At 39.4% G+C, this 71,571-nt stretch overlaps 5 protein-coding genes and 1 non-coding gene across 10 annotated transcripts; 3 read left to right on the top strand and 3 right to left on the bottom strand.

Moving 5' to 3' along the window:
- Positions 1–15,196: 15,196 nt before the first annotated feature.
- Positions 15,197–20,072, top strand: LOC122020304 (peptidyl-prolyl cis-trans isomerase CYP40-like). Of its 4 annotated transcripts, XM_042578174.1 has the most exons (9): positions 15,198–15,513; positions 17,125–17,625; positions 17,836–17,923; positions 18,015–18,067; positions 18,736–18,840; positions 19,235–19,310; positions 19,392–19,429; positions 19,511–19,594; positions 19,889–20,072. In XM_042578174.1, exons 1-8 carry the CDS (start codon positions 15,298–15,300, stop codon positions 19,592–19,594), a joined length of 1,161 nt encoding a protein of 386 aa, XP_042434108.1. In that variant the 5' UTR covers positions 15,198–15,297; the 3' UTR covers positions 19,889–20,072. The 4 variants fall into 4 exon arrangements, 2 of the variants coding, with proteins under 2 accessions (XP_042434109.1, XP_042434108.1); XR_006122179.1 differs by lacking the exon at positions 19,889–20,072 and having other exon boundaries at positions 15,197–15,513; positions 18,736–18,835; XR_006122180.1 differs by lacking the exons at positions 19,511–19,594; positions 19,889–20,072 and having other exon boundaries at positions 15,197–15,513; positions 19,209–19,310.
- Positions 20,073–20,184: 112 nt separating this feature from the next.
- Positions 20,185–21,445, bottom strand: LOC122020305. The gene has a single exon (XM_042578176.1). It carries the CDS (start codon positions 21,194–21,196, stop codon positions 20,957–20,959), a length of 240 nt encoding a protein of 79 aa, XP_042434110.1. The 5' UTR covers positions 21,197–21,445; the 3' UTR covers positions 20,185–20,956.
- An 8,801-nt stretch (positions 21,446–30,246) lies between these two features.
- On the top strand, positions 30,247–31,715 carry LOC122021323. The gene has a single exon (XM_042579442.1). The coding sequence runs from the start codon at positions 30,266–30,268 to the stop codon at positions 31,505–31,507; it is 1,242 nt and encodes a 413-aa protein (XP_042435376.1). The 5' UTR covers positions 30,247–30,265; the 3' UTR covers positions 31,508–31,715.
- A 5,332-nt stretch (positions 31,716–37,047) lies between these two features.
- On the bottom strand, positions 37,048–37,120 carry TRNAK-CUU. Its single transcript has one exon. It is a non-coding gene; the product is annotated as a tRNA-Lys (tRNA).
- A 999-nt stretch (positions 37,121–38,119) lies between these two features.
- Positions 38,120–42,461, top strand: LOC122019846 (kinesin-like protein KIN-7J). 2 transcript variants are annotated; one of them, XM_042577410.1, is made up of 14 exons: positions 38,120–38,271; positions 38,371–38,581; positions 38,691–38,780; positions 38,856–38,956; positions 39,038–39,151; positions 39,228–39,309; positions 39,407–39,474; positions 39,556–39,621; positions 39,700–39,827; positions 39,918–40,251; positions 40,356–40,457; positions 40,538–41,380; positions 41,479–41,807; positions 41,890–42,461. In XM_042577410.1, the coding sequence occupies exons 2-14, from the start codon at positions 38,404–38,406 to the stop codon at positions 42,194–42,196; spliced, it is 2,742 nt and encodes a 913-aa protein (XP_042433344.1). In that variant the 5' UTR covers positions 38,120–38,271; positions 38,371–38,403; the 3' UTR covers positions 42,197–42,461. The 2 variants fall into 2 exon arrangements, with proteins under 2 accessions (XP_042433344.1, XP_042433345.1); XM_042577411.1 differs by lacking the exon at positions 39,556–39,621 and having other exon boundaries at positions 39,407–39,496; positions 39,710–39,827.
- Positions 42,462–44,947: 2,486 nt separating this feature from the next.
- Positions 44,948–45,767, bottom strand: LOC122020470 (auxin-responsive protein SAUR32-like). Its single transcript, XM_042578415.1, has one exon. The coding sequence runs from the start codon at positions 45,513–45,515 to the stop codon at positions 45,156–45,158; it is 360 nt and encodes a 119-aa protein (XP_042434349.1). The 5' UTR covers positions 45,516–45,767; the 3' UTR covers positions 44,948–45,155.
- Positions 45,768–71,571: the final 25,804 nt, after the last annotated feature.

The raw sequence follows: 71,571 nt of genomic DNA, 5'->3' as shown, positions 1-71,571 counted from the left end.
AGCTAGTTGGTCTCCAGGTTGTCGATCTGACCTCATACGAAGGGTCGGTGACAAATTTGTGCTAGCGTGGAAGGCGAAGGAAGGGGTCGGTTGGCGCTAGGGCAGAGGGAAGGAGACGAGAATCGAAGCAGAGGCGAGAGGGCTCGGGCTGCCGACGCGATCGGGGTGGAGGCGGGTGTCGAGCTTCGAAGAGCAGAGGAGAGGGGAAACAACTTCATGCCCGAGAGAGAGAGAGAGAGAGAGAGAGAGAGAGAGAGAGATCGGGTGGAGAGGGCGGCGGTGGGGCAGCTGGAACCGAGAGAGAAGAAGGGAGAGGCAACGTCGGGCTTAGGGCACGGGAGAAACGAAGGAAAAGAAAATAAATAGAAAAATTAAACATTTCCTCGTTTAAATAGGATAGCTTAAGCAGGCTTTCCCCTAGCCCAATAATTTATCCCTTTAACATACATCATACGGGTTCTGTTTAAATCCTAAAAAATTTATAAAAATTCTAATAAGATTATTTCTCAAATAATCTTATTATTTAATTAATATTTGGGTGTTGTATTTTACATGCCCCGCCCCACAACTTGAAGGAGGTCTAATGGCTGACCGGATAGATCACCGCACTGTCTAGGTTCATCTCTAAGTCATTCGATCGAAGTCATCCATTGTTCAAGGTTCTGCGTCGAGCTACAAAGTTTGAATGGGATGCGGAGTGCGACTGGGCGTTAGAAGAGCTTAAGAAGTACCTAAACTCATTGCTTGTATTAGCTAAGCTGAGTGTTGGAGAGCCACTCTGGATCTATTTGTCGACCATCGAGTATGCGGTTGGTTCGACATTAGTAAAGTAAAACGGCCCTGAACAACAGCCCGTGTATTTTCTGAGCTACATATTGAAAGATGCAGAGTCCCACTACACCTGTCTTGAAAAGTTGACTTATGCGCTGGTGTTAGCTGCTCGGAGACTTCGCCCATACTTCTTGGCTCACCAGATCATCGTGATGACCAACAGCGCCCTGGGAAGAGTCCTCCTCAACCTGGAAGCGTCCGGGTGATTGATCAAATAGACAGCCGAACTAAGTGAGTTTAATATTCAATATCAACCCTGAACGGCGATCAAAGATCAGACCTTGGTTGATTTCATCACAGAAGTCCAGAACGCCGAGCCAGAAGCAACTTGGAGAATATATGTTGACAGCTCGTCTACCCGACAAGGAAGCAGGATCGATATTTTGCTCATTTCACCATGGGAAGACCAGATGCAACTTTCCGTCTGGCTGGATTATAGGCTCACCAACAATGAAGCCGAGTATGAAGCCTTAATAGTCGGCTTATAGACAGTGCGGCATGTCGGAGCCACAAAAGTCCTCATTCACTCAGACTCTCAGTTGACCGCCCAACAGTTATCAAGGAAGTTGGAGATTAGCAACTCCCGACTCAAGTTATATGCAGAAGCTTTCGAGAAGCTGAAGACAAATTTTCTAGAGGTCACTGTACAGAAGGTCCCCCAATCGGACAATTAAAGTAGTAGATGAACTGGCTAAATTATCTAGTTCATTATCGCCAATCGTGATCAACCAGCTGATCGAACAGGTTTCAGTGGTGGCACACATCGACCGGATGGAGGGAGTGGTCTTCTCAAGCGATTGGAGAACGTTGCTGATTGAATTCCTTTGATCGGGTAGCACTCAGGCTGACCAGGAGGCAACACGACTATTAAAGAAGAGGGTCGGAAGATTCACCCTGATCGGAGACCAACTTTATAAGAGATTTTTCTCAAGGCCGCTGCTTAAATGTGTGGGCCCGGAGGATATGAAGTATATACTCCAAGAAGTACCTCTTGGCTCCTGTGGAAGTTATTTGGGCGGTCGTTCGATGCCTCGAAAGATCCTCCTGGCCGGATATTTTTGGCCAACTCTCTAAGAAGATGCCGCTCGGACAGTAGCCACATGTCTGTCCTGCCAAGATATCACAACATCCTGCACCAACCAACCGAGGAGATGAAGACATCCATGGTGTCTTGTCCGTTCGACCAATGGGGCATGGACATCGTGAGACCATTTCCCATGGCGACGGGTCAACGGAGGTTCCTGCCCGTCGCAGTGGACTACTTTCTCAAAGTGGGTGAAGGTCGAGCCACTAGCAAGGATAAGTGAGCAGATGGTCATCAAATCCATTTGGCAGAACATCTTGTGTTGGTTTGGTATCCCCCACTGACTTGTCTCAGATAATAGGAGCCAGTTCAGGGGTCGGAGGCTCAGGGAGCAGTGCGAAGGCTATGACATCCAGCAAACCTTCACTTCAGTGGGCTACCCCCAAAGCAACGACTAGGCGGAAGTCGCAAACTGGGAGATCCTTAGAGGCTTACGAGCTCGACTCGACCTCGCCTGGGGCAACTGGGTCGATGAGCTCCCGAGTGTCTTATGAGCATTTCGCACGACTCCACAAGAGGTGACCGGCGTAACACCATTCCAGCTGGTGTATGGAGGAGAAGCAGTGGTCCCCGTAGAGGTTGGAGTAGAATCCAACCGGGTGCAACTCTACGATGAAGGAAATGTCAAGCGGAGGTTAATGGAGCTCGACTTGGTGGATGAATCACGGGATAAAGTTCTCGTCCTGCTAATGTCATACCGACAAGGGATGAGGCAGAACTACAACTGAAGGATGATCCCGAGGTCTTTCTAGGTCGGCGATCTGGTGTGGAAGAAAATCAAGCCAGCCGGTGACATCACTAAGCTCGAGGCACCATGGGTGGGACTCTACAAAATTGTGCAGAAACTCTGTTCGGGAGCCTACTACTTGGAAAATGAAGATGGTAGACGGCTCGAGCGACCATAGAGCACGAATCACCTCCAACCCTATAGGTCTAGGTGAGAGGTGCATAAGCAAATGTAAATGTACTTGTGTATATGCCTTCTGGGTGCAAGACAGACATAAATAAACAACGAAAGTTTTCTAACTCTTGAGCCGATCGATCAAATTAAAAGTCAAGCGGCGGCTATAAATTCCAGTCTTCACCAACGGTTGAGCGGTGACCTTAAACCCTTATCGACATCAATGGTCGAGCAGCGACCTTAAACTCTTGTCGCCATCAACAGTCGAGCAGTGACCTTAAACCCTTATTGTCATAATGGTCGAGCGACAACCTTAAACCCTTGTTGACATCAATGGTCGAGCGGCGACCTTAAACCCTTGTTGCCATCAACGGTAGAGGGGCGACCTTAAACCTTTGTCGTCATCAACGATAGAGTGGTGATCTTAAACCCTTATCGCCATCAACAGTCGAACGACGACCTTAAACCCGGAACTGATCCATCGGCTATGAAGACAGATAGCCCATTGTCGATAGGAAGATCACAAAGCCGCACTAAGGGGTATAAGCAACTCTCAAATTTGCTCAAGTTTGCGCGACTATGCATGAACTAAATGCAAGTTGAACCAAAAATGTCGAACGACAAGAAGGGGACAAATAATCAAGGGTTCGCCGGACAAACGATCATTCATTGATACTTCAAAAAATTGCAAAATCAAAACTTGCACGAACAAGCTCACTCAAGATAATCTAAAACATCGTCGGGTAGCGACTTAGTCAGCTTGTCTCGGCTGATGACCTTGTTGGTCAGAGTAACCGGAATGTAGCCGCCGTCCCTAAGTTGGTCGAGCGCCCCATTGATCACGAGGTTGAAGAGGCGAAGAGCCTGGTCGGTGACCCTGTCGTTGAAAGCGTCCTAGCAGAGGTAGGCTTTCTTTTGCAGCTCAAATTTGCTCGACTTGGCTCCCTGATAAGTCTCTAAGGTCGTTCAGGAGGCATTCAACTCTTCCTTCAACTTGGCTAACTCTTCATCTTTGGCGATGAGCTGGGTCTTCGTGGCAGAGTGTTCGGCTGACCTTCTCTCCCTCTCAGCATTTAGCGAGGCCTCCATATCCTTTATGTTTTGAGCCAGCACCCAAAACTCCTTATTTTTTATCTCTAAGTCCTCGATGGCTCGGAGCTTCCTGTGTTGGCCAAGTTAATCTTGGACTCGAAGGAGTCGGCATGTTTATCAAGCCGAGCCAATTGAGCAGTCTGCTTGGCACCTTTGCTCTTCTCTGCCTCCAGCTGCTCCGAGCTCTTACTCAGATCGACCCTTATTTGAGCCATCTCAGTGCTTATTTGCTCTAGCTATGCTTGAGAAGCCGATGCCTGGCCGCTCAGGGCACACAGTTGTTTAACTTCTTGCTCCAAAAATGCGAGCCTTTGGCACATGGTGAGACTTTCTACCCAATACTACGAGGAAGCAAAAAATTTATTAAGGCTGAGCGATGATAAATAGGAACATACAAATAAAATACTTACCCCAGTGGACATCTGGGTATGACTGTCGGCAAGCACCCCTGGAGGTATGACCACCGCTCGAGCTTGGGCGTCGGCCCATATCTGTGCGAGTGGCCCTTGGATAATTATTTGGTACTCGGGGGGTCGGGATTTAGCGCTATCGGAGTCGCGCCACTCGTTCGTAGGTAGATGGATGACCGTCGTTATATGATGTCGGCCACTCAAAGCAGATGAGGCTGAGTTGCTTTGCCAACCGACTGAGACGTTTACGCCGGTCGGATGTAAGACTTCTGAGCCTTCGGCAGTGGAGGCGGTATGAAAGCGACCGATGGCGCGCAGATGGTTCCTTGTGGCAGCTCGGATAGGTAAGGCGTTCGATCGGACGATAGGGACGTATGGGGAATGACCGCCGTTTGAGAAGCAGGCGTAGAGGTTTCACCCTACTCAGAAGGAAGGCGCGGGTTGGTCCTAGATGGGGATCGCATCGCGGAGGAAGCGGATCGGGAGGCGGCCTCCCCACAGCGCCTCTTTCGGCTGATCAGCGGCTCCTCGGAAGAAGCCGATTTCGAGGCCCTGTCGACCAGAGTCATCGAGAGTAGTTCTAGTGGAGGATTCACTATGCCCATCGCTTCACTAGTAGCCATCCAGCTGGCCACCCCTTCACTCCCTTGCGCTGGCACTCCCGCGCTCTCTCCAAGCAGATCTTCTTACGAGCCGACTGGTTGCAAGCCATGACTCTCCAGTTCGGCTACGGGCGCAGCATTGATCTCTGCGTCCGTAAGTTTGCTCTTGCCAGCCAGACACGCCCTTAGCATGATGTGAACTGCAAAAAAGGAGAAAAATCAATTAGATTCAACGAATGAGAAGAATGAGAGCATACCTAGGCTGGACGGGAGCTTTGTGTTGATCGGGCTCAAGACGAACACGTAGAGGACTCCCTTATGCAGCAACTTGTGAATGTGGTACTTCTGACCGGCCAAGTGTGAAGCCGCATGGAGGTAGTCCGATCAACTCCTATACTTCTTGAGTTCCAGCGGGTTCGCCACTTTAAGTTGCCAGCCGGTCAAGAAATCGAGCCACTCGGGGAATTTAACAAAAAAAATAGTAGTCCTTCCAATGCTTATTGGAGGAGGGCATCTTATCGAAGAAGACCAAACCCACTTGGGCTTGGAAGAGGAAGGTCTTCGGCTCGGACAATTTAGGATAGTAGAAGTAGTGGAAGAGTTAAGGGGGTCAAAGGAATGTCGTGCAGACGGAAAAGGATGACAACCCTGTTGGTGCAACATCCCTCAGGTCAAGGTTGACCTGTTTGACCAAGCTGAGTCTTGGTTTGGGTTTAGATGTTTGACAATAAGATGTTAATTGAAGAAGAGTCAAGTAGGTCAAGGTTGACCGGATACTTGACTGGGAAGTCCTAACTGGGATGTTAGGCAGAAGGAAGTCCTAGTGAGTGAAGCTAGGCAGATGGAAAATCCTGGTGAGTGAAGCCAGGTGAAAGTCCTAGTGAGTGAAGCTAGGCAGATGGAAATCCTGGTGAGTGAAGCCAGGTGAAAGTCCTAGTGAGTAAAGCTAGGCAGATGGAAATCCTAGTGAGTGAAGCCAGGTGAAAGTCCTAGTGAGTGAAGCTAGGCAGATGGAAATCCTGGTGAGTGAAGCCAGGTGAAAGTCCTAGTGAGTGAAGCTAGGCAGATGGAAAATCCTGGTGAGTGAAGCCAGGTGAAAGTCCTAGTGAGTGAAGCTAGGCAGATGGAAAATCCTGGTGAGTGAAGCTAGGTGAAAGTCCTGGTGAGTGAAGCCAGGCAAGGGAAAATCCAGATGGATCAAGGATGATCGGACATCTGGTGCTGGGAAGTCCAAGTAGGTCAAAGGATTGACTGGATACTTGGCACGAAAGAAGAGTCCAAGTAGGTCAAAGGGATTGACCGGATACTTGGCACAGAGAAAAGTCCAAGTGGGTCAAAGGGATTGACCGGACACTTGGTAAGGGAGTCCTAGCAGGTCAAGGGAGTGACTAGATGCTAGGCATGACATACCAACAGGTCAAGGTTGACCGGATGTTGGTTTGGGAGGTTTAGGACTTGGTTTGGATAAAAATCAAGTGCTGGATCGATCAGTGGATCGATCCAGGCTCTGGATCGATCCAGGCTCTGGATCGATCAGTGGATCGATCCAGACCTGTCCCAGCGAACAGAGAGCCTCTGGATCGATCCGTTGATCGATCCAGAGGTCCCAATCGATCAGTGGATCGATTGGGACGCTGCTGCTTCGCGCGATAAGCGCTGGATCGATCCGTGGATCGATTCAGGCGTTTTTCCAGAGCACAGAGGCGCTCTGGATCGATCCGTGGATCGATCCAAAGCCTCCCCGATCGATTGGGAATATTCGAATCGATCGGGATCCGACCGTTGGTGTCGTTTATAGCTGCAGGCGTGCGATGGCTGCGGCATCGCTTTACCGTTTCATCTTAGATCTTCGCCAGCTCCTCTACAGCACTCTCAAAGCTCGTGATCGCCAGTTCTTGAAGGTTCTTGGAAGCTCTCCGAGTCAAGAGGCGGATCAAAGGCAAGAAGAGAAGCTAGGGTTAGGGTTTTCTGCATTCATTGTAAGCTTTGTGCTTGTATTTTGTTTCCCTTTCCTTTCTTCTTGTACTGAGAGTCTTGTAGGGCTTCTCCGCCCTCGGTAGTTACCGAAAAGGAGTGTTTCATAGTGGAGGGTGCGTGCGTGGTGTGGATCCTTGGATTAGTCACCTCCTTTGGAGGTGGATACCAAGTAAAATCCTAGTGTTAGCGTGGGTGTATTTGTTTCTGTATTTTCCGCTGCATATTCTTGAAGAAACAATCAACGCCAAGCACCGAGCGAACGCGACGAGCTATTCACCCCCCCCCTCTAGCTACTTTTGGTCCTAACAAGTGGTATCAGAGCGAGACCGCTCTTCACCGGAATCATCGCCGGAAGGGTCAAGTATAACAAGAAAAGCTAGAGGGTGAAGAAGTTGAAGCAAATTCATCAAAAGTCAAAGATTTCAAGAAGCTCAACTTCAAGATGCAATTCCAAGATGGACTTGGATTTGATACAAGGGTGGCTCCACCATATTCATCTACAAGCTTCGATTCTTGGAAATCAAGAATCGAAAATTTTCTTATGATGGAGATAGAGCAATGGTTTGCTCTTATGGAAGGTTTTGAAGCTCCCACAAATTCCAAGGGCAAAGTACTCAAAAGGAGCAAGTGGAGCCAAGAGCAAGTCCAAAGGTGCGAGGCCAATGACAAAGTGACCAAGCTTTTGGTCAATTTATTGCCAAGCACCATCCTCTGCAAAATTGGAGAATTTGAAGATGCAAAGGAACTATGGAGCAAATTGGCCAAGCTTCATGAAGAGATCCCCTCCACTGTACAAGAGCAAGAAATATCCAGAGAGGGTGACTCTTTGGAGCAAGACCAAGAGGAGGGCTCCGAGGTTGAGAGATGCTCAACCTCCGAAAAAGAGGAGATCCAAGAAGCTTCATCCTCAAGGGAATGCAACGAAGGGAACAAGGAGGGAGCATACTCCTTGTTTCATATTCAAGATGATGAAGCCTCCACCTCTAGGATTGAGGGGGAGCAATCCTTGGTGACACCGGATCAAGAAGAAGGAGAAGCTTCTACATCCAGGTCAAGAGATGAAGAGATTGAAGAAGAAGCTTCTACCTCCACGAATCAAGAAAAATCAAATGGAGGAGAATCAAGATCGGATCAAGAGGAAGCTTCTACCTCCGGATCCAAAGGGAAAGATGCCACCCCTACAAGCAAAGGTATAAATATTTCAATTAAAAGTAAAAATCATATTATATGCTTTGAGTGTAGGGAACATGGGCACTACAAGAGCAAGTGCCCTAAATTGGTCAAGAAGAAGGGCCAAGTGGCACAAAAGGGCAAGGCGAAGCCCAAGGAGACCATCCCCGGAATAAAAAGGAGCAAGGAGCACATTGTGTGCTTTTCTTGCAACCAAAAAGGGCATTACCGAAGTCAATGCCCCAAGGGGAAGAAGGTGGTCACGGCTCAAGGAGGTACCAGTCAAGGGGGAGCCTCCAAGGTAAAAAGGAAGGTAACTTTCATTGAGCCTATTCCCTTGCAAAATGGTAAAAAGCATGCTAGGTCAAATTTTTATCATTTTAATGCGATTTACCATAAGAATAGGAAGCATGAGGGATTTAAGGAAAAGCATGTGGCCCTACATGCCAAAACTACTATCCCTAAGGCTAGGAATGTAGGTAAAAACCTAGGCGATAACTCTAAGGATTTAAGATACAAGCCTAGAAACAAAAATGCTCATGGAACAAATACTAAGGACTTAGTGAGAGAAAATCAAGTCTTGAGGTCAAGACTTGATAAAATGGAGAAGACCCTAAAAATGATGGAAAATATCCTATTAGGGCAACGTGAGCATAACTTAGGTTTAGGAAAATCAAAGCCATCCAATGGCCATAAAGGTTTGGGATACAAACCAAAAGCTAAGAAGGATGTGCCTAGTTATCATAGGGTTCCATATAGTTATGGAACGAACCCTAAGTCTAGAGGTCAAGTCAAGGATACAAGGGAAGATATCCCTAGAAGTATCTTTGCAACCAAAGTGACTAAGACTTCTAAGAAGTCTAAGAAAGTCACGAACAAGGTTACAAGGGAGGCTATCCCTAGAGTTGACCTAGAAAATGTGACCAAGGCTTCTAAGAAGCCCAACAAGGTCACTAGGAAGGTATATAGGGAAGTTATCCCTAGTGAGTACCTAGAGCATCCAAGGAGCACCAATAGGTGTTGGGTTCCTAGGAGCATCTTCTCTACCCCATAGATGGGTTAGAGAGTGTCAACTCCTATTAGAAGGGTAGTTAACCCAACTTTGAGGAAATTGACACTCAAGGAGCATTTTCAAGGTTTTTGTTAACCTTTGAAAATGAAATGGAATTATTATTTACTCATTGAAAGAGTAAAATGTGCCTAATGGTGAAAAGTTGATTTTATCTTAAATGGCACAAATTTGGAAAACCTTGAGAAATACCAAGTTGGGATATTGGTATTCTCTTGGAAATTTAAGGCAATCCGGGCCTTGATTTATGTAATCACTCTTGAGGAAAAATGGAATATGCCAACATTTGAGGACATGTTTATTTTCAATTGGCATACATTAAATCAAGGAAATTAGAAATGCCAATTTAGGTTTTGGCATTCTCTTGAAGCACTTTAGGGCAATCTAGGTTTAAGTTGTAAGTTTAGCTAAGACTTTAAGGATACTTAGATAGTTAATCTAGGTATATTTTATTTATGCTAAATCTTGCCATGATTGTTTGCCTATCACATGCCATGACATCATGTCTATTTTTGCATTCATGTTTTACTATGAAAAACTCAAAAATACCATGTCATGACATTCATACATCATGTAGTTATAGGAATCTTTCTTTTGAAAGTTATTTTATTTTGATGTATGCCATAACATTATCATGCATTAGTTTAATTCCTTGTAATTAAGGACAAATAGAATTTAACAACACTTATTAACAAGTGACATCCTAGGTGGATGTCTAATATCTCTAAAATGCCTAGATAGATATGCATGATCCCTAGATTAGGGTAAAACCAAAATCTACATCTCACAAAGACTATAAGGTGACTTGTATGTGTTTTAGTGCACATTAGATACAAGTGAGATGTTAGGATGATGAACAAAACTCAAGATGTTGATTTAGTGCATTCCTTTGAGTTTTAAATTCATCAAAACACATAGTTATGTGTTTCCCCATCATTGGGAAAGCTAATGTACAAGTCATGTGCATTAAGCCCAAGGAATGTGATGGGATATTGGTTTTGAAAATGTTTTTAAAATGTTTTTGGAAAACCTTGGTGAAGGCTATCTTTTGATAGTAATCACCATTGAATAGTTAGACACAAACTTGAAGAGAAACACTAAAGTTTTTGCAAGTTTTCAAGTTTGTGTCAATCTTTGAAAATATGAAGTATTTTCATAGAAAACTATTTTTCCGTGATTGTAAACGCCCTAAATAATGTCTACACGAAATTTCATAGTTTTTGGATTTTTGTAGAATTTTCTAGGGGTTTCTGAAGTTGACTGAAATGGAATTTCAGCAACTATCAGAGCTCCGATCGATCCATGGATCGATTGGAGTTCCTGAATCGATCCATGGATCGATTCAAACGGCAATTCCCGCGAGCAGAAGCTCGCTGGATCGATCAGCCGATCGATCCAGGGAGTCTGAATCGATCAGTGGATCGATTCAGAAAGGTTCAATCGATTGGAACCCAACTCCAATCGATCCAAGTTGCTGATTTTGGCTGGGAAGGTTTGATTTCAGCATCTTTGAACCTCTTTGAGTCTAGGTAACCATTCCAAACCCCTAAAAATACATTTGTATCCATAAAAAGGGTGTTTTCATGCGAAAACAATGATGGATTGGTTAAGGAAGACTAAGTAGAAGTTTAGGTTGAGGTTGTTTCAAATTTTGAATATTTGAACCTCAAAACTTCTAAATTTGGGTTTCCTAATGTTTTAGGGATTCCAAGTCATTGTTGGTGCAATGACAGAAGTTACCACCATGTCTTTAGGGGGAGGGACTCTTTAAAGACATGACAATTATTTTTCATGAACCTTGGAAGGTGGTTAACCTTCTGTTGTGAACTTGCTCAAGGTTGAGCATTTAAACTTGAAATGGGGAGAAATGGGGAGTGGATATCCTCATTATTTCAAGTGGACACTCAAGTGGTTGAAAATGCTCAAGGTTGGGTATTTGTCAACATTGAGGGAGAAGTTAAGGTGATAATGACGGTTATGGGATCTCATTATCGGGTGATCACAATGAGTGAAGTTGTGATCACGATGAGCAACTCTTCAGGGGGAGAGTCTTCAACAAATGGATTTGTTGGAAGTGTGCCCAGAATTGGAGCATAGGTTGATGTGTGTCCAACGATGGGTTGATGTGTGCCAATAGGGGGAGAATGTATGGTTAAGTTTAGGCCTTCATTACCTATGGGAAGGTCATAGGGGGAGAATGAAAGGACTCATGAAAGGGAGTAAGTTAGGCTTTCATTACCTAGAGGGAGTTTGCCCTCTTAGGGGGAGAATGAAGAGCTTAATTTATGCTTTCATTACCTAGTGGCATGAAGAAGGAGGTTATGGGATTAGCCTAACTTACATATGGGATTGTAAGTGTTATTGTGGTATTGTCAAACATCAAAAAGGGGGAGATTGTTGGTGCAACATCCCTCAGGTCAAGGTTGACCTGTTTGACCAAGCTGAGTCTTGGTTTGGGTTTAGATGTTTGACAATAAGATGTTAATTGAAGAAGAGTCAAGTAGGTCAAGGTTGACCGGATACTTGACTGGGAAGTCCTAACTGGGATGTTAGGCAGAAGGAAGTCCTAGTGAGTGAAGCTAGGCAGATGAAAAATCCTGGTGAGTGAAGCCAGGTGAAAGTCCTAGTGAGTGAAGCTAGGCAGATGGAAATCCTGGTGAGTGAAGCCAGGTGAAAGTCCTAGTGAGTGAAGCTAGGCAGATGGAAATCCTGGTGAGTGAAGCCAGGTGAAAGTCCTAGTGAGTGAAGCTAGGCAGATGGAAAATCCTGGTGAGTGAAGCCAGGTGAAAGTCCTAGTGAGTGAAGCTAGGCAGATGGAAAACCCTAGTGAGTGAAGCTAGGTGAAAGTCCTGGTGAGTGAAGCCAGGCAAGGGAAAATCCAGATGGATCAAGGATGATCGGACATCTGGTGTTGGGAAGTCCAAGTAGGTCAAAGGATTGACTGGATACTTGGCATGAAAGAAAAGTCCAAGTAGGTCAAAGGGATTGACCGGATACTTGGCACAGAGAAAAGTCCAAGTGGGTCAAAGGGATTGACCGGACACTTGGTAAGGGAGTCCTAGCAGGTCAAGGGAGTGACTAGATGCTAGGCATGACATACCAACAGTTCAAGTTGACCGGATGTTGGTTTGAGAGGTTTAGGACTTGGTTTGGACAAAATCAAGTCTTTGGATCGATCGATGGATCGATCCAGCGCTGGATCGATCGGTGGATCGATCCGACTGTCCCTCAGAGACTCGGATCGATCCGTGGATCGATCAGAGGTCCCAATCGATCGATGGATCGATTGGGGGCCCTCCGCGATAAGCGCCGGATCGATCCGTGGATCGATCCGTGGTTCGTTCAGAACAGGCGCTCGGATCGATCCGTGGATCGATCCAAAGCCTCCCGATCGATTGGGAATATTCGAATCGATCGGGATCCGACCGTTAATGTCGTTTATAGCTGCAGGCGTCGATGGCTGCGGCATCGCTTTTCATCGATTCACTCCAGAGCTCTCGCCAGCTCGTGAAGGTTCTTGAAGGTTCTTGGAAGCTCTCCGAGTCAAGAGGCGGATCAAAGGCAAGAAGAGAAGCTAGGGTTAGGGTTTTCTGCATTCATTGTAAGCTTTGTGCTTGTATTTTGTTTCCCTTTCCTTTCTTCTTGTACTGAGAGTCTTGTAGGGCTTCTCCGCCCTCGGTAGTTACCGAAAAGGAGTGTTTCATAGTGGAGGGTGCGTGCGTGGTGTGGATCCTTGGATTAGTCACCTCCTTTGGAGGTGGATACCAAGTAAAATCCTAGTGTTAGCGTGGGTGTATTTGTTTCTGTATTTTCCGCTGCATATTCTTGAAGAAACAATCAACGCCAAGCACCGAGCGAACGCGACGAGCTATTCACCCCCCCCCCTCTAGCTACTTTTGGTCCTAACAAACCCCACATAGCAACCTAAAGGAATTCAGGACTAATTGGTGGAGAGAAATAAGAAAGTATTTATAGACTGCTGAAAAGAAGGGGTGGACAGGGAATCGCAGACCGATGGTAAATTGGTCCCTAAATACAAAACTCGGAGGCAAATCGTTCGGATGGTCGAAGGCCGAAGGAAGGCCGATTTGATAACCAGGTGGAATTTCAAAAGAGGCTCTCAAGCTCTCAGCGTCGCCTCTGCCAAACTTGGACTCGATGGACGTGTACCAGAGCTTAGGGACGAAGATGAGAGGTTGCAAGGAGCTTGCCATAGAAAACAAAGGTCGACAGGAAACAACGAGAAAGTTCGATTGACAGAGAGAACGCTAAGAACAACGACAAAATTGGAGTGAGGAAATGGAAGCTTACAGAAACAGTCGTCGGAGAGGAAGAAGAAGCAAGGAGTCGACATGAAGCTCAAAGACGAAGGCACATGAAATGAACTTTACGATGACACACGCGAGGGTTATAAACCTCGCGGTCGGTCAACCTCAATCGTCTGATCCAGAATTATGAAAACCTAGAAGCAAATCCAACCGTTGAATTTGAAAAGGCGTATGTCGCGTCGCAAGCGGATATCCGCCTACCACATCGAGCGTGCGGCGGCAGTGTGAGACACGTGTCCTTCGGTCATCGGGCAACATTTAAGTCACTTAATTAAAAGGTATGTTCGTGTGCTCGACCATAATTATCAAGGATTTGCACGGTCTTCGAGAAATTTAGATGACGTCAGTCGAGACCGCGCTCGCCCAAGAAAGCGCAAGGAGAGGACGATAATTTGCCAGGTGTTGCTGCTCATCGCCCCGATCGGCGCGAAGAATGGATCATAAGGTTGAACTTGGCAACGACAAAATGAACTCGAGTGGCGTTGGCTTATGAGTCAATCGGCAATTAAGGACCGAGCACTGTCCGATCGGACGAGAACAGTCTGCTCGGACTTGAAAATTGCCTAAGGCACCACTTGTCCAGTCAGTTGAACTTGCAGCGTCTTTCAACTAGACTTGAGGGGGAGACTTATGATGCAGTGATAAGGAGGAGTCTACCTGGCATGGGTCAATTGTCACGGTGTAGGTCAAAGTCAAGGCGATCAACACTAAGATATAAGCAAGACTTGTCCGCACGACCTGAGCGGGAAAAGGCTATATCGGTCGATCAGAGGAACCACTATCTGACCGGCTGTCTGGATGAACCAGCGTATGATCAGCCCAGTCGGCAAGAGATCGGGCCGAGTGAGCCACCCGTCCGGCTCAAGGTATGACATTGACATCGTACATATTAGTAATAAATCGATAAAATAATAAAAAAAAAAAAAAGAAAAAGATTAAGATATTTAATAAGGGGAAGAAAAAATAAAGAACAATACTCTATCTATCATTAAATATAAAGAAATTAAGATAAAAATACTTTCTGTGTGTAATTAATAACATTAAATAGAAAAAGATAAAAGATTATTACGAAAAATATAAAAGATTACACTAGCTGTATAATTACTTTACACTGTTGGAATAAAAATATGAGAAAATTATATTTCCAGTCCTGTAACTTGGATCTTTTTCAATTTTAGTCATGTTATAAGTTAATTTACGTTCTTAGTCTTGTAACTTGTAATATTTTTCAATTTCAGTCATTTTTTTCTCCAAAATTAAAAATTTTCAACGGAAAATATCTACTTTGTGGTTGGAATATAAAAAACACATGGGTTATAAAAAATCAAAATCTCCAAATTCAATTTACAACTCATCATTTTACCTTAAAAAATTTCAATTCTAGAGAAAAAAAATTAAAATTGAAAAATATTATAAGTTACAGGATTAAAAATATAAATTGACTCATGATTAAAATTGAAAAAATATAAGTTACAAGCTAAAATCATAATTTTCTCTAAAAATATTTTTATTCTAAACGTACGATGAAGTATCTTTTAATATGTTTTTAAAATGAAGTGTCCTTTTAACTAATAGTGGAAATAATGGATATTTTTAAAATATATTTTATAATATCAATTGTCCTGTTATTATTATTATTATTATTATTATTATTATTATTATTATTATTAATGCCGCTGCTGCTCATTAATATTATTATCCACTCCTGATGGGTGTGCTATTTATTATAAATAGTAAGCCTTCTTTCTTCTCTGATTTGAATCGAATCAAGCAGGCGGTCGCCGTGACGACGAAGGCGGCTCCCGAAGATTTAGGGTTTCGTCTCCGATCGAGATGGAGCAGGGCGAGGTGAACTCCCGGACCACGGTGGCGGAGGCGATTTCGAACCCGCGCTGCTACTTGGACATCAGTATCGGCGGCGAGGTGGAGGGGAGGATCGTGGTGGAGCTCTTCGCTGACGTGGTGCCGCGGACGGCGAATAACTTTAGGGCGCTGTGCACCGGGGAGAAGGGCGTTGGGCCCGCCGCAGACGTTCCGCTCCACTTCAAGGTTCTTCCCTCGTTATCTTAATCTCTCTCCCATTTGTTTCCATGTCCTCCGTCGTTGATTCTTTTGCCCCTTGAGATGTTGCGGAATCACGAGCGAGAGGCGTGGGCTTTGTGGCGGTTACTCGGTCGGGACCAGGGTATTGTTGTCTTTTCGTAGGATTTGTAGTGGTACTGCTGTGGGTTCGTCAGTGGAGCCTGTGGGGAGTACTGGAATATTCAGACGCCATGAAATCATCTTCCTTTATTGCTGTCTTTTCTTTGTTATCCTTTTGGATTTCTTTTTCACTTCCATATTTCTCCTGGAATTTCTGATGAGTTTCAGGAAAGAAACTACGGATGCCGAAAGTAGGAAAAATTATTGGGAAACACATTCTTGAGGACCATATACTAGTAAACTAGAAGGGATATTAAATATTAGACATTTGCAATATTTCTGAAAAATAGAAACTCTGTATTTGTTTTCTTTGTCATTTCTGCTATGATATATAATTTATCTAATATGGTAGAATTATCTTTCTCAATAATCTAAGTTCATATTTATACGGTTTCTGTCTTCTGTCTTCTATGAGGTAGATACTTACCCAATTTGCTATAACTATCTTAGTAATGATAAAGTTCAATGAGATGCTTTCATTTTTTTTTCTTGCATACCATGGACTCCTTTTCAGTAAGGATTTATGCATATTGCAGTAAGGATTATGCTAAAAAAAACATTGATTAACTGCCAAGGGATCAGTATATTCTTGCTTTAATGAGCTACATTAAAATTGTTGTGCTCACTGAATAATGGTCTGTTTAACAAATGATTACAGAGTTGTAGATTACACGTTACTTTGATAGGCGCAGATCTGTGTAACAATCATGAGGTTCTAGAGTGGAAGGAGTTTGATTTTCGTTTGTACATAGAATTTAGGAAAAGTTCATATTTTCAATTATCTATATCTTCCAGTTGATATATGAATACAAGTTTTTCAATGTTCCAATATTTTGCGCCAGTTAATATCTGTGCATACTTTCTAGTTGACATTAGATTTTGTTCAATGTGTTCCATGGTGTTATTTATTTTTGTGATACAGTTGTATACTTTAAGCTTGAATACGAGGCACTTGTCTTACTGAAGTTTTGGTATAAAATTAAAGTTCATTTGCTTTAATGAATGAGTTTTTTGTTCCATACTAATTATCTGCCTGAAATTGAAGGAACTGAGGTTATGATTAGTACTGATGCTTGTCTTGCTTTGTTCTAGCAATTCTACTCACCGTGCTCCAAGACTAGACACTTTTGTAGTCGACAATTTTGACTTATTTTTGTGCACAAAGCACTTTGTGTTGTTGATGGATTGAATTAGGCACTGCATTCATAATGCTCCGAATTCTTCAATTTTCATTTTAGAATAGACAGTTTGCCTTGACATGATTTCTCTTGATATTAATTTCTTGACACAAAGGTATCTTTCTGTTCCTTAAGTGAGGTTCATGTATGAATCTTCTCTCTGTTATTGCCATTTTAAAAGGAAGGAATCACAAGTGAAAGACCAGATTGAAAATAACATTATCTCTGACATTTTTTTTAAAAAATTTTAATTGGATTACATTGTAATTGTTTGTTTCAGGGTTCATGTTTTCATCGTGTCATCAAAGGTTTCATGATACAAGGGGGAGATATATCTGCTGGTGATGGAACTGGGGGAGAATCCATCTATGGTTTAAAATTTGAGGATGAGAATTTTGTCATGAAACATGAAAGAAAAGGAATGCTTTCAATGGCAAATTCTGGTCCTAACACAAATGGATCCCAGTTCTTTATCACTACTACTAGAACAACTCATCTAGATGGAAAACATGTTGTGTTTGGGAAAGTTCTTAAAGGCATGGGAGTTGTTCGTTCAATTGAGCACACTCCTGTTGGTGAGGCTGATCGCCCCACTATTGATGTAGTGATTGCTGATTGCGGAGAACTTCCTGAAGGGGCTGATGATTGTGTGTCAAACTTCTTTAAGGATGGAGACTTGTATCCTGACTGGCCAAATGACTTGGATGAAAAGCCAAATGAGGTTTCTTGGTGGATGAATGTTGTGGAATCTGCCAAAACATTTGGAAATGATAACTTCAAGGTGAAATTTGTATCATATTCTGGCCATGCTTTGCTACTGCTTTCATTGTTTCATTTTTTTTCAATGATTATGTAAGCAAATGAATAATATAGTATATCGGTCTTGTCCATCTGAGCATCCACCTTATATTGTATTGGACATTTTTATTTTCTTAAATCTCTCTGTATGTTATTTATGTGATTCAGATTTATGAAATTGTACTCCATGCAGAAAAAAGACTATAAGATGGCTCTTAGAAAGTACAGAAAATCTTTGCGCTACTTGGATGTATGCTGGGAAAAAGAGGAGATTGATGAAGGCACGCAACTGCTACCTGGAGTTCTTTTTGTGCTATTGAACTTGGCCTTTCTTAATTTACATTTAAATATTCTTGAGATTCTATTTTGCAGCAAAGAGTTTGTTGTTGCGCAAGACAAAGTCAATTATTCTAACAAATAGTTCCGTAAGTTTTGCATCTGTGTCCATCTTCTCTCATTATACTATAAAATATTTTGAATGCACAAACTTGAATTAGTCAAGAAAGTGATTGCCAATGATTTTTTAATCTGTCCAAGATTTGTAAGAACTAATTTATCATCTTGTTCTGTTTGGAGAACTGGAAATTACTGCAAGTTATTGATGACTAAACTAGCATTTACATTTATGATCATTGCCCCTTTAACTTTAATATTGAGATGTTCTCACTGTTTGGGGTAATTTTTGGCATCAGTTGTATATTAGCGATGCAAACATAAAAGGCCAGTATACTCTTACATAGTCTTGTATTCTGATTTCCATGGTCCAAAACCTATTCCCACCTGAACGAAGTAGTTTAGCTGTGAGGTCTAAATTATTTGAATATGTTAAACTCTTAGTACTGCTCTGGATTTGTCTAACCATTTTATTTATAAAAAATACAATAGACTGATTACAGTTTGGTAATCACAGACTTTTTACTTAATGAAATTTCTTTTCTGATATTTTTAGTGGCCAATTGTTTCTCTCTATAAGGTTTCTCTTGAATTAGATAGATGACAATTTCTAAATAATTGCTAATTCTGTAATATCTCAAAAACCATCAATTACTATAATATTTTTTGCAGCTCCATGCTCAATAATTTTGTTTATTAGGCTTGCAAGTTAAAGCTACGAGACTTGGAAGGTGCTTTGTTAGATGCTGATTTTGCAATACGTGAAAAAGAGGCAAATGCGAAAGCTTATTTTCGGCAAGGTCAGGTTAGTTTTATTCTTTTTGATGATCCAATGACTGAATTTTTCATCTTTTTTGCCAATCATTCATGGATATATTTGTTAGTTGAACAACAATCTCTGTTATTATGGATCTATTGGTACTGTAACATTCCTATTTACCCTATCATTTTCTTGTTTCTAGTATAATTAAATTTCCTCCAACTTTTCTAGGTACTGCAAATCAGTAATGACTCATTATAATCAACAAGCCACTACTGCTTTATGACATAGAGTGCTCACTGAAAATCCATATTATCTAATTAAAAGAACTTGGGGAAATTGATCCTCTATGTTTATTTGTTAGGTTTGTTCTCTATGTGTAGATATAATTAACATAATTACTTATTAATCAGTGACTGCTCCTATCGAACTCTGTTAGGCTCACAGTGCACTAAACGACGTGGATGCTGCAGTGGAGAGCTTCCTTAGAGCACTTGAATTAGAGCCTAATGATGGTACCGAATATTTTTTATTGTACAAGCATTCACCTATTGAATTAGAAAGATTTTGACTCAATTTTTTCTTCAAATTCTTAGGAGCTATTAAGAAAGAGCTGGCCGCCGCAAAGAAGAAGGCAAGTAAATGCCAATCTGTAGAACCTTTTTTGCCCAACTCCACAACTGGATCTTCATCTCTCACCCTAAGTTATATACAGATTGCTGATCGACGAGACAAGGAGCGACGGGCTTACTCGAGAATGTTCCAACCCTCTGCCAAGTCCAATGGCAACGATGACTAGGTTAATCATCATTTTTTTTTCCAGCAACACTTCTTACATTATTATTATTTTTTTTCCATTTGAATTGATTTAGTGTTCATAGGAAAAAGCATCCCAGTTCACCACCTCTAATGACATGTTCTTTTTCTTCCTGAAGTATATGGATAGCTCAAAAGTTTGAGCTCTGAATTCCTGTGCCTTGTTTTTGTAAATAAACGGTTCACTTAGTCATTTTGATTAGTTTAAAAGATTTCAGGTATTAGTTTTTGTTTTTATGTTTTTTTTACATCTTTTGTACCTTCTTTGCCACTGCAGGCATACGTTGGCCCCGAAGGGAGAAGGATGAGAAATTTTGATGGAACCATTTATTTTCCTTACAACATTAGAGATGCAACTGAACATTTATGAGGTATTTTTACTGAAAAATCAATACAGTTGATAGATTCTATCTGTAAACTGTTTCCTATTAATCTTAATAACTTTGAATCGCTTCCTCTAAGTTATTCTTTTTTGGTGAATTTGATGCACTATCTAATGCAGCACAATGCATTCAGTTTATAGTTAGTTATATCTTTAATATCCACTCCATTTGTGTATAAGGATATGATTCTGTTAATTGATTTAATTGATTCAAACCCAACAGATGAAAAATAACTCTCATATCATGCACCTAGCAAATAAAATCAATTACATTTAAATTCTTAATATCTTGGACTTAGCAAATAAAATTGATGGAGTAGAGGTAATTAATATCATAATTTAAATTCATATGATCAATGTGACTTCACTTGAGTTGGAGCGGTTCGAGTTCAGCGGCGTTGGCGCACGGGGGAAGCGACCACTTGGGCTCACCACTTGGGTTCACCGCTTAAGCAGCCACTTGGGTTCGAGTTCAGCGGCCTCTGCCGTGTCACAAAAACTCCACTAATTTGTTTTGTTATTCATTTTGCAAAAACAGCACAAGAAATCAGAGAAAAACATTTTACCGCATACATTTTTCCATTTTTTTTAATCTCATTATTATTATTATTATTATTATTATTATTATTTTGTTTTTTTTATGATTATTAGCTTCAGGTAAATTACATTGTTTTTATTCCATTCCAAATATTTTAATAAAGTTTTTTTCACGCGCATTTAATTCTCCACGTTATCGTTCTCCGATTTGGTCGGTAGTCAGGCTGAACGGCCGTTCAAATAAGACCACCTCGATCCGACGTGTGAGAATTTCCCGCATGGAAATATTATGCGGAGAACTATCGCCTACTGCTCCTTTAGCATCCGCCTCTGAAAATCGAAGTTTAGTGGGGAATCGAGATGGTGGTCCCGGAATCGGTACCTAGAGAGAAGAAGGAGAAAGGCACAGGAACGGTGTCGTCGGATTCAGGCGAGGTGGAGGCGGAGGACGGCGTAGTAGAGATCGAGCGCCGGGAGCGTCTCCGAGAACCTCTGCGCCCGAGCGACGTCGGCGAACGCGACTTCGTCGAAGCTGAAACCGAGGTCGATGCATCCCCGCAGCTTGTCTAGTTCCTCGTCGGTGACGCTGCGCCGGCGGACGCGGTGGATCGCTTGTCGGTGGAGCCACGCCTCCTCGTGGTCGGAGTCGGGCGACAACGATCGCATCTTGAGGAGCCCTATCGGGGCGAGGCCGCTGGAGATCGGCGTCGGATCCGCCTCCTCCTACTCCTCCCCTCTCTCTCTCTCTTGGGAGAGGGGCGGAGATGTGGAATGCCGGCTGCGGCGACGGTCGTTGCGTTATCGATGGGAAGAGATCAGGAGACTTCCTTTCCTCTTTATGGAAAAGTGGCACGGTAACTTTCAGCCTGCTCCTAACTAAGAGTAAAGATATTTTTTTACTAAAATTTATCAAAGGACGGATTTAAATTTTTAAATTTATTAAAAGAATATTTATAAAAAATGTATATTTTTAAATGTATTTTTCATTATACTTTTCTAATAAATTTGATTTTTTTTCATTTATTTCTCACTCTCTCTTTTATTTTCTCTCTCTTTTATTTTCTCTCTATGCAATCAATTTTATTTTTCCTCCCTTCTCTTTCCTCCTTTTTTTTTCCCCTCTATGTGTGCATGTATAATATAGGTCTAATATACAAATCATATAAGACTCACGATGTTTAGAATTTAATTATTTTTTATAACATTTTAATACATTTGGAAAAGTTGAAATAATCAGTAAATAACATATTTAAATTTTTTACAACTCCAAAAATTATGACTATAAATGAATCAAACGTTCGTGAATAAGCTTGGTGTTCGGTTTGGTAAGAGCTTGTTTATGTTTGTTCAATATACATAAGATTAATTAAACAAACAAACTTGAATAGTTTATTAAGCTAAACAAACAAACTTGAACACATATGTGCTAAGCTTGTTAACGTTCGTGAACAACGTTCACGAACCATATTCATTAATAAAACTCTTTTCAATATGCTAAATAAATAAATAAATTTAAATTATCAAGTTCAATAATCAATTAAACAATTAAAAGTTTCAAATAATCAAACAAATTTGAATTGAGAGTTTGATAATATCTAAATGAACCAAGCTCGAACCAAGCTCAAGCCAAGCTTGAATTGAGAGCTTGATAACATTTAAATGAATCAATCTCAAGTCAAGTTTTAAACAAACTCAAGTTCATAAAAATTAAACCAAGCCAAGCTTGAACACTCATTTTAAAAGCTTGGTTCATTTTAAGCTCGGCTCGGCTTGGTTACCTTATCAAACAAGCTTGAACACCTCAAAGCTCGGCTCGGTTTGTTTACAGCCCTACTAGAAATCGACAAACTGATCAATTATTTATTTCGGTTTCTAAGAAGGTGTAAAATTGTAATAATGATGAATCGACAAAAATCCTCATGCGTGAGCCTGATATGAATCATATCAGATCCAACATATAGGTTTTTTTGCTGATTCTTTTGTATTATATTTTGACACTTTTTAGAAGTTAAAATAAATAATGGATATGTCAAAATCTAATGATGGACCTAGAGAGCTCTGATTGCGCTCATTTCAATTCCCGTGGATTTCTGATGTTGCAAAGAGTTCAAATATGCTATCCATTATTTAATTTGACTTCTAAAAGGTGTTAAAATATAATAAGAAGCAATTAACAAAAAAACCTCTACGTTGGGATTGATATGAATCATATCAGATCCATGTTAGGCTTGATATGAAATTATATCAGGTCCAACGTAGGCCTAATAAATTTCAAAAGTAATAATCCAAGAAAATCAGTGAATAAAGGTTTTAGTTTTGAAGATGACAGACATATGTATGAAAATTAAGAAAAGGAACCCCACAGCTGATACTATTATTCTGTTCTTCAGGATCCTTACATTATGTCATAGTGCAATTCCTGAACCAAATGAGAAAACTGATGGCTTTACTTATGAAGCAGAATCACTAGATGAAGTTGCATTTATTGTTGTTGCCAAAGAATTTGGCTTTGAGTTTTGTAAGATGACTCAGTCTAGTGTATTCATTAGGGAGAAATATTGATCTTCTCAAGATCTTATTGTGAGGTAACAATTTAATTTATATGTTTTAATTAACATATTTTCTTTTTTTTTATAAAGATCTTGGTGACTTGATATTTTATTCTAACGTAGGGAATTCAAGATTCTCAATCTGTTGGAATTCAACACCAAAAGGAAGATAATATTTATAATTGTGTGTGATGCAAGTAGGAATTTTTCTTCTTTGCAAAGGTGTTGATAGATGTCTAACTTTTATACAAAGGATTTTTTTGTGGTTGGAGATGTAGTTTGTGTGAATTATGTCTTTAGTTAGATCTGAAATCACTGATGTAGATGGTAAATACGAATTGAATTGTTATTGATATTTATTTTTTAAAAAAAATATTATTTTTATTGAGCAACATCATATTTTGGCTATTGGAAAGTTTTAAGATTTAATCAGGAAGAATTGAGAAAAATCTCCATGCATGGGCTTGAGATGAATCATAACAGGTCCAACGTACGCATGATATGGAATCATACCAGGTCCAACGTAAAAGTTTTTACTGATTATTTTTTATTATATTTTAACACTTTCTAGAAGTCAAAATAAATAATAAATAGTGCATTTGAACTCCTTACAATATTAGAAATCCACATGAACTAAAATGAATGTAATCAGAGCTTTCTAGGTCCATAAGTGAGTTTCGGTCAAAACCTACTGATGGACCTAGAGAGCTTCCATTGCACTCATTTCAGCTTCTATGGATTTATGAAGTTGTGAGGAGTTTAAATATATAATCCATTATTTATTTCAACTATTCAGAGGTGTTAAAATGTAATAATATAGAATCGTCAAAAATCTCTACGTTGAGCATGATATGAGGTCAAACATAGGCATAATATGAAATAAAGTTATAGGGTATAGAGTATAGATTAGGGTTCAATTTAACTAATCTAATTAATTCAATTTAACTGATCTAACCTAACTAATTAATTTAATTCAACTAATATAATAATTGGATTAATTAAATAGAATTAATTAGATTATTTAGATTAGTTAATTTAATTCAGTTAATTAGATTAGTTAGGTTAATTTGTTTAATTAGATAGGTTAAAATGCTAAGTTTAATTTGATTAATTAAAATAATTGAATTAGATTAATTAAAATAGTTAGATTGATTAGGTTAATTAAATTAATTATGTTAAGTTAGTTAATTAGATTAATTATATTAAATTATTTAGATTAGTTAAGGTAATTACATGAATTAGATTAGTTAGTTTAATTCAATTAATTAGATTAAATAAATTGAATTAATTAGATTAGTTAGCTTAATTTGGATAATTAAATTAATTAAATTAATTACATTGAATTAACGAGTTAAATTAAATTAGTTAGATTGTTTAGATTAATTTAATTGAATTAATTAGAATACTTTGATGAATTAGGGTAGTTTGGTTAATTAGATTAATTAGATCAGTTAGATTATTTAATTAGATTAATTAAATTGAAATAACCCTTTAATATCAGAATTCCATTAATCCCCTTAACACCGTAATAATCTAAATCGTCATGTGTGAGCCTGATATGAATTATATCAGGCACGAGGAGGTTTTTTTGTTGATTATTTTTTATTATATTTTAACACTTTTTAAAGTTAAAATAAATGATAGATAGCATCTTGCAAGGAGTTTAAATATATTATCTATTGTTTATTTTGATTTCTAGAAGATGTTAAAATATAATAAGAAAAAATTGATAAAAATCCTCATATATTGGGTTTAATATATGTTGGGTCGGATATGATTCCATATCAGGTCTACGTTGGGTCTGTTGGGATTTTTGTCGGTTATTTCTGATTAAATTTTAAGACCTTCCAAAAGCTAAAATATGATGATGCTCAATAAAAAAATTTTTTTTTAAAAATCAAATATCATTAACAATTCAATTCATATTTGCCACTTACATGATGTGATTTCAGATCTGACTAAAGACATAATTCACACAAACTACATCTCGAGTCACAAAAAAATCCTCAATGCCGTTGCAAAGAAGAAAAATTTCTACTTGCATCACTCACAATTACAGACATTCTCTTCCTTTTGTTGTTGAATTCCAACCGATTGAGAATCTTGAATTCCCTACATCAGAATAAAATATCAAGTCACCAAGATCTTTATAAAAAAGAAAACATGTTGATTAAAACATATAAACTAAATTGTTACCTCTCAATAAGATCTTGAGAAGATGAATATTGTCCCCAGGGCGTAGCACAGATGGGGAGTGCATGGTTCTGTGGCTGAAAGGTCCAGGGGTCGATCCCCGGGGTGTCACTGCCTGGGGTTAACGTCTCCGCTATGCACTTTCCACCTGTGTACCTGCATTTACCTCCCTCCATATCCGTGGGACTGGCTCTAGGGGGGCCGCTGATGTGGTGGTTCCACATTTTTTTTTTTTTGAGAAGATGAATATTTCTCCCTAATGAATACATTAGATTGAGTCCTCTTACAAAACTCAAAGCCAAATTCTTTGGCAGCAACAAGAAATCCAACTTCATCTTGTGATTCTGCTTTATAAGTAAAGCCACCAGTTTTCTCATCTAGTTCAAGAATTGCACTGTGACATAATGCAAGGATCCTGGAATCAGCTATGGGTTCCTTTGCTTAATTTTCATACATAAGTCTGTCATCTTCAAAACTAAAACCTTTAATTATCGATTTTCTTGGATTATCACTTTTGAAATTTATTAGACCCACATTAGGTTTGATATGATTCCTTATCAGACCCAACACGGGTCTGATATGATTCATATTAGGTCCAACGTGGAGGTTTTTATTTTTTATTGTTTCTTATTATATTTTAACACCTTCTAGAAGTTAAAATAAATAATGTATAACATATTTGAACTTCTTGTGACATCATAAATCCACGGGAACCGAAATGAGCGCAATCAGAGCTCTCTAAGTCCATCATTAGATTTTTGATCTCTAGGTCCATTATTAGATTTTGGTCAAAAATCTAATGATGGACTTAGAGAGCTCCGATTGTGCTCATTTCAGTTCCATTGGATTTCTAATGTTGCAAGGAGTTCAAATATGATATTCATTATTTAGTTTGACTTCTAAAAGGTCTTAAAATATAATAAGAAAAAAATTAGCAAAAATCCCCATACATTGGGTTTGATATAAATCATATCAGGTTTAACATATCAGGCCTAACGTGAGCCTGATATGATTCACATCAGGTCTAACATGAGCCTGATAAGATTCATATCGGGCCCACGCATGAGATTTTTGTTGATTCATCATTATTACAATTTTACACATCCTTAGAAGATAAATAAATAATTGATCAGTTTCTGTCGATTTCTGGGGTGGTAAAGAGTTTAAATATGTTATTTATTGATTATTTCAATTTCTCCAAATATATTAAAATGTTATCAAAAAATTAACTAAACTCTAAACGTCATGGACCTGATATGATTTGTATATCAGACTTATATTATGCATACACACATGAAAAAAAAAAAGAGAAGAAAGAGAAGAGGAAAAATAAGATTGATTGCATGTAGAAGAGAGAGTGAGAAACGACATATAAAAGAAAAAAGTCAGATTTGTCATAAGAATAAAATGGAAAATGCATTTAAAAATGCGCAATCTTTGATAAATTCTAAATTAACGTGTATCTTTTGATAAATTTAGAAATATACATGCGCCCTTTTGTAATTTGCCGTTTTTTTTTTTTGGAGTCTCCTAGGGTTTTACTAATATAAAAAAATAATATTTTTTAATCAAAATATTCTTTTCAAATTATAATAAAGCTAATAATATTAAATACGATTTATAAGAGGACCCATAACAATGTAAAATGCAATTAATTAACAAAGATAATTTCTTAAAAATATTAATATGATGATATATGATCATCATTGCATTTAAGGTGTTCTCTTGATAATATATGATCATTACTACTGTAGCAAAAGTTATTAGTTCGACAAACAAATTCAACTCAATTCAAGTTAGTCAAATTTAATACAGCAGATCAATTCCACTAAAGTGAACCTTTCAACCACGCTAAATTAGGTTATATGTATATATATATATATAATTTAGATATTTAATTTTTTGAACCGATAAATTTTGAATATAATTAGTTTGGTCCCATAAAAGTTTTACACTTGCCATCCAGATAAATTAAAAAGGGTTGATATTCATTCAAGTTGCCAACATTTATAAATTTTCTATTGGAAGAAAAAGTCTAGCAATGTATTATAGTTGGTATTCAAACCTTATATATGTTGTTAATTTCTTAGAGGATCTAATCACTCATCATAACTCTAAGGACCTAACCCCTTGAGGAGTCTAACCTCTACAAATGATACCATGAGTTGATCAATCAATTTTATCGGATGTCTCCGAAGAGACACCATGAGCATATTCGTCTTTTACCTTTTGCAACCATGAGTTGATCAATAAGAAGAATTCATTCTAATTGAATAAACTAATATAAAACTCTTGCATTCGCATTCTTCAAACTCATAGACCGAAGGCGAAGTAGGCCTATCTAAGTTATAACTTGACCACACTAATTGTAATTTAGGTGTTTTTGTTAACCTACTTGGGATAAGTGAGATGATTCCATTTTTTCCTACTTGGAGACTTTTTGTGACTTAACAAACAAAGACAAATAATGTTTATATCGCCTAAAGAATTAATCATTTAATTGCAATTACTGAGGTAATGCAAATAAATGCAAACAGAGGTGTATTTTTCAAGAGACCGGCCCATAATTTAATTGTGATCGGACTGTGATTGTTACTCTATCATAATTAATTGTGATTTTTTTTACGTTCATCTTCTCATTTAAGTTGTAGTTTGGATAGATTTAAGTTGTAGTTTGGATAGATTGAGATAGACGGTCGAAGCTTGGAGGTTGTCCTACTCGACGCTCGACAGCTCAGCCATCTGCCCACGGCAACGACTTCTACCACCTGTCCCAAACTAAACTATAACTTGAGTGAGAAGATGAACGTAGGAGGAGCGCAATTAATTACGGCCGGATCGGATTGTGACTACAATCGACCACAATTAGATTGTGGACTATTCCCTCATCAGAAAAAAAAAATGGATTAAGGATCTTTCTTCCATACCAAGCCATTCCAAAATTATTATACTAATCGCTAATTATCTTATTTTAATTTTTTTTATTAATCTAATAATTATCATCTCTCCTAGTAAGTAAGTAGGCCGTTGTAAGTTATTTCTAATTTATTATAATGATCGTTGGAAATTTTTATAAGATTAGATCGGTCATCCGAATTAATTAGCATAAATTAAATATTTAATATCATTTAATAATAATAATAATAATAATAATAATAATAATAATAATAATAATAATAATAAGTGAAGGTTTTGCAGGTGAAATTTACACATCAAGCCGATCAAATCAGGGGTGGAGTACAAGCATAGACTCTCCTTGCCTCATCTAATCGTCTCACTTGGTTCCACATGCCAACGATGGAGCTGACTAGTAAATGATTTGATATTCATGTTTGATATTTGATTCAATAAAACTCTTTTATATTAATTGAATTTTAAAATAATATATAAACTTAACGCTAATGATCACGAATAATTTATAAATAAATTTATTTGTTGGCATATAAAATTTAATTATAAAAAATAGTATATATGAGCCAAAGTTCAGGTCGAACTCCTCCAAGCACATCGAGTGTGTCTAATTGTGAGCAAAAATCTCTCCTCGATTTTGATAAATCGAACAAGATAAGATCGGTGGGTCCGATCAGGTGGGAGGGTTTAGTTAATAGATGAAAATAAATTGCAATGGAATTAATAATTCCTTTTGAATAATGTAAACCGACAGAAAAAAAAATAAGAAAAAAATTTATTATTATTAAAGAATGACAATAATTAGAGCTTTATTTTATTTTATTGGAAGAGACGAAAAGATGGGCCGGGCTTAGTTGTTGGATGGATGAGCACACGTGATGTCACGTGGCGAGGTGGGGTTTGGGCCCGGCCCACATCACAGTGCGACTGACGTTCCTCATCAATTGCCAATCACTTCAATGCAATGGCATTTTGGATAATTCTGGGAATTCTAACTTGATGTGGGGGCATTTTTAGTATTCCATAAAATGTTCTGAGGGGAGGCCGGATTCGGATTCGGATTGATTTGGCGGATTGACGAATTGTAATATCAAAAATGTAAGTATGTGATCTGATAAATATTATAGGTTAAATTGTTTGATTCGAATCAAATTCGTTTATTTGTATTTGGTTTGAACCTAGCTAAAATGATTTATGTTCTGAATTCAATTCGAATTCGATTCCACTTGAAATGATTTATTTATAAAAATATTTTTATTTTAACATGAGCTTAATCCGAATCCGATCCCAAAAAAATTGATTTTATTAAAATATATTTATTTTAAACTTAGCACATCTTACTCAAATTTAATCTGAAAATATTTATAAACTACTTCACATATTATAATCGGATCATTTTATGTTAACCTAAATCGTGTCAATTAAGTAGATCTAAATCAAACTCGAACTCAATAACATTTAATCCTAACCTGATTATTTCATCATTACTCATAGTAAAATTAACAAATAAATCCAATGGAACATTTTTTTTGATCAAATTGAACTAGAATCTTTCGCATAAACTCTGATAAAATTCATGGAAATTATTGCAAACCATTTTTTTTTATAATCTATTTGGTGAACACAAACAATGGACTGGCTGGTGATGTTTGAGAACAGTGAACATGGCGCAGAAAACACAGGAACTGATATAAATTAAGTATGAAATATGATGATGCGCAAAGCTGTCCATAATTATTAGATGTATTATATACTTTTTATTATTATGAAAGCTACTATGCATTGTAATGGAGGAGGACCGAGAAGTTTCTTATACTCCCAATTTATTAAAATATTTATAGCTTTATTATTTTAATTAAGAGTTTAAGTAAATTTTAGGGTCCAAGACTCTAAAATAATATATATTTTTTTTCTTATTTTAAAATTATAATTTTTTAGTTAAAGTATTAGTATAAAAGAAGGATCAGGACTCACAGTGTTGGTGGTCCACCACTCCTGCAGACTCGTCTTCCCTCTGTTCCCGCATATATATATAACGAGGCCGCATCTGTCTCCCTTCTATGCGTTCAATTTATACATCGCCATGGTCGACGTCGATCGCCGGATGTCTAGCCTCGCCACCTCCCACGCTGCTGGCCTACGCCGCCTCTCAGCCCGCGCCTGCTCCGCTCCCGCGTCCCCTTCCTTATCCGTTTCCTACTCCCACCGCAGCGGCCTCCTGTCCTTCCGCCCCCTCGCGGAATCGATCCTAGCCCGCCTCCGCGCCGCCTCTGTCCCTGTCAACACCGGCCTATCCGAAGCCGAGATCGCTGGTATCGAGGGCCATCTAGGTTTCTCCTTCCCCCCGGACCTCCGCGCGCTTCTCAGCCTTGGCCTCCCCTCCGCTCCCGGCTTCCCCGACTGGCGCTCCTCCCATCGCCGACTCCGCGCTGCCCTCGACCTCCCTCTGGCAGCTGTCTCCCTCCAGGTCGCCCGCGGTGCGCTGTGGCCACGCGCCTGGGGCCGCCGCCCGACCGTCCCCGATCGGGCCATGTGCCTCTCGCGCGCCGAACTCCGCCGCACCCCCATCCTCATCCCCCTCTTCGATCGGTGCTACCTTCCCTGTTTCCCCTGCCTCGCCGGCAATCCCATCTTCTACGTCGACGAGCACAGACTGTTCAGCTGCGGCCTTCACCTCGCCGACTTCTTCCAGCGGGAACCCGCCTTGTACACCGCTTCTCCGGTTCCCCTAAATCCGCCCCCTCAGCCGCCTCCCGCAAGACGGAGCCTTGACGCCGTTCCCGGAAACACGCCCCGCTGGATCGAGTTCTGGAGCGACGCCGCCTCCAACCACCGCCGCAGCCACCGCCACCGCCGAAAATCCTCGTTCTCCACCTCCTCGTTCTCTTCCTCCTCCTCCTGCGGATCAGCGTCACCGACGCAACTAGATCCGGAGCAATTCGTTGAGATCCAGCCGCCGAGTCGGCTCCCGATCTGGGTCGATGGATACCTGAACGCCGTCGGATCCGTGCTTCGCTCCGCCGGCTGGGACGATTCTGACGTCAACGAGATCGTCCGCGTTCCCGCTTCTGGAATGTTCGACGCCGACGATGAGCCATGGGAGGCGGCGATCGACTCCGAGGCCGCGCTCGACGCACTGATGGTGAAGGCCGATCGCTGCTCCGATTCACTCAGGCGGGCAGGCTGGAACCCCGACGAGATCTCCGACGCGTTGGGGTTCGACTTCAGGCGACATTGGCGGCGGGGAGAGAGGTCGCAGGTGAAGCTGCCACCGGAAATCGCCCTCAGGGCGGAGAAGTTCGCGGAAGCCGTGGCCCCACCATAAACCAGATCCAAAAATAAACATTTTTTTTTCAAAAAAAAAAATGTTTGAATTCGAACCAATTCTGTTTTATGGCTTAACGTTCGAATCGCTCTGTGTACGATACGGTACAGGAGCCCCCAGCGAGAAGATAAAATGTACGTGTACAGTAGAAGGACGTCATTAAATTTACCAACAAAATAAATATGTGAATTTTTAACTGTTGTATTAATTCTTTCTTCTCTCAATTATTAATATTAATCTATCAGTAATTTTATTTTTTATTTTTTTACTATGATCCCATCCAAAATTAACAAAGACGGTGATTGAGAATGTAGAGCCCTCTTTGACCTGATGAAGACTTTTTGTGATCTACAAAATAGGGAAGGTCAACGTCGGATCGAGAAGGGGTTTCCAGTGTTGGTCCTCTAACGCTTTCCGACGATATCTAAAACGACAAAAACTATAGCATAAGTGTGTAGAAATAAGTTGTGCATACCTCTTGCTGTAGATAGAAACCCCTTTTTATAATGTCACTGTAATGCTCGTGCACATCCCTCGAGACGGTATAGTGGCTAACATATGAGGTGTTGTCAACATGAGGTACAAATGTCTCTCTCATGCGTCAATCATTATTCCAAAGACTAATAGTCACCAGTAATTTTCCTTCTCCGTGTTGACTCTAGGACGAGTTGGCAGGGGCACTCAGGCAAGCGCAGTCGTCTTTTACCAACTGTAGTATTCGTGCACGCATCCTAAAGCGTAGACATGTTTTCTTAGGGAGCCATGCAGTTCTTTGATGTAACAGCCTGGAAACTTTTGATTACCTGTTGGACATGCCTTGGTGGGGTCATGCGCAGTCGGCCGAAGCCCGCTCGACTAGGCTATCTCCTCTTGGCAATATCCTTTGGATCTATCGGCCTGTCTCTTTCCTTGCTTCTTGACCCTTGTCGGTTATCTCCCTCTGACCAGACGCGAAGCTCAGCCGGTGAGACCACCTGTTGCTTAGCTCTCTTTATTGTCAGAGGGCAATTTTATCCATCCGGGGAGATCCCGACGTACTTGTCTCCTGAGTTAGTACCATCCGCTCGGTAATACTCAGTCCGCTCAACCGAATTGACTCTCCCGTTTAACTTTATCTTCTACGTCAGTCGATCTTCCTTTAATTTATTTTTAGTGGGACCTCCCATCATTTCCGGATCTTACTAAAATTCAAATGTTTAAATCTATATAAAATGACACTAAGATTAATTCTATAGTCACATCGATAGGTACTTCCATCAAATGATCCAAGTGTCTTGCATTAAGTTAGGGTTTAGTGATCATTTCTCTTTCTTTCGTAGTCTCCATGTACCCCACAAATCAAAGGCAATAGGAGGAAATGAAACAAGCCAAATCCCACCCACTTAGCATTAAAGATATCCATTACATGTCATTGTTCATTGATCTCAAAAATGAAATTGCCACCTCAGCTACATCTCTATAATGACCCCTCACTGCCAGGAAGGGAGGTGGAGATCAATCACTTGGAGCTTCATCTAGTAACAACAGTATAAGTAAGGAAGAGTTAAGACAACCAATGAAGCATTCTGTATTTGCCGAAAATTGATTTAAAGTCTATTTACAATAACATCCAGGGTCGGCCCTAGACTTTGAAGGATCCGGTGCAAAAAAAAAAACAATTGATGTTAAAATCACATATTAATGGCATAATGCCTACGGTGCACCCTTTAATTATCCACCTTAATTCCTAGATATCCAAAAATCACATATTTCAAAGAAAAAAAATACTTTAATTTGATGTTGAAACTAACAATCAATGGAAAGTATAATCCAATCAAACATATTTAAGTAAAACAATTGATCATAGATGCGTAAGTAGAAATGGAAACCTGATACGCCAACCGAATGCTGTGATAACAACCACGAAGACCAAAGGTGACTGTAAAATTGTGAATTTATGATGATGGCGCTCGAGATCACTAGGGTTTGTCGTTCACAACTTCGCGTGACCGGTGAGTCTACCCCCTATAAAGTTTGTCGAGCCTTCGGCGTCAGCCTCGACGTCGGCATGGGCACGGGCACGGGCACGGGCACGGGCGAAAAGGTTCAAAAAGCAAAAGGCAAAGTTTTAGCACTTTTATAAAAAAAAGTCCATAATAGTTTATAATTTATAACTAGATCATTTTTAATTAAACTTTTGTATTGACATAGAAATGTTAGTTAATACTATGAAAAATATCAAAACTTTATTTTAAAATTTAAAAAATGGGGCCTACTAGGGAGATGGGCCTTGTGCACCGGCCCTACCTTGACCACCTCAAGGCCGGCACTGATAACATCCTTATATGAACTAACTGCATCAGTTCGTGGGGCTATTACAAGTCATTCATCATTTATTGTTATAAATCTACACCAAGAATGGCGAATCGAGTGTTAGATAAGTGTCCTTAGCTCGTTTATAATGAATCAAGTGTTCTAACTTCAAATATGATTTTGTTTCATTTATTGTCTGAAAAGCAACTATTGTGTGTCATGTCTAGAGAATAAATTCTGGTTATTAGTTGAATGCCTATCTTCCTCTTTGCGCTATTCAACTGTTAAAGTTAATAGTCACCCGTGATTTTTTTTTTCTGTGTTAACCTGAAAAAAGGCTGATGGAAATGCTGGGGGCAAACAAATCACCTTTTATCACCATGACCCGATGCAGAGTCTTAGGGGAGAGACATGATCATGGACAAACTTATGCGACTATTGTCTTTTTCAGCAAGATGAGGCTTCATGCCGGTTTAGGAATCGGAGCTTGTCTGAGAGAGAGTATATCCGTTTATTACTTATAAAATAAAAAGTTGAGATTTCATGTTAAGTTCTAGAGAACCACCACCACCATCTCCTCCTCCTCCTCCTCCTCCTCCTCCTCCTCTACTACTATTACTACTGATCCTGTACGAGCGCTAAGTCGACGAACGCTGGGGACGTGACACTCTCCGCTGTTTTCGACTGGTGGTGTAGATCTCCGGAAAACCTGCAAAGAAGCCGAGCCGGGAGGGGTTTCCCTCCGACGACCCTCCGACGCTCAAGTCAGGCAACGAAGAAGCAGAGTAACATTACTGTGGCTACAGTGATCAAGATTACATACCTCCGTCGAAGTCTGAGGGTCCTTATATAGAACCCCGGGGAGGCGAGGGCACGCTTCTCGATGCGTGCACGCTTCTCGATGCGTGCACGCTTCCCCAAACATACCTCAGTAGGTCGTGTCAGAAAAGCATGTCTAACGTCATTCCGCAATCGTCCGAGCATATCCCGGATGTGACGGTGGAAGCTTCCACCGTACGATACTCTGTCCACTCCTGCCGCCAACCATGCTGTTTGTCGACGGCAGGTGTCTCGAGGACGAAGTTATCAGTTGTCATTTTTGTCTCTTTGCGCCATTACTTATCTCCGGGCCGAGCGGGCCAGCCGCTCAGCGCGGAAGCCATGCTCGTGTGCTTGAATGAGATTGCGCCTTCTCGCCCTGTGGCTCGGCCGCTCGGCTTAGAGACTCTTTTACCTTGAGCATCGGAAACCCGCCCCATGGTCGGGTTGTCTTTCGTTCGGCCGCCCGGGAGCCCCGGGCTGGGTGCCCGGTCAGCCGGATGTCCGGGGATGGTCTGCCAGTCCGCTCGGCATGACCGTGTCGTTGACCCTTGACCTTCACGTGTCGTTGACCCCCCGCTACTGAGGGGCCCTCATCCTTATTACCGGATCAACTACTACTACTACTATCTCAAAGCTCAATTCATCGTGTATAGTCTGTCCTTCCTCTTCCTTCTCGACACCTCCTATATGACACCATAATACTTTAGCAAATCATGAGTGATCGCAAGGTCATTCGCCACAAAATGGTGGGTTTACAATGCTACAATGGAAGGATAGATGTGTGCGCTACTCCTCTAGAATGACCTTTCACTGTCTATAAGGGAGGTGGAGGTAAATCATGAGGGACTTTTCATCTAGTAATAATAGCACATGCAAGGAGGGATTGAGACAATCAACAGAGCATTGCACATTTGTTGGGAATTGATCTCAGGTCTATTAGCAGCAACATCTTTACATGAACTAATTATATCAGCACGTGGGGGCCATTACAAGTCATTCATCATTTATTGTTATAAATCTACACCAAGCATGGAGAATTGAGTGTTAGATAAGTGACCTTAGCTCGTCTATAATGAATCAAGTGTTCTTAACTTAACATATGATTTTGTTTCATTTATTATTTGAAAAGCAACTATTGTGTGACATGTGTGGAGGATAAATGCTTATTAATAGTTGGGTGTCTATTCAACTGTCATGGTTAATAGTCATCCGTGATTTCTCTTTCGTATTGACCTGAAAATGAACTAGCGAAGATGCTGGGGACGAACGAATTACTTTTTACCACCATGACACAATGCAAAGTCTTAGGGGAGACATATGAGGGCAAACTTATGCGACTATTGTCGTTTTCAGCAAGATGATAATTCATGCCGGATTAGGAATCGGAGCTTGTTTGAGAGAGAGTATACATGTTTAATGACTTATAAAAATAAAGTTGAGATTTCATATTAAGCTCTCGAGAACCACCCCTCCTACCTCAAAGCTCAATTCATCATGTATAGTCGGTCCTTCCTCTTCCTTCTCGACACCTCCTATGCGACACCATACTACTTTGAACTAATCATGAGTGATCGCGAGGTCATTCGCCACAAAAATGGTGGGTTTACAATGCTGCAGTGGAAGGAGAGGTGTGTGGGCTCATCCTGTCTGGGGTTACACCTTCATCCTGGCCACAGAGAGCCTACACATCACCTGGGCTGGTCTGCAACTGTTCCTTCTCGATCGAGATGGCACTGTCCTGGCTAAGATCAAAATAGACCAAGCTAATTATAGGGCCAGGCCATGCTCGGGGAGCCATCAGTCGTCATCAATGATCATCATGTAACTTCTAGTAGTGAACCTCGAGAAGGAAGAATCGACAAGAATCTAGTGTTTGGGGATCAGACTCCAAACCTGTTAGAAACGATAGATCTAGATAGCTAGTCAAAGACAATTTGTCTGTGATTGTCTCTCCTACCGCTAAATCCATAAGTGAACCATCAAAATCATTAGAAGTAATTAAGAAACTTGGACTAAACAGTTTTTGGTGCTATTCGGAAGATCATTGAACATATTGGCAGCCAAAAAAAATAGATCAGTTTCAATAATTTCTATCAGGCAAGAAAATTCCAGCAACTAATTAATGTCTCTCACATTCTATTATATTTCTGATTTCTGTAACTGTTCAAGTTCATGGAGCTTCTTTCTGTCAAATTTCTCATCATCTTCTTTTACATGTTGCATGGAATTGATCCGCTAGATTGAGCCTCGATTCAGGTTCCTTCTTGTATTTGAACTGATTCTGAAGCTCTTTGCAGGTTGCTCATCGTCTGGAGTATTTGGAGACCACCATGTTCGCTAGCTCAAAGCTGGCCATAAACGCGGGAAAGGATGAATGTGCAATATGGAGGGCATAGAGATTCCTGAGAAGGAAAAAGAAAAAACATCGCCCACCGTGGGGCTCGAACCCACGACCACAAGGTTAAGAGCCTTGCGCTCTACCAACTGAGCTAGACGGGCTTGTTGAATATTAAGCTAATGTCAACTTATCTAATTAATTAAAGTTTCCTATTTCGGTTACATTTACAAAGTAATTTTATTTATTTCCTAGTCCACCCCAAATAAAATTAATAAAAACTAAAGATTATTCTGCCATTCTGCTTCCACATATATAATATAATAATAAAATATATTTTAAAAATAATTAAATCAAAATCAAATAATTATTTTGATAATTTGATTCATTTTAAAAACTCAATTATCTTATTTAACAATATAAACCTTAATTCAGCCTACGTAGTTATTGATATTTATATGAGTATTTATTTTAATAAATTTTGAGATGAATTTTTAATAATATTTATATGAGTATTTATTTTAATAAATTTTGGGATGAATTTTTAATAAGTATAAAATAATTTATTAGATATTTGACCTTCTTCAAATGAAAATTACTGTATTAGGATAAAATGTATCCCATAGGATGCAAGATATCTTCTTTACTCCCATATAAAACTTAATTCAAGATAATTAGTTTAACAGATCTTGAGATTAATTCAATAACTGTAAAATGTGTGACCGAGTGTTTAATCTTTCTCATTGACCGATGCAGTAGAGCAAATGTCCTTATAGTTTATTTCATTTTAGAGGGTATGGGACCATTTCAATGGCCGCTAAAGTGTCAGCTTCGTGTTATTGCTCCCATATAAACCTTAATTCAGATTTAATATTTAAAATTATCAATTTGTCTTAAATGTAAAACAATATAAACTTAAAGTATCTGAAGTATTTTTGAAGCGTAGGAACTCTTTAAGCATTTTTAAATAAGCACATAAAAATAAAAATTTGGAAGTGAAATGACACTCCACCTAAATAAAATGGAAGGTTATGAGACTACTTTTTTTTCCTTTTGTTTTCTAACTCTTTCTTTCTCCATTTATTTCATTCACACATCCAGTTACACATAACCATCAATCCCAACTCCTCATTTATCATCTCCTAAAAATCCAAAAAATGGAAAAAATTAACATTAAGCTATTAATAATCGCCCATAAATATCGGATTATCCTTTCAAATCTCTCTTCTTTGGAGGAGAAGAAGAGGAAAGAAATGAACCATTTCTTCCTCATCTTCTTCCAATGCCACTTTCTTTGGTGAATCCAATCGCGCAGGTTTTGATTCTCTGCAAAATTCGTTTTTTAAAAGATCAAAGCACTAAAAATGTGATTTTTTGTTGTTGTTGTTGTTCTCTTTTCGATTTTACTCGGTAGTTCTCGGGTATCGATTGACGGAAGGATTGCAAGATGGGGAGCGAGGAAATGGCGGAGGAGAAGTTCCTGGTTTCCGTCAGGCTGAGGCCGATCAACGCCAAGGAGATCGAGAAGAATGACCCCGCGGATTGGGATTGCGTCGACGGTACATCCGTCGTCTTCAAACCCTACCTCCCAGAGAGATCGCTGTATCCCTCGTCTTACACATTTGGTCAGTCTTCGCCATTGATACCGAAACAAGCTTCTTCTTTTCCCTTGAATACTTTGTTTTGGATTGTTTCTTGACCTTTCTTTTTCGAAACACACACGCACATTCTTAGATAGAGTGTTTGGATGCGCATGTGACACAAGGCAAGTGTATGATGAAGGTGCCAAGGAAGTAGCTCTTTCAGTTCTCCATGGAATCAATGGTAAGAACAAGTGTGCAAGTTTATTCATGGAAAGTTAGGGCTTTCTTCCTTTTTATCTGACATTTTCATCTGCAGCAAGTATATTCGCGTATGGACAAACAAGCAGTGGCAAAACTTACACAATGTGTGGAATAACTGCTCATACTGTGGATGACATCTACGATTACATCAGAAGGGTGCAAAACATTGGGAATTTTCTTCAACTTTGTAACAATATTGTTCATTCATTGATTGATTTTTTATTTCTTTTTGTATAGCATGGGGATCGAGAATACGTGTTGAAATTCTCGGCGATAGAGATATACAACGAAGCAGTGAGAGATCTCCTGATTGCAGACAGTCTTCCTCTTAGACTTCTTGATGATCCAGAGGTAGAGAATGATTTAACTAACTTTTTTTTCTCTATTATTTATTGGATGCAATTGAATGACAATCATGTATATGTAGAGAGGAACTGTTGTAGATAAACTTACAGAGGAAACACTGAGGGACCAATGGCATCTCAATGATCTTCTTGCAATCTGTGCAGGTATAATTAGTTACAGAGAAATGCCTAAGATTTGTTGTTTTCTTGATAATAAAGTATAAACATAATTATACTCCTTAATCTTTGTGTTTTTTTGAAGCACAAAGGCAAGTTGGAGAGACAAGTTTGAATGAGATGAGCTCTCGATCTCATCAGATACTGAGATTGGTTTGCCCCTTTCATCATTTAGGTAACTTTTCCCAACTTAATGGAAAATGATGATAATTAGTTATGTTTTTGTGATCACAGACTGTTCAAAGCACTGCTCGTGAATTTACGAGTAAAGACAGTTCAAGTACCCTTTTAGCTTCTGTGGTATTATGCTCACTCTTGTTAGTTCTGTTTTTAATGAAGATTGAACCAACATGAGGTTTAGGATTTTGGTTTGGGTAGAATTTTGTAGATTTAGCAGGAAGTGAACGGGCAGCGTCTCAAGTGTCATCTGCGAGTAATCGGATAAAAGAAGGTTGCCACATCAATAGAAGCTTGCTTACACTTGGAACTGTCATTCGCAAACTAAGGTTACTGAATTAAGTTTAAGCAATGTGTGTTTTATTGTTTTTCTTTTTGTTGCATTAGTTTTGATCTCTTTCTTTTGTAAAAATGAACAGTAAAGGGAGAAGTGGTCACATTCCATTTAGAGATTCCAAGTTGACGCGCATACTGCAACCTTACTTAGGCGGCAATGCAAGAACTGCCATAATCTGCACAATGAGCCCTGCAAGGAGCCACATCGAGCAATCCAGGAACACCCTTTTGTTTGCAAGCTGTGCCAAACAAGTAGTCACCAATGCAAAAGTCAATGTGATGATGTCCGATAAGGCATTTATGAAGCACCTGCAGAGAGAGATTTCTAGGTTGGAGAACGAACTAAGACATGCAGGATTTAGTACACCCAACGATCATTCTGATGTTCTTCAAGATAAAGATGCTCAGATTAAGAAGGTTATCTCTGTGATCTTCTTTTTCATGTTGTTGGTGCATGCTGAATTTTCATTTCATTTAATAGAATCAACAGACAACACTCTTTCATCGACTTGTTCATTTAGATGGAATGCAAAATCAAGGAACTGATGCTGCAAAGAGACTTTGCTCAATCTCGGCTTAATGATCTGCTTCAAGCTGTAGTGGATGAACAATCAAGACAATGGGTAATATTCCCTGTGCCTAAAAATACATTCTATGAGTTTGCTTGTGCTTTTCTAATCCTTGATTCTTTTCCTCTTCTTAGGAAGAATCCACTCAGGCATCATATTTGCATGCACGCAGTAACAGCGATGATACATTTTCGATCTCTGGTCTCTCTGGCATTGACTACCAAAACCCACAAATCGGCAACTTGAGATGTAATGCACAAGTACAAGTTAATAAGTTCAGTTACCACGAGCCTTTGGATGATCAACTTCCACCCAGTAGAACAATTAGCAATCCTGCCTTAAATGAACTTACCCTGCACCAGACCAAAGAGGGTATCATCGAAGAAGATTCTGAAGAGCACTGCAAGGAAGTTCGGTGCGTCGAGATACATGCCTTGAGTGATGGAAGAGCTAATGAGTTTAATCCTCTGAATGCTGAAAGGGAGGGCTTGGTTACACCGACTGAGGATACACTCGAAAAATTTTCACCACAATACGCAGGATGTATAGATTGTGTAAATAGGGCAGATGAGAATTTGAACAAGCTGGGAGCTGATGAATTTTCTCAATCAAATCCAGTGAAAAAAGTCATAAGCACCCGAGAATCGATACTAACTAGAAGTAACAGTTGCATGGCAAGTTTGATGAACAATTCAGTCTTCTCTTTGCTCGAAGATGCTGATCAAGACCATGAGACAACACCTAAATTTTTGTCAAAGGGGATTTCTGGAATGCCGAAGGGAGTTGGATGCAGACTCAGTATATTTTCTGATTGGATAGAAGAATCTAAGGCTTCTGAAAAAGTGCTTCTCAGTAACATGGCTAAGACTGCAGATGTTGACGAAATTGTTCAAAAAGAGATTGATGCTAATGTTATTTCTACAGAAGTGAAGAATGTCGTTGATGGCAATAATGAGCAACCACTCTTTGCTGATCAGGTATGCCTTTTAGTACAATTCCTAATAATATTGTCAGAAAATCGAGTAAGAAAGTTGTAATTCAATAATTCCTACAACTTATTTATGATATAATTCAGGAAACTCAACGGCACCAATTGGAAACCATTGGAAGTGAGGAGAAACAAAAGGATGGACTCAATGCAATTCCATGTTCTCCGGAGTCTCCTTTGCAATGGCAATTGGAGTTCCTTAGAAAGCAAGAGGAGATCATCCAGCTGTGGCACGCATGCCATGTCTCCTTGGTGCACAGAAGTTGCTTCTTCCTACTCTTCAAAGGCGACACAACCGATTCCTTTTACATGGAAGTAGAATGCAGAAGGTTGTCCCTTCTCAAGAACATTTTCTCCCATAGAAATGCTAGTGGCATAGTAGCTGAAGATGGCAGCCGATTAAACCCTTCTTCAAGGTATGTCTATGACTAGTCTCTTTTGCTAATATTTTCAAATGCTCGGATGTACTTATAATATTCTTATATCGATTTTTATCAGCATGAGATATCTTCGTCAGGAGAGGTATAGGCTATGCAAGCTGATTGGGAAGGTATTCTCTCCTCAAGAAAGGGAGAGCCTTTATGCTAAGTGGGGAATAAGCTTGAACTCCAAGAAGAGGAGAATACAACTATCACAGCTCATGTGGACTGAAACTGATATCGAACACGTAAAGGAGAGTGCATCACTCGTTGCAAAGCTTGTCGGCTTTGTGGAGCAAGGAGAAGAGACCATGAAAGAGATGTTTGGGCTCAATTTCGCAGTACAGCAGACTCACAAAAGATCCTTCAGCTGGATGCAATGGTAGTCTTCAATTGTATATCTTGGCGTATGGATCGACCACAACCAGTGAATTCTTTGTATCCTTTTCCTGTCAATATTGTTCCAAAAAAGATTGATGTAATGCGCCAACAGTGAGTTTGTAGCGAACCAACAGAGGAGCAAGTTTTTTCTTGCTCCTGTATTAATTGCCACATGCTAATGCTAGCAATAGAGTGGGCCTTGTAGCTTTTGTCATTAATCAATAAACATATGTACTTAAATTTTATATATTCTATCTTTATTGAGTGTAACATTTTATTGGTTGGGATATCTAGATTATAGGTCTAAAATCTTTAATTTTCAATGTCTTGCTAAGATTTGGATTTACCATTCATTTCTTCAAAAGTCCTATACAACTATACAAATCAGTAAATCTAACATGAAAACAAATGCAATAATTAACAAAATAACAAAGAGAATACGTTCAATATTTTAAAAAATAGATGCATTGATAAGATTTGCACCAAAAATTTGTTTATGAAACTCAGAACCAAGCATCGAAAAGCAATGCCTGACCTACTCCATGGACCTTAGACCTACTTAATTACCTAGTTAACGCATAGAACCGCTGCTGCAATTAGTCAAAGCCTATCCATTTTACTGCCAAATTTAGACAAAATCTATAGGCGCAGTACGCAGAAATTAAGCTGTAGGCCTGCGTAGGTGGACTTATACATGCATGCATGCATGAGTCGGCCAGCAGGAACGAGTCCACGTACGTGGCCAAATGCATGCAGTCAAACTACACTTCAATTATGGCACCTTCTGAACAGTTTGATCGAGTTTATCTCCGGCACCTCCCCTCGTTGGAAGTCTACCTTGCTGCTTTAGTGTTTACTCCTGCTTTAGGGAGAGTTATGTGTCGTGTGTGATATGTGTATACGTGTGGTTAGGTGTTGATGCAAAGGTACTGAATAATTGAATTAAACGTATTTCTTTGCCCATGATTTTGTTGAGTTGAGCCGTCACCCTCGTAGAGTTTTGATGGGGGAGAATTTAGGAGGAAGGAGACAAAGATGCCGATGTTGAAATATGAACAAAAGGGATGGGGACCAAGTGCATTTATATTTCTTGTTTTTTTTTCCTTTATTTATTTCAATAAGTTTTCATGATGTGAATGTGAATTATCATGGTAAAGTAAGTAATTACTTTGTAATATAAGAAAGGAGAGGAAGAGTGCATTGAATGTTGGTAAATAAGTTTGATAAGAATTATTTCATTTAATATACATAAAGTTAATTAAATAAATAAATTTAAATAACTTGTTAAATTAAATGAACAAGCTTGATTGCATAAATATGTTTGATTGTTAATATTTGTAAATAGAAACTGTGAATTATTCGTCACAAAAGTTATAAATTATATTCATTTTTATCAAACTTGTAAATAAAAAAAAATACTCTTGTAATGGATAAAAAATTATAATATCAAGCTAGATCACTCACTCAAAAATTAAACAAACACGAATTAAGTGTTTGATAACATTTAATTAAATTCAAACTATGCTTAAACTAAAAATGAAACTAATCAAAATTTGAATACCACGGCTTGATTTATTTTAAGCTCGTCTAGTCTTATCAAATCAACAACCATTAACAACACAACGCTTTGTTTGACTTTATTTATTAACCCCAATCCTATATATATAATCCTATTCAAACATTTGCAATAATGATCTTGTAATCTATTCAAATTAACTATTACAATTAAACTTTAAAAAATGTAGGTTGGTTACCTATCATCATACACACTAAGATTTGGCAAAAGGTCGTTGGCTCTTAAATAAGACAAAATTAAACAAGAGGCTAACAATTACTTAAATTCTCACATATGGAATTAACAAAGCACATCTACCCCCAATAAATAATTATTTATTTAGTCTTAACGCTTAGAATCCTCATGAATTCATCTTTAAATTAATGATATACTATTATTGGTTTGCCCTGTACTTCTAACTAATCATAGAGAGTGCAATTTTATTTTATTAATCTTATATTTTAAATGAATGTTGATTATACATATATATCATCACATAGCCTCAGATTTGGCAAAGTGTTAGTGGCACTTGAATAAGACAAAGTCATAAGTCTAACAATATGACTTGGAACCCTAATCCAACTATTGACTAAACATATAAAGCCAATAAACATTAATCAAACTAGTCATTCAGTGGATGAGCCCTTGTTCATCCTTGATCAAGAGTGCAAGTCTTATAAAAAATCACTTCGAACAATAAATTAAACACACTTCCAATAGATCTTTGTGCTAGGTATATTTCTTTTTTGTGCATTTGTATTATGGTGATCAAGAACACAAGAGCAAGGAAATATCTAATTGATCACTTTCGTGAGACCTACGAGAGTGACTCGAGGGGTGTTTTGATGTATTACAAACAGTAAAGAGATATCAAGATAAATGAGCATGAATCATTTGTTGTTTATATTAGTTTTGGCACAAACTAATTATTCTAAAATATTTTATATAATTTTGCATAATGACATAAGATGACCAATATAGTTTGATTAATTATGACCTCTCACAAAAGTAAAGGTCACCATTGACTAGTTATTAACTAACTACTACAAATAAGCCCTTCGAATAAAATGTATATAAATAAAGACACCCTTCGTATAACTTATGGAATATTGCATAAATGAAAGGCATATGATGAAGCTTTACTTCTTTCTTGGCACCCAATTTATTCTCCACTTTGACTTTCTTTTTAATAATTCATTAATTTTATGACTGAAAACCAATTAATATAATTAAGAAAGAACAAGTTGTTCATAGTTATCTTACAAGATGAAACAAAACATTAAAAAAGAAAACTAAACTCTTAACTATTTTTTATAATTAGAAGCCTACTTCTAATTCATTACTGCCTAATTAATTAAGCCTTGTTCCTCTTCCTCTTTGTTGTTGTTGTTGTTGCATGCAAGGAAATTTTAGGCTCTGAAACAGAGATGGAAGTGGTGGTGGTGGTGGTGGCGGTGATCGGCGGAGGTGGAGGTGTCGCGGTCGATGATGCCCTGGACGCGGCGGAAGTGCTCGACGTGGCAGGGAAGGGTGATGGCACCGGAGTGGTGGAAGCCGTACTCTTCCTCGGCCGCGCGGAGCAGCGCCAGGAACAGAGGATGGTTCAGGTACCCCACCGGCACCACGAACCTCTGCTGCTCCTCCCCCTCGCTCCCCACCCTGACCGCCATCCACCCCCTGGGCGGCGGAGGAACCGCCGCGCAGCCCCTACTCCCCCCTCCGCCGCCGATCGCCACCCGGTGCAGCATCTGCATGTGGATCCCGGGCATGCCGTCGAATTTCTGAAATGATTGAAAGCAGAGCAGGGAAATGATTAATTGGAGGAAATGAAGGGCCAGGGATCGGAGCTGAAGACGGAGAGGTGGGAGAGATTCAAGGAAGCATCACGGAGGGATTTGGGAAGATTCGACATGATCGAGGAGAAGAAGAGAAGATGTGGAGCAGTCGTTGCTGCTGCAGCAACATTAAAAGAACGCAGCCTTTTTTAATACTGAAACAGGGGAGAGAGGGGAGTTCCCGGAGAAGGCATATTTATAGTCAATATTTAATAGTATTTGTTCGGCCGGTTCATTAGTAAATAATTTTTTTTCTTAATTTATTTATCAGATAAATTTAAATATAATAATAATAATATTATTATTATTATGCTGCATAACTTTCCCTGCACTCCCGTAGGCGAGCGCTATTATGGCAATCCTAATATCTTTATTTTTCCCATCATTTTTTTTTTTTAAATTTTTTTCAACTTTTTCCATTTTTATTTTCTTTTGCTCTCTTGCCGCTGCCGCTGTCGCCGCCATCCCCTTCCTCACTGCCGCCACCATCCTTTAGCGCTGCCTGTCGGTTGAGACCCGATGCCAGATTATTCTTCACATCTTAGACAATGAAATCAGGGAAGAGAACGACGATCTTCTTGGTAGGAGTCCTCGAAGCCCTGGGTCTCAAGAAGTTGAGAACAACATCGGGATAGTTTGGAGACCTTGGATGCCTCTGCGACGGATAAGCCCCATGAGCGGACTAGGTATTCGACCATGGAAAATGGTTTGGAGGATTGATTAGGGTTGTAAATGAATCAAACGTTTGTGAACAAGCTTGGTGTTCGGTTTGGTAAAAATTTATTTATGTTTGTTCAATATACATTAGATTAATTAAACAAATAAATTTGAACAGCTCATTAAGCTAAACAAACAAGCTTGAACATATATATGTTCAGCTCGTTAATGTTCATGAACAATATTCATGAACAATATTCGTGAACAATATTCATGAACCATATTTATTAATAAAACTCTTTTCAATATGCTAAAAAATTATAAAATAAATAAATAAATTTAAATTATCAATCTTAATAACTAATCAAATAATTAAAAGTTTCAAACAATCAAACAAGTTTAAATTGAGAGCTTGATAACATCTAAACGAATCAAGCTCAAACCAAGCTCTTAAACCAAGCTCAAGCCAAGCTCGAACCAAGCTCAAGCCAAACTTGAATTGAGAGCTTGATAACTTCTAAATGAACCAAATTCAAGCCAAGATTTAAACAAACTCAAGCTCATAAAAAATAAATCAAGCCAAGCTTGAACACTCATTTCAAAAGCTTGGTTCATTTTAAGCTCGGCTTGACTCGACTTGGTTATCTTATCAAACAAGCTTGAACACTCCAAAACTCGGCTCGACTCGACTTGTTTACATCCCTAGGATTGACCATCCGCAATCAAGATCAACATGAATAAAATAGGAAAAATAATATTTCTATGTCTATTATATTATTATGTTTATAATTATTACGATTGTATAATATATTTAATTTTTCTATTATTATTTTAGAAAATTTGTATAAATAAGTCTATTAATTTTAATAATAGCATTATAAAAATTTTTTTATATTATTTCTTTTCTCTACCTATTAATTTATTCATAATCTCATAGTTATGATCATTAGTACCTATATTTTTATTTTCGTCTACTCGTCAATATTTATTGCTTCCTCCTTCACCAACAACTGACAGCCGATGGCCACCTCCGCTCAACCTATTATTTCTTGTTAGCCCTCTCTTCCTCTTTCCCCTTTCTACTTTTCTCCTAATTTCTTCTTCTCTTCACATAAGTCCACGGCAGTAGTATTTTTTATCTTTTCTCCTAGCAAACGTTCCTTCTTTATTTCTCCTTCCTGTTTTCCACCACCAGCCACAACTTCTCCCTGTTTTCCCAGCAAGAAGCCAACTCCATTCCACCAGAACTAGTTGCTCTTTCAGCCGACAACAGCAACTAGACAATTCCTCTTCTTCCAAGCAGCAACACATTAACACCAATTCCTTTTCCTGCTGATTTTGATGTCGACATCGTTTACTGCCGATTTTGATATCGACATCCTTTACTACTGATTTTGGCATTGACAACCCGGGTTCCATCACCGCTACTTTAATCCTTTTCGATGTCAGATACTCAATGACATCAATGTGGCCAAAAGCAATGTTTAGACCGATGTCAAATTTGTTACATCGTTGGTCATACTGATATTCATTGTTCTAGAAGATTTGATTGGTCTTATAGTTGGAGAAGATGTTAAATTTATCTCAGAGTTGGACATATTGGTATTCAATGTCCTAAAAGATTTGATTCAAATTTTACTGTTGGTCCTGCAGCATTGGGACAACCAACTATTTCACAAGGAGCGCATCTGTCTTTAAATCGGCCACCACCTTCTTAGCATTCTACAACCCAGTCATCTCATTCTAGAGTATTCTTACATTCTATCTCTCCTAATATAGTTTCATCGACTCTTGAGAACTCAGGATGACATTCGGATTCTGAAACAACTCATCATATTACACCGGAATATAATATTCTCACAGAAGCTTCGTCTTATGATGGACTCGATATGGTACAAATAGGTAATAACTCAGGTTTACAAATTGCTCACATTGGAAACATATCTTTTCACTCATGCGGTCGAACTTTTCATATGCGCAACACTCTTCATGTTTCTTCTATAACAAAAAATTTACTTTCTGTGCGTCAATTTGCTCTTGATAATAATGTATTATTTGAATTTCATCCTCATCATTGTCTTGTGAAGGATCCCATGATAGAAAATATTCTACTCTGAGGAAGCATAAAGATGACCTTTATCATCTTCAACCCACCTATACTAATGCTTTTGTTGGAGAACACACTGATAAATTCTCTTGGCACGCATGTCTTAGTCATCCGTCTCTACGTGTTGTTCAGAATATCATTAACCATTATGGTTTACCAATTTCTTTAGTATCTTCTCATTTATATGAAGCTTACATGAAAGCAAAATCTCATAAATTACTTTTTGTGTCTTCTTCTCGCACTTTTAGTTTTTCTTTAGAAATTATTCACTCTGATGTGTGGGGTCCTGCTCCTATTCTATCTAATCAAGATTTTCTTTATTATATTATTTTTATTAACAATTTAGCCACTTTACTTGGATTTTTCCTATGAAAAGAAAGTTTGATCTCTTTGATATTTTTTGTCGCTTTTAAAAAAAAGGTTAAGAGCTATTTTGATCGTAAAATCCTCTCCCTTTATTCTGATTGGGGTGGAGAGTATTAAGTGTTTCATCGTCATCTCACTTCCTCTGGCATCATCCATCGAGTCTCTTGTCCCCATACTCTTGAACAAAATGGATCCGTTGAGAGAAAACATCGTCATGTGATTGAAACTGCCTTAGCTCTTCTTAATCATATCTCGGTTCCACTTAAATTTTGGGATGATGTCATCCAAACCGCAGTCTACCTTATCAATCGTTTACCCACTCCACTATTTCAAAATAAGTGTCCCTTGAAAAGACTTTATAATTATCTTACAGATCACTCCTTCTTTCGTATCTTTGGTTGTGCATGTTATCCTTGGCTATGACCTTACTCTAAACACAAGTTAAACCCTCGCTCTTTACAATGTGTTTTCCTTGGTTATAGTAATTTGCATCATGGGTACTGTTGTCTCCATATTTCGACCGATCGGATATATATTTCTCAACATGTTACTTTTGATGAATCTTTATTTCTGTTTGCAGTCGCTCCCTCAGATTCTCCTTCAGATAATCAAGGCAACTATCTAATGTCACCAAGTAATATACTAGAAGTCCCACATATTGATTCATCAGGACATATTAAAAGTACAAGGGGGATGATATCTTGGGTCTTACTCCATTTCCACAAGTTCCTGTAGACTCAGCTACTAGTGGTGATTCACTCTCTAGTTCTGATTTTCATCTGTCTGACCACTCATCTCCGTGTAGCTCTGATGATGACATTCCTCGGCGGATGTTTCCTCTAAGCGATATTTATACACGATGTCAACCAGTTTCCACTCGTTATCCTCTTCCACGTGCTCTTATTGCTTCATCAAATTTTGTTGAACCTTCTAGTTTTACACAGACAGTCAAAGATCCAAATTGGCGTGATGTGATAGCTATAGAATTTGATGCTCTTCTTCACAATGCAACCTGGAGCTTAGTTCCTCGTACTCCATCTATGAATATTATGGGCTCTAAATGAGTTTACCGAATTAAGCATCGTGCAGATGGTTCTATTGAACATTACAAAGCTCGCCTTAAAGCTAAAGGCTTTAATCAACAGCCAGTTATTGACTTCAATGATATTTTTAGTCCCGTCGTCAATGTTTGACTCCTAGATCTATCGTAGTATTGTTGGTGTCCTATAATATGTCACAATTACACGACTCGATATTACTTTCGCTGTGAATCGTGCTTGTCAATTTATGCATGCTCCTACTGAACATTATTGGGAAGGTGTTAAGAGAATTCTTCGATATCTCAAAAATATTATTCTACATGGTCCTCTTTTATATTGCAGTCTTCACGAGAGTTGATTGCCTACAGTGATGCAGATTGGGCTGGATCTCCCGAAGATAGACGTTCTACTAGTGGATATGTTATATTTCTTGGGCGAAATCTTTTTTCCTGGCTTTCAAAGAAGCAACCTACAGTCTCTCGCTCAAGTACTGAAGCTGAATATAAAGTTATTGCTAATACAACGCCAGAAATTATTTAGCTACAATCTCTTCTTTCGGAATTACACTTATTCCCAATTGCTATGCCTAAAATATGGTGTGATAATATTAGAGCGACTTATTTTGTGACAAATCCTATTTTTCATACTTACACCAAGCATGTAGAGATTGATTTTTATTTTGTTTGTGAGCGCGTGACGACTTGACAACTTTTGGTTTCTTACATCTCTACGGAAGATCAAATTATTGATGTATTTACCAAGCTATTATGTAGACAACGTTTCACCAAGTTAGCATTCAAACTTAACGTTCAAGCACTCCCGTTGAGTTTGTCGGGAGGTAATGACAATAATGGAAAATAATCTCTAATTGATTTCAATCAATTGAGATTTATTACATTTGACATCACAATCAAGATCGACATGAATCAAATAGAAAAAAATAATATTTTCAAATCTATTATATTACTATGTTTATAATTATTACGATTGTATGTCATATTTAATTTTTCCATTATTATTTTAGAAAATTTGTATAAATAAGCCTATTGACTTTAGTAATAACATTATCAAAAAGCTTTATATTATTTCTTTTCTTTACCTATTAATTTCTTCACGAACTAGGTATTCGGCCATGGAAAGTGGTTTGGAGGGCTGACCATCCGCCGCGGCGGCAGCATCTGGGAAAATCAAGGAAGAGAAGAAAAATGTGTGGCAACCGGATCACAAGGAGGCCAAGACGCTACTACGGTGTATGATCGAGGGCTGCATAGCAGCGATGCTTGTAGTAGTGAGGTCCCTGCCCGCTGCGGTTGTTTTGCGTCACACTGTTCGATCCGGGTCGATTCGATCCGGCTGTGGCAAGTCTAGCGGCTGTGGCAGTCCTAGCCAGGGTTTCACTCGGCAGGCAACGACGAAGGACCGACGGCGAGAGGCGTCGAGCATATATTAATAATGATATGCTACATAACTTTCCTTGCACTCCCGCATGCGACCATCACTGTGGCAATCCCAATCAGTGTTTTTTATTTTTCCCATCATTTTTTATTACTTTCTTTGACTTTTTCCCACTCCCGTACGCCGTTTTTCTTCTCTTCCTCGATTTTCCCAGATGCTGCCACCGTGGTGTATATTCCATGTCTGACTGTGTACAGGACGTTAGAAAGTAAGGAGACATCTGAATGTTTGAATGAGTTGCATATAGAATGATGGTAGTAAAAAGTGACTACACTCTCCCCCAGTGCCTCTCCAATTCGTCTTAAGGCCAACACAGAGGAGATAAATCACGGGTGGTTACTAGCCTTTGGAATAATGATTGGCGCATAAGGGAAATATTTACCTCTGTTATACTGAAATTCAAACTCATGACCTCATGATAGTAACACCTTATGTGCTAACCACTAGACTATATATATATATATATATATATATATATATATATATATATATATATATATATATATATATATATATATATATATATATATATATATATATTTGAGTCCAACGATCCAATTTAATTATAAATATTTATTTAATTTATAGTGATTATTATGAATGATTGGATATTGGATCTTAAAATGACCAATATGATTTTATAAGGGAAAATCGAGGTGTCATCAATCGATGAAAGTCAGAATCGACTTCAAAATCGAAATATACATTTCGTAATCAAACCCTCCAGATGTTGGAAAAATACACATCTTCTGCATTCGGAGTCCAAAAAGCTTGTGAGAAGATTCGTATAATTTAAAATGTTGTTATTTTAAGATAACGTCATTGTCTCTTGGAAAATGAACTTCGATAATATTCAATATCAATTTGCATCCCTCCGACGGTAATCTCCTCTCTCTTTCTCTCTCTCTCTCTCTCTCTATATATATATATATATATATATATATATATATATATATATATATATATATATAGAATTATTCGGAGCAGAAATATCCTCCTACTAAATTTGCTTATTTTTGTATTCATTTCAATTTGAAATATCCTCAATTTTTAATTTAAATTTATTAGATAAAATGAAATTATAGACGCGCGAGTGCATCAGGCGTGTCACGTGTGCGACACGTCCATGGTGATGTCATGGATGACGAATCGTCTAAAATCAGATTCAGACGGAGCCTGGACCGGTCCGAACTTGCCTTCAAAATTGATCCGAGCTTATCGGTTCGTTTGATTCGTCGATTGGCAAAAAAATCTAAAATTTATTATAAAAATAAATCGGATTTAAGTCAGCTCAAACTACTTATATTATATTTAATGTTCACTTTAAATCAGTTGTGTAAGAAAATTTCTCAAGAAGCGTGATTCTGAAAGATCATCAAAATGGTTATATACGAAAAAAAAAATCTTTAAAGAAAAGTTTTAGCCTCTTTTCTCTATCAGTTTTGAGCTCGAGAAATCTTTCATTTAAGGCGTGAGAATCAATATATTCAATTTTTATTTCATTTTCATTTTCACGTTTTATAGTCTTAATTATTCCATAGCATATTAAATTGTACTGTTCTCCCTTTCTTTAGTGTACACTCGTACTACAAGAATATTCTATATTTTATAAATATTCAATGAGTATATATTTTTATTAACATTTTATATTATATAATAATGCATTTAATTAAATTGGTTAAATTAAAATGATTATTATGTAGCTCTAGAAAGTTCATATAATTGGGCCCACATGTAGTGTGATGTAATAGCAAGAGTTGTAATTTTTTAGGGTTTCCCTTCTCCATGGCTAAGGAATCTAAACCACAAGGGTATCTCTCATTCCATTTCATTTCATTTATGGATATTTGTGTTGTCATTTTCTGTCTTTCTCAGTAGTTATGATAGGCTGAGAGCATATTTAAATTTCATGTTAAAAAAAAACATAATTTTATGGATTAGATCATTTATAAAATATGACTGAAGAAGAATCAAGAAAGACTCGGGTTACCGTACCATGGAAAAATATTAAATTGTTATCTAAGTATTCGTTTTTATTCAATCTTTAGCTATATATAATATATCACAGTATGAGGTACTAGGGTTCTAGGCCATTCGTCACAATCACTTTCCAATTTATCTTAACAATAAATGTTTTTTTTTTTTTATGATTGAATTGATCATTTCAAATTCAGTATTAACTGATTTATTTATTTATTTTAACAAAGACTTGAACTATAGACGAATTGACATAGGCTTGGCATCACTGTAATGCTCGATCGGTGTAGTTTGCGTAAGCTCTAGATCGAGTCTCTAACCTCAACCTCTCACCCTCAACCATTATCTCCGTCGCTTATTATTCTATGATCTATTAATTTATCTCATCCTTCACAAATCTACAATGGTCAATTTTCATATTGATTGTCATGATAATGACAAATGAATTTCTAACGAGTGTGGACAAAAACAATTAGAAACAATCAGATATTTTTCAACTTGTAAGAAACATGGTTGAAGTCTCGTTCACTTGGATGGATATTTCACAAAGTCATGAGTATCAACACTTTCCTCCAATAGGATGATAATTTTGGAACGCTAGCTATGGAGCAACGAGTAAATTATACTTTTGAATTTATCCTGGTGGTTGATGGTAAAATTCTATGGATCAAGTTAGTTACCTTTGTTGGTGCAATTGACCTCATGTCAAGGTTGATTGACCAAGCTCGGGTTGACTCGAGTTTGAATTTTGATGTTTGATCAATATGTTAGTAAGATATCAAGTAGGTTAATATTGACCTAATATTCGGTGATCAAAAGTCTAATGGAAAGTTGGCAAGAGGAAAGTTCAAGTGAATTAAAAATGACCGGACACTTGGTGATCGAAAGTCCAATGAGAAGTTGATAAGAAGAAAGTCTAAGTGGGTTAAAGAGGATCAGACACTTGGCGTGATTGAGGAAGTCCTATTAGGTCAAAGTTGACCGGATGCTAAGCAATGATGAAGTTCCAATAGGTCAAGGTTGATTATTTATTGGGCAACGAAAAGTCTTGACAGATCAAGGGTGACCAGATGTTGAGCAAAGGAAGTCTTAATAGATTAAAGTCAATCAGATACCAAGAAAAATGCGAATTCATCCTTGAAAAGACTTAAATAAGGGTTAACAATCAATTGATAGGAAGTGTCAATCAATTGGCAAACCCTAAATTCAAAATTTCTAGTTTAGGATTTGCCAATTATTGATGAGATTCATTAATCAATTAACAGAAGATAGCCAGTGAACAGAAGGATTTGGAATCGATTAAGGCAATTGGTTGACAATGTTTTCTTGAGTGAAATGTGTAAGTACTCCAGGATAGTTTTGATGTGGTCAACCAAGTTCAGTTAGGTCCTATTATATTTGATTATTGTGTCTAATTGTGCAGAAGCTTAGGAACACAAGAAGTCGAGCAAAAGATGCAGCTAACGAGAAGGATGACATGGGAAAGAAGTTGACGGGCTTGGTGCATTCAGGGACGAGATGCTGTGGAAGAGTACACTAGTGTATGAGAAGGACATGCATGGCGTTCGAGGGATGAGAAGCCGGGAAGGAAGCCTACTCGAGGAGAAGGTCGGAGTTGGATTCGGGTGAGCTCAACTCCAGTTAGCTGGAGAATCACCTACGCGAAGAATTACACAAATATATTAGCTTTGAGCTGAGTTGCCTTGTGGAAGGTGCCTTCCATGGCTGGAAGGTACTTTGATGAATAGTGCGAAGACGCCTTTCAACCTATTGAAGGTGCCTTCCCTAGTTGTTAGCCGAAGATAAACTTTTATCTTTGGTGATAAGATTTGCCATGCTGGAGGCACCTTCCACCTTATTGAAGGTGTCTTCCAGCTTTGGATAGGATTTTTCAGGAGTTATAAAAAGACCCCTGGAGGTAGGACTAATTCAACAACTTAAACAACAAGTATTATACACTTCCTAGTCTTCTTTTTGAGTTATCAATTTTTGTAAGAGGCTTCTCCGCTTGCAACAAAGGAGAATTCTAGTTGAGCTTTCTTCAACGCCTTGGATTAATAACCACCTAGTTTGTAACCAAATAAATAGAATTATCCTCTTATTTCTTTTATTTAGTTGTTCAATTTATTTATTTATTATTATTATTGTGCTAGTCTAATCTAATCAAAGAATCGAGAAAGGGGTTCATTTTTTTAAGGTAAGTTACCCCCTCTTGCCGGCCCTGCTGCACCAAGAATTAATATCAAAGCCAGAATGCCTCAAAAAGGCTAACCACCGATTGAAGCACTGAGACGATGGTTGGACCGAGCATCTACCCGTCGAAATTCGAGGGAGAATTTGTGTTATGGAAAAAAAACATAGAGGTATTTTTAAAAATTGACTTTGAAGTTTTATTAATAATTAAATATAGTTTTGAAACTCCAAATTAAAAGATCAAAAAGACAAACAAAAAGAAGAGTACCTTTGAACAATGAAAGAGCAAGCAGATTTTGTGGCGAATGGACGAGCCAAATTCTACCTACTAAGCATACCGCCACCTCAAGAAATCAGCAGGATCAGAGACTACATATCAACAAAGAAACTTTGGGAAAAGTTCTTGGAGCTACACGAAGGAATGTTTGAAGCAAAGCTCGCTAGACGAGATCTTCTCCAGAACCAATAAGCAAACCTCCGGCTAAAAGAAGGAGAATCCATAGCAAACCTGCACGCTAAACTGAAGGAGCTGATCATCGGGCTCACGAATCTCGGAGAAAATGTAACAAACCAAGATTCTCTAAGGTACGCATTAAATGCTTTTCTAAGGACACCCGAATGGTCCTTGATGCGGTGGTAAAGGGGGGCCTGCCCAGTATGGGTCAGAAGAGGTGTTAGTTGCCAATATGAAGGTCAAAGTCAAGATGGTAAACACCAGAGAGCCAACGGACTCACCCATAGTGGCCGAGCGGAGGTCGACTACAATAGCCAATTGGACCAGACAATGTCTGATCGGCAAATGGCGTGACCGAGCAAAACATTATTGCAAGATCGTTAGACCCTCAGTGTTGATCAAGGAATGGGATCGGAGCACTTGTCCGATCGGGTGGAGATAGTCTACTGAACCCAGTTACTACAAGGAAGAGCAGCTGAGGCCGACCAAGTGGAGGAGTCCCTAGCCAATCGACTACCCCACTAGGCCGAGCAGAGGGATAATTAATGTATCTCTTAATATCCTTCTGGGAGATAGTGCCGCTGACACAAGACATGGTCAACATGCGGATCGCACGCCAGAAGCTTCTACTATCTCATTAAGGATTTACATGCCTTGTTAAGGTATAGTGTCAGAGACACTTTTCTGATATGTCCTTTCATGGGATGGTTGGAAAAGCTTGCCACACCTTGGGGAGCATGCACGTTGCCCACCAGGGCACTATATAAAGAGGGGTCCATATATCGATGAAGGTACGAGTTATTCACTATTTATTGGTGGTAAAAGGCGAATACGCTCGCCCTCAGCGCCCTCGCCAACCCGTCCCAGGGCCAACACGGAGGAGGTAAATCACGAGCGGGTGCAAGTCTTTGGAATAGTGACTAGCACATAAGGGAGGCATTTACCTCGGCTTTATCGAGATTCGAACCTCAGACCTCATTGGTGGCAACACTTCATGCGCTAGCCACTAGACCGTCCCGAGGGGACATAGTTATTCACTATGTATGCTTGTGCTTACTGTTGCTCCATTTCCTTCCATCTTGCCGATGACTGAGTTAAGCGTCAGAGGGTCAATGCCGGAGATGTTAGAGTGTATACTAAAAGCCTAGCTTTTTGTAAACATTTTTTTTTGAAATAAGGAATTACATTGGTCAAATGTCTACATTTATATGCTAAGTGTAGTTGTTCAATTAATTTATATTGTAGATAACATGATGTATGATGTTACACACAGAAGATCATGTTATTAGTTCCTTATAAATTATAAATAGTAGCTCACGACTAAGATGGATACGAACAAACCATTGGAATAGTCGTAGTGTAATTTGATATTAGTTTATCTTGACTATAAAATTACACTAATACACTCTGAGTGTATTGAGCATGACCATTTAAGGTAGTTTCTTTTTACTAACTGCATAAAAGAACAAGACCTTTGTTATTATAGAATTGTGTGCTTAATCCTGATATAATAACAAGCGCATATATTTAGTATTTATTTCTTTAATTTATCAGTGGGTGAGATTTAGTTCGATAAATCAATAGGCCCGATGAGTTGGGAAATAATATTATTTATAGTGTGTGTTGTTGATTATAGAAGGAAACCGTGTCCTACAATCTAGATTGATGATGTCCCCAAGAGAAGCTCATAAGGATTGTCATGTAAACCCTACAGATGGACTTAGTCCAATATGATAATGAAGTTGAGTGGTACTACTCTTGGAGCAAGATATTAATTAAGTGAGTTGTCAGTAACTCATTTAATTAGTGGACATTTTATATCTTAAACACATGGAGACTAACACACTCATGATAAGAAGGAACCCATATAGTAATATGAGATTAGTGTGGTAGTTCAATAATAACTCTTTAGTGGTATGAGTTATTATTGATGAACTCGAGTTGGGTGTTCGGAGTGAACACGGGAAGCTCAAATTCATCGGGAGACCAAAATCAATTACTCCTCTTGGTCCCTGTCGCAGCATCTTATTTATAAAGTCTTATATCCACCTAAACCCAACTTCCTACCCACCTTAAGGTGGTCGGCCAAGCCTAGCTTGGAGCCTAAGCTAGGGCTGGCCAAACCAAGGAGAGATGGGTTCAAGTAGGTGGCCGACCCTAGCTTGGAGCCCAAGAAGGTGGCTGACCACAATAAAAATAAAAGGGATTTTAATTTTAAAATATTTACTTATGTCGAAGCCATGATTTAAAAGAGAGTTTTAAAATTAAAATTTTCCTTTTATAGTTTCTACAAAGGATTAAGAGAAAAGTTTGATATCTTTCCTTATTTGTAGTTAAAAGTAAGATTTTAATTTTGGAGAAAACTTTCCTTTTTGTAATCATCCACATACTTTAATAGAGAGATTTTAATTTATAAAAGTTTCCTTTTATAACCAACCATGAAGGGAATTTTAAAAGAGAAATTTTTATTTTAAAAATTTCCGGAAACAAATTAGGAAGTTTTAATTTTGTGTTTAAACTTTTCTTGTTTGGAGGACATGTAGGGGTCAGCCATTAAAAGAATAAAAGGAAATTTTTTAATTAAATTTTCCTTTTATTGGCAAGGAAAACAAGGAAGTTTTAATTATGTCTAAAACTTTCCTTATTTGCCAAGACTAAGGAATATAAAAGAGAGGGTAGAGGTGCCTCACCTTTACAACACATATATTATTCCTCTTCTCTATTCCTTGGTGGTGGCCGTCCCTCATTCTTCCTCTCCTCCTTTTCTTCTTCTTTGGTGGCTGGTGGCATCAATCCCTTGGAGCTTGGTTGGTGGGCAGATTTAGCTTGGAGAAGAAGTAGAGAAAGAAGACTTTGTTTCTTAGCATCCCTTGGAGCTTGGTTGGTGGCCAAAGTTCTTCATCTCAAGGAGATTGTTGGTGGCCGAAACTTGCAAGGAGAAGAAGGAGGCTTAGGTGGATTCTCATCTTAGTAAATCGTCGCCCACACGACGTCCGAGATAAGAAGAGGAATATTACAGAAGATCGTGAGGTCTATAAGCTACAAAAGGTATAACTAGTTATTAGTTTCAGCATCATAACTAGTTTATTCTTTTGTTTAGATCTTGAAATACAAAACACAAGAGGCTAACAATTCTAGGTTTCGGATTTATGATTCGATTTTGTGTTTCTTTTATTTTTCGATCTTGTGATTCGATTGTTCTTAGTGGTTAGACCTAGGGTTACTATAAGGAGATTAAATATTGAATTTCGTTGAAAGGCTTTGTCTAGGAAGTGGTGGATGATCCCATCTGGAAGTCGATCTCTGAAATAAATATTTAATCAAATTATCGCTTGCGATCCAAGTCTAAACCTCTAAGAACAGATAAGTTGAATTTGGAATCAATAATATTAAGTTATGTTTGCGATTCCAAATTTAATTTCTAAAGAACACAATAGGTTGTTAGGAAATGTTCAGGACTTATACAAAATTTTTGTACAGGGGAACCAGTACTATATTTTGGGTAGCAACCAACAGGAGACCCCTTTCCTGGCTTGACACTAACGTTTCTTATGTTGCAGAGCAGAATGTGGTCTACATCCAATCAACACAGAAGTCATATCCCCAGCCAGCCATCTCCATTATTTTCAAGTAGGATCATATTGGTGTTGTTTGTGGGAATGTAGCCTGCATTCGATACGTGAAGATGGAGGACGTTGGATGACTCACCACGATGACTTTAACAAAGGAGGAGCTGGATATACTGATACAAGCCCGAGCAGCAAAAATGGTGGAGCAACAATAGTAGCAGGCGATGGTTGAGTGCCAGGTACATGAACCCGCAGCATCAACAGTGGGACAACTGGTCGAATACAAGGACCAAGCAGATCATGTATCCGTTCAGGGACAGAATAAGAATTCGACCAGCCTATACAGGGATGCACCCAATGCGCTGATCCCCTTTCATCGCGCGATGTTCCAGACTCTCTCAAAGGAGTAGTGCCGAGCGGAGGGAGAATCGGGATCCTCTTGGGACAACACGCCTGCTTGAGATGCAAGGAAAGGGAAAGCACCTAGAAATGATGATTCGCCAAAGTGGATCAACCAATAATTCTCTCAGGAAATTCTAGATGACCTCCTCCCCCGACAGTACACCCCGTTGATGATTGGAGAATACAATGGAACAACCGATCCGACGACCACCACCTGGCGAAGTTTGATAATGCAACCACACTCCATCAATACACCGATGGAGTGAAGTGCTTAGTCTTCCTCACCACCCTTTCTGGATCAGCTTAACGCTGGTTCAGACGCTTGCCGATCAGATTAATTCATAGTTTTAAAGATTCCATCAGTCACCTTACCAGAAGGCAAGTGTCAATCTGTTCGCATTGAAGCAGGAGCCCAAGGAGGCACTGAGCGCCTACATTATGCCTTTTAACCAGGCAACCATGAATATTCCATCGGTCTCCTCGAAGATATTTGTAAATGTCTTCACCCAGGGGCTTACCGAAGGGGGATTCTTCCGCTCCCTCATCTGTAGACCACCAAAAGTCTTCGACCACCTACTCAAGAGGGCCACTGAATACATAAATGTGGAGAAAGCCTAAATGACATGGAGGAAGGAAGCACCTACAAAGCATACTACTCCCGTGGAACGGCTATCGACCACCAATAATCAACCGTCAAAAGGCCCCCAATTGGGAGTAGCACAACCACACCAAGAGCCGAGAACACATGTTGTGCAGCATGTAGTAGCAGGTCGTCCGAAAGCTGCAAAAGGCAAGTCATGGACGTCATTGTTTTGCTCCTTCCATTAGTCGACGACGCACAATATGCGTGATTGCTATGACTTGACACCAATTTCAAGCAGACCGGCTCTACGAGAATATCACCATCGGTCACCATCTCCCAATTAGCATCATCGTCGCTGATCATCCGGGCGACGGGATGAAGACAAACTGATAGATGAACAATGCCATCATCTGCCACAAAGAAGAAATAATGCAAGTCTAGTCCAAGCTTTTGCTTACAGACCCTCGGCTTGAGAGGAAGAAAATTAGAGCAATGTCGCTTGGGATGAAATTGGAATGATTGTCGGTGGACCGACAGGCGGTGATTCCAACTGAGCAAGAAAGTCGCACACCCGACGATTGGAGATACATGTTGTTGGATACAGCAAGGAGAAGGCCAAGGGATCCGAGATCAACTTCGGCCCCCGAGACTTAGAGGGAGTGGAGATCCCCCACGACAATGCCTTCTTGAACTTACTTCTTAGTCCATTGGCTTCTCTGAAGAAGTCTTTCATTTGTGTCTCTCAGAGCTTCAAATCATTCCATTAGAACAAACCATTTCTCTATATCCATTATCAAGAAATTCTCCATTCTTCATTTCCAATGATTGAATCCTCCCAATCTAAAGAACGGAGGTGCTCGAATGTCATATCTGAATCCATCCCAGAGATTTATTTGAAGTCAAGCTCCTTTGATGATTGATCCTTTGACTTGTTGATATTGTAAGGCTCATAATTTCTGCTTTTTCTTCTTTTAGATCTTTGCTCCTTTCAATGATTAGTCAGTGAAGAACGACCTTGCTCTAATAGCACTTTGTTAGGACCCATGACAACTAGAGGGGGTGAATAGGTCCGATTGCTTCTCATCTAGATCTCGTGCTAGTCATTTAAATGCGCAGTGACAACTTAAATCAAACTTGACACCACAGGCAAAACTTTGAGGTTTAACTTGGTATCCACCTCCTTAAGATGACTAATCCAAAGGTCTACTCCTATCGTTCTTCTTCCATTAAGAACTCCCTCCCTCTCAGAAATTTTTCGATGACAGAAAAGTCTCTTACAATCTTGATTACACAAAAACACAACAAAAAGAGCAAACACAAATACAATCAAAAGGGAAAACAACTTTACAATTGAGAACTTTGTTTGCTTGCTATTTTGTTGTTTGGAAATATCTCTTGTTAACTCAGAAATGCACAAGTACTTCACCTTAAAATATCCAAGGATCAATCCTTTGCTTTCTCCACAAAACTCCATTTTCTAGAGTTACAATCGGGGTGAAATATGCCTTCCAATCATTGGCCTTACTCTCAATCGATTATCACATCAGATTTGACTATTCAAACCTATAGAACAACTCTTTTTTACCCGACCAATCGATTGGTGAGCACACCAATTGATTCATTTATGCCAATCAATTCCGCATTCTTCATTTTGTTGGTGCAGCGGGGCCAACAAGAGGGGGTGAATTTCTTAAAAAAACAAACCCTTTGTCGATCCTTTGATTATATTAGACTAGCACAATAATAATAATAAATTAATTAAACAACTAAATAAAATAAAATAAAATAAGAGGACAATTCTATTTACTTGGTTACAACCTAGGTAGTTGTTAATCCAAGGCGTTGAAGAAAGCTCAACTAGAATTCTTCTTTGTTGCAGGCAGAGAAACCTCTTACATAAGTTGATAGCTCAAAAGGAAGACTAGGAAAATGTATAATACTTGTTGTTCAAGTTGTTGAATTATTCCTAAATCTAGGGGTCTTTTTATAGCCCCTGAAAATTTCTATCCGAAGCTGGAAGACACCTTTAATAGGGTGGAAGGCGCCTCCAACGTGGTAAATCTTTTTGTCGAAGATAAAAGTTTATCTTTGGCTAACAGCTAGGGAAGGCACTTTCAATAGGATGGAAGATGCCTTTGCACTGTTCATCGAAGGCGCCTTCCAGCCATGGAAGGTGCCTTCCACAGGGCAACTCAGCTCAAAGCTGATCTTTTCGAGTAGTTCTTCGTGTAGGTGATTCTCCGGCTAACTGAAGTTGAGTTCACCCGAACTCAACTTCGACCTTCTCCTCGAACAGGCTTTCTTCCCGACTTCTCATTTCTTGAATATCGTGCACATCCTTCTCATCCATCGGTGTACTCTTCTGCAGCATCTCGTCCCTCAGATGCACCAAACCCGTCGACTTCTTTCTCGTGTCATCCTTCTTTCTAGCTGCGTCTTCCGCTCGACTTCTTCTATTCCTAAGCTCCTACGCACTTAGATACAAGGATCAAATACAACAAGACCTAACTGAATTTAGTTGACCACATCAATTAAACTATCCTGGGGTATTTACAATCTCCTTTTTTTTATGTGCATCAACCCAAGTATTAGTTAGGGTTAAAAATGCAATAACATAACTAATGTAGATTAAAAATTGCTTGTAAAATAAATAAAAATTTTAAATCCCCCAAAAATCCTAACTTCTCCTTAACTTGTACCTATTTATCTCCCTTTTATTACATAAAAATATAGGAAAAAATACAATAAACAGTTAAAAAATTCTAGGGGTACATTACAAACATTATTAGTAGGTTAATATTTTCCAAAAATAATTTTTAAACATATTCTATTAAAAATTTTTAATATTAAAAATTTGTTTTTCATAAATTAATCATAATAATTTAGATAATATTCGAAGAAATTTGAAAATTTTATTTTGATAGAAAATATCATATTTTATCAAAAATAAAAATTATCAGAAATAAGTTTGAAAATTATTTTTAATGTTCAAAATAGCATTTTCATTAATAAATTCATAGAAAATAATTTATTGGTTAGAAAATTATAAAAATATATCCTTTGATAGAAAATATTATAGTTTATTACAGAAAAATAAAATTTCCAAAAACTAAGTTTGTGAAATAACTTCAAATTTCAAAATATGATTTTCATTAATAATTTTATAGAAAATAACTTGACGGTCAAATTTTTTTTTTTTTTTAAAATATGTTTGTATATCGTATTTCCATTTTGCACAAAAAGAGTTTTTAGCAAAAACTAAGATTGAAAGATTAACGAAATAATTGATTTTATAAAAATGACTAAATTAAGTAAATTAATGCATAGATAAAATTTTGAGCAAAGGAAAAAATTATATATATATATATATATATATATATATATATATATATTATTTAACATAATATTTTTTTTATTCAAAAAATTAATCTAAAAAAGATTTTAAAACTCAATATAAGTTCCTACCTACAGGATTTATTAAAAATTTTGGAGGTACATAGTTTCTAGGAATTTTCCTAATCTATTCTTGGTGGTTTCTAATCTACTAGTTGATTCTACCATAATTTCTAAATATAAAATTGTTTGAACATGCATGGTCATTTTTCAACTTTCAATTTGTACTTTCAATTTTTCGTTTTCTCTTTAAATTATCAAACATATTTAAGGGGCATGAATTTGCTAAGTTTAATTTTAACCTAGCATTATCTCTTTCTAATTGTACTATATTCTTAGATAACATTTTGATTAATTCAAAAGATTACTTGGGGGATAGTGCACGTACCTCACTTACCTCGTGTTCTGATGCTCCCCCTTCATCATTGCTTTCTTCAGAGGATCCTCTCCCTTCGTTGATGCCCATCTCTAAGGAACTTTCAACGTCTCTCTGATGGTCTGCCATTAGGGCTAGTCCGGCGTAGGCCTCGATCTTGAATTCAGAGGACGACGATTTATCCGATGTTGCATTCTGATTTTTGTGCTTCGATCTTGTTGATCTTTTTCCCTTGTCCTTCTCCTTCTTCTTCAGTTTAGGGCAGTTATCCTTGATGTGCCCTTCTCCTTAGTAGTTATAGCATCGTACCTTTCTTTTGCTCTAAAAGTACTTTTTCGCCTACAACTTATTAAATTTAATAAACTTACTAAATTTTCTTACCAATAATGCTGCTTCATCTTCGTCGATTGATGCTTCGGAGTCTGGATTGTCTGTTCATAACTTTAGGGCAATTGTCTGACTTGGCTCCTTTGATTCTACATATCTAGATTCATGAAGTTCTAAAGTGGAAAATAAACTTTCTAATGTGATTACCTCTAGATCTTTAGAAATATAATAGGACATGATAATTGAGGATTGATCCTATCCAAAAATCATGGAGATGGCTGGTTGGGGATGTGGCTTCTGTGTTGATTGGATGTAGACATCACTCTGCTCTATAACACAAGAAACATCAATGCCGAGCTAGGGAAGGGGGGTCCCCGGCATTGGCCATCTGATGCTTAAGTCAGTCACTGGAAAGATGGAAGGAAATGGAGCAACAGTAAGCACGAGCATGAATAGTAAATAACGCATAACTCCGTCGATGCATGGACCCTCCTCCCCTTTATATAGTGCCCTGGTGGGCAACACACATGCTCCCTAAAGCATGGGCATGCTTTCCTAACCATCCTATGAAAGGACATGTCAGAAAAGTGTCTCTGATACCATACCTTAACAAGACATGCAAATCCTTGATGAGGCAGTAGAAGCTTCCGCCGTGCGATCCTCCTATTGATCATGCCTTGTTCAGCATCACTATCTCCCAAAAGGAAATTAAGAGATACGTCAATGATACTTCTACTCAGCCAAGCGGGGTAGCCGCTTGGCTGGGGACTCCTCCGCTCGGTCAGCCTCAGATGCTCTTCCCTGCGGTAACTGGGTTCAGTAGACTGTCTCCGACCGACCGAACAAGCGCTCCGATCTCATTCCTTGATTCACATTGAGGGTCTGACAATCTTACCATAGCGTTCTGCTCGGCACACCATTTGCCAATCGGACATTGGCTAGCCCAATCACCCATTGTAGTTGACCTCCACTCGACCACTATGGGTGAGCCTGTTGGCTCCCTAGTGTTGACAACCTTGACTTTGACCTCCACATTGGCAGCTAACACCGCTTCTGACCCATACTGGGTGGGCCCCCCTTTACCGCCGCATCACAAGACTTCCCCTCAAGTTTAGTCGAAGGAGGCTGTAAGTCCAACTGACTGGACGAGCAGTGTCTCAGGTGACCTTTCGCCGATCAGACATTCTCTATGCTCAGGTTACCAATTGACTCTCATCTTCAAAATTGTCATTCTGCCTCTTCTTATTGACTTACTCCTAATAAACCATTCGGCTACAATGAGCATTGAAGCTTTCTTGCTCACCTGCGTTTAGATTCATAACTCGACCATTCCTTAGTCTGAGTTTTGTGCCGATGGGGATGGCTGATGACAACACTTAGTAAATTTTTCCCTTTCTCTGCACTTTCTCGGATGAGCACCCTTTGATTGTGGCTAATGTCATCTAAATTTTTGGAAGACTGTGCAAATCTTTGATCATTATAGCCGAGTACGCCGTACATGCCTTTTAATTAAGCCCCATTAATGCTTTGTTATAACTGACTACCACGTGCCCCACTTTCTGCCACCGCATGCTCGACGTGATAGACGGATATCCACTGATGATGTGACATGTGCCTTTTCAAATTCCATGACCAGATCTTATCTTGGTTTTGTGCAACTCTTGATCGAACGGCTCGGAGCGTTCACCCGTCAAGCCTATAAACCCTCATTTGCTCATTGCCCCCCTCACACTTCCTTGAGTTTTCTCCTTTGTGCACATTCCTCGAAGTTCTTTCTTTGTCTTCGTCGGCGACCTTTCTCAGTAAGCCTTCCCTTCCTTCTTCCGTTGAGTCTGTGATCTACTTCTTCTTGGTTTCTAATGGCCGACTATTTGCAACCCCCTACGTCCATTCCCAGGCACTGGTATACTTCTACCGAGTCTAAGTTCAATGGGGATGAGATAGACCAAATGAAACTTACATACGGCTTCCCCTTCGACTACCAAATCGTAATCCCTTCAGCTTACGATTGACCCCTTTTACCCCCCGCCGACTTCTTACCCTTTTTTAAGGAACAATTTTGCACCGGCCTCTGTTTTCCCGTTCATCCTTTCTTTTCAACATTTTGTAAATACTTTCATATCTCTCTGCACCAATTAGTGCCTAACTCCTTTAGGCTGTTGTGCGGGGTCGTCGCGCTGTTTCGTCTCCATGGCATCCCTCTAGTGCCCCGAGTCTTTCATTACTTTTACTATCCTAAATTGTCTGAGTAGGACCTTTTTGTTCCAAGCCCAAGTTGGCTCTATCTTTTTTGATAAGATGTCGTCCTCCAATAAACACTGGAGGGAACATTATTTTTTTGTTCGTTTATCCGATCGGCTCAACTTCCTGACTAGCTGGCAGATGGAAGTGATAAAGCCTCCGTCGCTCAGCTGATATCAAATCCGATCGGACTATCTCCAAGAAGCCTCTAGTTTGGCTAATCAGAAGTATCATATCCATTGGCTATTGTTGGAGAGTGTCCTCTTCGTGTTTGGCCTAAGCCTGAGCCTGATCCACACGAGGCTGCCACTCACCCTAGGTATGCTCTTCTTTTCCTCATCTTTGAATCTAACTAATTTGTCTTTATTTTTTTGCAGCTTAGATCATGTTGAGGGCATGTCTGGCTGGCAAGAGTAGGCTTGTGGATGTGGAAATTAACGTCGCAGGCATTGCCGAGTTAGAGAGTCATGGCCTACAGTCGGTCACCCAATCTGATGATCCACTTAGCGAGGTGGGAGAAAATACAGCTGCGGCCAGCGAAAGAGGCCATACGGTGACAAGCAATGCCGTTGTTGCTACAACTGACCTTCCTCCCGAACGACCATCTATGGCGCCAATCATTATGCCGTCGAAATCCGCTATAGCTACATCGGGCGAGCCTTTAGTCTATTGCAAGAGGCATCGTGGGGAAGGTTCATTCCACTCGGCTGGCTCTCACCCTCCCTCCTACCGAGGTGAGGCTCCATCTCTCACCCTTCCAAAGCAAGGAGCTGTCGTGCTCCCTACTTCATTGTCATCTGATCGAACACCCTCACTGTCCGGGCTATCGTCGGGGACTGTTTGTGTGCCACCCATTGCGTACATGCAATCACACTCCTCGCCATTAGCACAAGTATCCACCATCCAATCCTCTCCCTTGCCAAGGTCCATCGGCCAAGCAACCTCTGATCCTTCAAGTCCGAGCGGCTAGAAGCATATAACGACCATCATTCACTTACCCATGGATGAGCGGTACCATCCGGATGACATTGAGCCCTGCTTCCCTGAGCACCAGATTAGGATACAAAGACCGCTAGCACAAGTCTGGGTCAATGCTAGGGCCCGTTCAGTGACCATCTCCCTAGGGGTGCTCGTGGATGGCCATACCCAGAAGGCCACTGGGGTAAGTATATTATCCTCATTTTACACTTGTTTATCTACCGATCGACCATGACTAACCCACTTTATTATAGTTTTGGGTCGAAATCCTGGCCATGTTCTAGAGGCTGGCCTTCCTAGAGCACGAAGTCCAATAACTATAGCCCCGAGCGACCAATCAGAGGCTTCTAGGGCGTGTCTGTGCAGTTGACTGGCGAGGTGGCTCAATTGAAGGCCGATTTGGAGAGGAGTTCCGAACGGCTCCAGGCGGAGAGGAGCAAGAGTGTCGAGCAAGCCTTACAGTTGGAATGGCTCAACAAGCAGGCCAACTCCTTTGAGGCGAAGATTAATTTTGCCAATGCCAGGAAGCTCCAATCTATTGAAGACTTGGATATTAAGAATAAAGAGGCTCGAACCTTAGCTCAAAATCTCAAGAAAGTGGAGGCAACTTTATGTGCCTAGTGAGAGAGCCGATTGGCTAAGCAAGCCACGGTGCGGGTCCAGCTCGCCGCCAAGGATACTGAGTTGGCCTCACTGAAGGCTGAGTTAGAGGCATCCCGAACAACCTTCAAGATTTATCGAGAGGGAGAACCTAGCCAGTTCGAGGTTTTCAAGCAGGATTACCTCCACTCAGACTCCTTCAACGACCAGCTCACAGACCGAGCACTTCGCCTCTTCAATTTTGACATTGATGGTGTTGGTGCAGGTTCCACTAATAATCTCGTTTTGATGTATGACAAATAGGTTAAAGTTAGATGTGTTGTTTGTCTAACTTTTCTATCAAGTGTGCAGAAGTTGACTGGTATGAAGGACCTGACACCAGGCTGAAATCCAAGTAGGTCCACGGGACCTGGTAGCTGGTGGGAAGTCCAGATAGGTCCACAGGGCCTGATATCTAGCAGAAAGTCTAGTTGGGTCTGCGAGACCAGACAACCGACCAAAGTCCAGTTGGGTCTGTGGACCTGACAACTAGCAGGAAGACCTGGTGGGTCAAAGGCAAGTCAAGTAACTATAGTTGGTAAGTGGAGGTAAGCAACTGGAGGAGAGATCCAGTGAGGACGTTCTCCCCGTTGAGGAAATTACAAGTGTCGGTCCAACTTAGGTCCATTTAGGAAACCTAAGTTGAGACCTTAACTAGATCTTGATCTTGGGGAGACAGGATCTAATTACTACTCATATTTTATTATGTTGTGCTAACTCTGTTTTGTAGGATAAAAATATTTTCTATTGTCCGGACTAACCTTTTCTGCGGGAAAGAAGTTGTTGAAGAAAAGGGGAGTCTGAGCGCCTGGAAGGGATCAGGGGGCCCAGAGCAGTTCGCCCAGGTGGGTGCCGTGGGCACCCGGGCAACCCGGGCTCCTGGAGTTGGTCCAAGCGCCTGTACCAGAAAATTCATCCATAAGCTGAGGTGAAATGCATCGACTGACCGAGCCACGTGGTCCAGGAGCCCGGAGGGGTTCCAAGCACCTAGAATGAGCCTATTTAAAGGCCTTAGACTAGGAACTTCTAAACAACAACTGCTATGACTTTTACTCTTGCTTGGTGCTCTGAAAAAGCTCCCGGGGCGCTGTGACGCTCCTCCGACAACCGACGATCAAGATTTTCTTACTTTCTTTGTTGTCGGTAATTTTTCATATATAGTTCCTATACTCAATTTGTAACCATTTAAACTATTAGTGGATTGGTGAATGAAAGCACTCAACGAGTACGAGCCTTGGAGTAGGAGTCGTCGAAAGCTCTGAATCAAATAAAACAAACTTATGTTAGCGTTGTCTTTTTGCTTTCATTTTCCACTGTGTAACTTAGTTTTAAATTATGTTTTTCAAAGAACGCTATTCACCCCCCCTTCTTCTAGCATCTTTCAAATCCTACAAGTGGTATCAGAGCGGGTACCACTCTGAATTGGTGCAACCACCAATCAGTCAAGGGGTGATTTTTTCCTTTCCTTTCTATTTCAGTTTTTGAGCTTTTTTCGATATAATCCAAATTGGTACAATTTGGATAAATTTTCTTTTCGTTGCAAACTACTCTGAATTAGTGTAATACCAGTTCAGTCTTAATATGTTTATTTTTCTCCCACACTGCTAATTGGTACAATTACCACTTCTTTTCTTTTTCTTCTTTTGTGTGCAAGGTTCATGGCCCAAAATGAGGGATACAGTACCGTTCATCTTCCCCTCTTTAACGGTGATGATTTCCCATATGGGAAGAAATGGATGAAGATGTACCTGAAGACTGACTTTGACCAATGGTTCAGCATCACTAAAGGATACAAGGTTCCAGTCAACCACAACACCGGAATTCCAATGGACCTGAGAAATTAGAATATGGAGATGAAGAAAAAGGCCCAAATTGATTTCAAGGCACTCAACACAATCCAATGCAGGCTAACGAAGGAAGAACTGAACCGCATCGGTCCACACGAGAATGCTAAGGAGCTCTAGGATTGATAACCATGATTTTACTGCATTATTTTGATTCATATATGCATGGTTTGATGTTGATTTCATAGGTTAAAATCATGGTTACATCACATTTTGTGCATTGTGTGTATTTTTAGACTTAATTGTAAATTACTTTATTTTTATATTATTTGATGCTAATATTTGATTTTTATTTTGTAGGCATCAAAGGATCTTGAATTTGGATATATTTGGACCGAAATTGGGCTCAAATCGGAGTTCAAACAAGAAGATCAAGCTTTGAAGCATTATGGGCCGTTTATCAAGAATAGGACAGATCTGGACCATCCGTTGAAGATCTGGCCGATTCAACTTAATGGGGAGCAGATCTTAGCCATTGATGAAGATCCAGAAGTTTTGATCCAGATCTGAGTTCATCTAGCCATTGATCAAGCCGAATTAATCTGGGCCGTTCAATGAAGACTGGGCCGATCTGGGCCATCCAGTAATGATCTGATCGATCCGACCTATGGGAGGGTAGATCCAGACCCTAGATCAACATCAGTACATTCGGATCAGATTTTAGATGACTTTTCACCATTGATTTAGCCCGGAATCATCTCAACCGTCCATTCCAGATCCAGATCTGATTTAAATGAGAAGCTACAGTTCCCAGCTTCTTCGTCGACTCCACAGCGCACAACAGCTTCGTCCCGCGGTGATTTTTCTGGATTCCGACCACCTTTCCTTCTCCTTTCAATCTCCCGAGCTTCAATCTCGGTGGAGAGCTTCTCGGCGGCATCATCCCGATCTTCTGGAACCATTGGAGGGTGTTATCTCTGGTGGAATTTGGCTCGCGGCATCTTCTCCGTTCACCTCAGATTTAGAGGTGTTCCTCCAAATCTGAGCTCCGATTCCCATCAGTGACGCTTGGAGGTGGTCCGCCGGCGTTATTGAGCTTCATCCGATGTCCATCTGCAATCCACGACTTCCATTCAGATTCAGAGAGCTCCGGTAAAAGATTTCCAGCATTTTTGGCATTTTCTTGGGTTCGGGTTGTTTCCAGCGTGTCGGGGGTGGTCCATCGGCACTTGTGAGCATTACTCGAACTGATTTGCAGCTTAGAATCTCCACTGAGGTCCGAAATTGGGTGGTTCGATTTTGGTACTCTTGTGTGACGGCAAGAGTATGAAGTTTGTGAGTTGATTGTGAGAGGATTGGTTTTCATTTCATTCTAGTTCTTTTTCTTACTGTTCAACAGCTTAGAACAGATTTATTTTAATGGTTGTTATGTTTTAGCAAGTAGTTTAG

This window comes from Zingiber officinale, chromosome 9A (assembly GCF_018446385.1).
Source record: "Zingiber officinale cultivar Zhangliang chromosome 9A, Zo_v1.1, whole genome shotgun sequence".
Lineage (NCBI taxonomy): Eukaryota > Viridiplantae > Streptophyta > Magnoliopsida > Zingiberales > Zingiberaceae > Zingiber > Zingiber officinale.
The sequence above is the reverse complement of the archived record's forward strand: the minus strand, read 5'-3'. Positions and strand labels throughout refer to the sequence as shown.

Excerpts from the sequence above, each read along its gene's own strand:
- LOC122021323 (XM_042579442.1), top strand. The coding sequence starts at position 30,266 with ATGGTCGACGTCGATCGCCGGATGTCTAGCCTCGCCACCTCCCACGCT.
- LOC122020305 (XM_042578176.1), bottom strand. The coding sequence starts at position 21,196 with ATGCGATCGTTGTCGCCCGACTCCGACCACGAGGAGGCGTGGCTCCAC.
- LOC122019846 (XM_042577410.1), top strand. The coding sequence starts at position 38,404 with ATGGGGAGCGAGGAAATGGCGGAGGAGAAGTTCCTGGTTTCCGTCAGG. Across the intron at positions 39,152-39,227 it reads GACTTCTTGATGATCCAGAG|AGAGGAACTGTTGTAGATAA; the intron begins GTAGAGAATGAT and ends ATGTATATGTAG. Across the intron at positions 39,475-39,555 it reads CTCATCAGATACTGAGATTG|ACTGTTCAAAGCACTGCTCG; the intron begins GTTTGCCCCTTT and ends TTGTGATCACAG.
- LOC122020470 (XM_042578415.1), bottom strand. The coding sequence starts at position 45,515 with ATGCCCGGGATCCACATGCAGATGCTGCACCGGGTGGCGATCGGCGGC.
- LOC122020304 (XM_042578174.1), top strand. The coding sequence starts at position 15,298 with ATGGAGCAGGGCGAGGTGAACTCCCGGACCACGGTGGCGGAGGCGATT. Across the intron at positions 18,068-18,735 it reads TTATTCTAACAAATAGTTCC|GCTTGCAAGTTAAAGCTACG; the intron begins GTAAGTTTTGCA and ends TTTGTTTATTAG. Across the intron at positions 19,430-19,510 it reads TGGCCGCCGCAAAGAAGAAG|ATTGCTGATCGACGAGACAA; the intron begins GCAAGTAAATGC and ends AGTTATATACAG.